Source organism: Prosopis cineraria, unplaced genomic scaffold (genome assembly GCF_029017545.1).
Source record: "Prosopis cineraria cultivar Desert tree isolate PC_DT_omini unplaced genomic scaffold, ASM2901754v1 PC14, whole genome shotgun sequence".
In the NCBI taxonomy this organism is placed as follows: Eukaryota; Viridiplantae; Streptophyta; class Magnoliopsida; order Fabales; family Fabaceae; genus Prosopis; species Prosopis cineraria.
In genome coordinates, this window is record NW_026555345.1 from 3,767,428 (window position 1) to 3,839,516 (window position 72,089).

The window sequence follows — 72,089 nt, forward strand, 5'->3', positions numbered from 1 at the left end:
TTTGGCTTGGTCAATATATAAAAACATTTTCAAAGTTGAATCAAGTTGGGCTGTTTTGAATAGGTGGTTAGACCTGTAATAGGGATTAAGCCGGGAATTGGACCCCATTTTTCAAAAATTAGAATGTTCAATTTTTTTAAATTTTTTATCAAGTTTTTTCAGAAATGATCAATTTTTTTAATCATTTGATATTATGTTATATTATGTAGCTTGTTAAGTTATGATAAATTTAAAATATTTAGTTTTATTTTTAAGTTAAATAGAAATTTCATATTTATTTTTTATATTTAAATTATTATATACATATATAATTTTTTTAATTTAATTATTATATCATCAATTAGACCATTGATCTAACCCGACTGAACTATACGAACTGAGAATCGTTGACATTTTCAATTTAATGTCCATTACAGTTCTGAAAACATTGTGTGAGATTTTATATGCCAAGGATCACATAGAAGAGCCATATAATAAAGACATGAGGTGGTGTCATGTTTGGTCCTTTCAAGTGTTTACTTTTTAAGGAAAATAAAAATAATATATATATATATATATATATATGCATATACACTTTTAAAATATCAAAACATTTATATTTACTATATTTCATAGTTTTAACATACTAGATATTTGTATACACTCATGTTAGAGTTAGAAAATGAATGAGCTCGACTCATATGAGCCTGGCCCTTAAGAGCTCAGGCCTTAAGCTCAATTTTTTTAAAATATCTCATTTTTTTAAAACCTGACTCTTATATAAAGAGTTCAGGATCAGATCCATAAGCCCTTATTATTATTTTTTATTTTTAAAATTTTTTAATTATAATATTTCATATATTTTTTAAAATATAAATTATAATGTTTAAAAATTAAAAATAAATAATAAAAAATCTAATTGTAAAGTATAAATATATATTCTAAAGTTTAAATTTAATTTAAAAACTAAAAATATTTTATTTTTTAAGAAAAAAATAAAAATGGGCTTAAAAGAGTTGCCCGAGCCTGAGCCAATTTTTTCATGGCCTATCAGGGCCGTGCTTGAACGCCCGATTTTCTTAAAAATGTCATTTTTTTTAAGCTTGAACCCTTATAAAAATGAATTTAAATGGGTGGCCCTCCAAGCTTGATCCTTATTCCTGACTTTTCATGGTACTATATAGTGGTTATTTATTATCAACAAATTTATATTTTTTTGGCCAAAAAAGAAGTTTTTAGTTTAATTTAAAAAACAATAGATATTCCTTCTGACTTAGCTAGTAATATTAACTTTGTTGTCTTTGTCGTTCTACCCTACTCAATCCAAATGAGTTGAAGGCAACGTGGCTTACCAGTAATATGGGTTATTTGACACTAAAAGGACTATATATTATATCATTTATTTTTAATTTTATGTTAATGTTACTTTCTTTTATGAGAGGATCATGTTTAAGGATCGCTTAAGGAAATTTTTTTACAGTACAAAAATTAATATGAAATAAATTGTTGTTAAAATGTAAATGTAATTTATTTTTTCTCAAATAGGACTTGTTATTAGTTGTTATTTATAAATAATTTTTTTGAGTGGTCTTTAGATATAATTATTCTTACCTTTTTATTTACGGTCTATATAAATAAATAAATCTAAATTGGGGTAATTTATCTCCAGTAACTTCAATTTATCTTGATAGTCAATGAAACAATTATCTCGGACTTGATTATTCCCATATTTCACTCAAACTAATTTTGATGCCCCCCACTAGGGTTGAAACTTGGAATTCAATAAAATAAGCTGAGAAGGTAATAATGTGTGCAACTTTATGTTATGGAAATATTGCTACAAGCCGAAGAAATTAAATCACTTACGTAGACAATATAATTTACATATTTGAAACAAAGTAGTATCCCTGTCTGCCCTATGATGAACTAATGCATTTATAAAATATGAAACAACATAATTTAATTCACATAATTAAAATAGTGTGATCTATGATAAATTACTAATATATACTTCATTCGTTTAAAAATTTAAGACATTTTTAATTAAATTTCACCACTAATAAAGTAGTTACTTACTTTTTAATTAATTTTATCTTTTTATATTTATCCTTATTAAACACTCTATAATAAATATAAAGTTACCATTAATAGTATACTTTTGAAAAAAAATAATGATTACACCTCAAAATATTAAAAATGATTTACATTTTTTAACATTTAATTTTTTAAAAAATACTTTATATTTTTAAATGAAGAGAGTGTGTATATATATATATATATAAAAGAAACTGCACCTCAGTTCCTAAATTGGCCATCGCTCACTTTTTTCATTTCACTAAACAAACACTCCATAATAAGGATTTTATGCTCTCTCTTTTCTATCAATATAATATTGATGAATCCATCGTTTAATATGCATAACAAAATATAATCAAAAAATAATTTTTCATAATTCAAAATATATTTTTACATTTTCAACAGCCAAGAGTAACATATAAGTGATCTTTACTGTTTAATTTACATGATAATAGGAACTTACTTTAATTTCCCTTTTTTTACATTTAAAAAACCTTTCTCCGTTATTCTAACCAATTCCTAAACATATGAATCTTACGAAGTAAATGCTTTATGCCAAAAAAGTTGCACATGTTTCATATATATAATCACTTATTTTTATAAACCAAGCACGAAGTATTTTTGTTTAAAATGATGTTGATTAGATCATATTAGTCTACCTGTTTCTTTTTAACTGTAACTTTAAGTTTTTTTTAATTGTCATTTCGGAATTTCAAAACAACATTAATTACAGTTTTTTTTTTCAATTATTCTCTCTTGTCTTCATTAATTTAGAAAACCAAAGATAATATCAATTATACTAAAATAAATTAAGGGCATATTAGAAAATTTAAAAAGAAGTCTAACATACTAATAATTTCTTTTAATGTATGGGCTAAAATTTAAAACAGAAATGATAATTAACAAAAAGAGACGATACATGGGTATCAAATATCAATATATTTTTTGAATTTATGTGCACAATTCAAAGCTTAAAAACTTGTTGGATTATATCTTAATTAATTCCAATATTTTAAAGTAAAATTCATTTTCATGCCCCCCATGAAGTTGAAAACTTGGAACTTAATCAACCCAAGTTGAGGACATTATGAAGGTATAACAACTCTGTGTTGCATGTGGTAATTAACCTGGTAATTAAAAAGCAGAAAATAGAGCATTCTGCACAGATAATGGGTTAATTAATTAATCATAAATATATAATATTCCTTGCTTTATCCTTATTATTTTGTTTATCCTTTTGCAAAACCTCATCTTTTAATATTTTGATGAGACTTATATGCTTTACCTTTCTCACAATGTTGATTCGCCTTAAAAAGTGATGTTACAAGGTGGACCCTTGCTCTTCCAAAATAGTTGAATAGCACTTTCTACGGGGCCAAAAAAAAAAAAAAAAAGAACAGCACTTTCTCATTTTTTTTTAAATTGAATTATTTCACCTAACTCTCTTAGATCCGTATTAAATGTAGGAAACAATAAACAATATAATAAAAAAAAAGAGCCTAAAAAGGCATCAAACTTTTTCAATAAAAGATATTTTTTAAAAAATAAATAGCAAATTTCATTACATTAGCTTATTTTAACTTTCAGTGTTATTAACAAATTTCATATATATATCAAAAATAAAAATATTTTTTTTCATATATTCGTAATTAGGTTAACTCGTATCTTTCAGGTATGCCTAAAAATTCACCATTCAGAACGCGTCCTTAGATTTTTTTTTTTTTTAATTGAAGTGCGTTTTCAAATAGGTCCTCCTTTAGTGACTTTTACCTTAGTCAATTTTGCCAGCGTCGTCAATAACACGATTAGCTTTTGAATTCTTGGTATTTACAATTTTTTATATTAACTTCATTTTCATGCTCCCCATTTAGGTTTAAAACTTGGAATCCAGTCGACAAAAATCGACGACAAAATGAATACCTACAAGTGCCAGGTTAATGTTACTAAAATATAGTAAGAAAAGAAAGCCATTGTTGTTGTTGTTGTTATTCAAGACACTATCATTTACGTAGTTGAAACTAAAATCCATAATTAATCAATAAACACACACACACATATGATCAGGAAGGTACTACTAAGTTTCCTTTTATTAACTTCATCGTTAATACTATTTTGGGTCTTATGTGCTTTCTCTCTCGAACAACATTGACCCACTTAGAAAAAGTAATTTGGAAAGTGGACCTCTCTTGCAAAAACATGTTTCACAAGACATTTCACTTTTCACCCGGAGCTAAATAGTGGCTTTAAATTTAAACATTTGTTTATGTTAGGTTAATTAACCCCTACCTAGATATTGGCCGCCAGAAACCAAAGATATTTTTTTTTGTCAAGTGGGTAATCTTAAACTTCTCAAATAAATTAGGTGCCTCTAGAAATGTCCTCACCTTTTTGCTTGAAAGAATTGATTTGCTTTAGACCACACAAATAAAAGTTCATAATTAACTTAAATGGAAAAAAACATACATCAACGGAGAAAAAATTGTTCGAAAATCACATTAAAAGACTTTAATGTTTGGTCTCAATGGGAAAAAAAGTGAGGAAAAAAAAAGGTGAAAAAACGATGAGAATTTTTTTTTTTAAAAAAGTAAATTGTCTTACTATTTTCCTTTCTCCCGATTTTTCCTCACATTCAAATGAAGGGTTAAACTTATATTTAGCTTTTAATATCGTGATAGAATGTTGTTGTCAGAATTTAAGGTTTACCTATCATAAAATTTTAGAAAAATTATGAACAGATTTTAAGAAAATTTGGTCACCATGAGACAAGTTCGGGTTGTATCAGACAAGAAGGAAGGATAGAGATGTGTGAAGAAGACTCTCTTTCTGGAGATATTATGTTAATTAATGAAGATTGTTCTGGAGAAACCGCCAGACAATATATATAATGAATTAAGGATTATGTCGTCTCCGACCGTATAGCTAGTTAAATCGGGTTATGATTAATTGTGGGTGCGAAATTCATGGTTTCCACAAATTCTTCTTATTGGATTACATTCATCCACATCCCCCGACTCTCATTTTTCTGATTCCCATTTTTTTAAAAAAATAATTATATATGAAGATTTATATTTTACAATTGGCATGGAGATATTTTGAGAAACGGGAAAAAAGAAGAAGAAGAAGAAGAAGCTAAGCGCTCCTTTCATCTTGATAATTACTTCCTCGACAGCATCACTGTTCTTATCTTTACATCTGGAGCAGTCTGAAAAAAGAACAGGAATTTCCATAATGGTTGAGTGCTTTTGCATGGCGGTGAATCTTTTTTATAAAATTATTGTTTGATATACCAAAGGACAATTATTGTATTATTTTAAAGATTGGGTCGAATATTTATGACGAGCGCGACACACATTGTGTGTGTTAGTGTGAATGCTTAATTAGCGTAGATATAGATATCAAATTCTGTGTCTTAGGGATAAAATGAATCATCATCAAATTCAGTCACCTTTTGAAAAGACTGGGCTTAATCTAACCAATATATATAATCCTCTAGAAATTTCTTGATCGTGTGCGCGCGCGCGCGCGTTCTCGCACTGATATAAGTTGACCTCGCCAATACATTGTAAATTACAATTGCAATATAGAATTGATTTTTAATGGTTCAAATATTATAAACGAACCCGACAAAGGTTGATGAAAATTGAAACGTCCCTTCTCCTTTAAATTATTAAAGCCCACTGAAATTATAGCCGAGACGCAGCTTGCAGCTGTTCCAGCGTTATACATGCTCACACACATACATATGAACACAGTATTAGCAGTATTGCCAGCCATTGATGACCAAGGCTAAGCTTTTAAAGCTCTTTTAATGTGAAGAGAGACCTGCGGTCCAAACCCTTCAGAACTATAAATATATAAATAATGTAATTATGGACCAAAGGTGAACCCTGTCTTTCTTCTCCGTGGTCCTAAAAGTGCACCCTCCCTGGTCCAACCCTAACATGTTCTTGCTTCCTAACCCAATCTCCTCGTGGGCTTCCCAGGGTTTTATCCTGATTAAGCCGACCAGATCATCGCCTTATTAATGTTTGTGGGTTATCATGTTCATGATTAAATTTTTTTTTTTTGTCTCTGTCTTCAGAGGTTGTATCATACTATCCCAATTACGTGCCCTTTTGTCCTTAGCTTGACGCAGTGATGTTACTGTGAACTACTTGATAATGACCGTGCAGTGTAGCTACCTAGGGTTTATCCTTTATAGTGGTAATTATCTAATATTCTTGTCAGTGAAAAGAAAAAAGAAAAGATCCCTTGACATGATAAAACTCAATCCTAATTCCCAATAATCTTTGTTGGCGCAGATATATCATTTCACTACTTTTATAAGGCAGAAGTAGAAAGGTCGCCGGTAATGGCTATTATCCTATATAGATAAAGAAAAAAGCATATTTGAGATAAGTCTCTGAAAACAAGCCATGTGACAAATCTGCAGCTTTTCTTATCCAATCTTTTCTGTGACAAATGGTTCGTCTGGCTTTATTATATATTATGGAAAGACAAAATATGAGCCACGAATTTAACCACTGAAGCAATATTCGCAGAAGCATCAGTTAGGGCGACTGAACTGATGTCTTCACTTTAATTTTTCTTGCCCAGGACGCACAGCAACACGAGCAAGCATAGCATAATTAATATTATCCTCATTGCTTCCTTGTTCTTACGTACAACAGAGACAAAAGCAAAAACCACTCATTCTGGTTGGAAACATTTGTCTGCTTTTAATAGCATTAAAGTTGGCCATTGTCGGTCAAGTTTTCATGTTCAATGAACGCATCTGGTGTGCCTGCACAAGGTGATAAGGCTCAATGCTACTATATATATATATATATATATATATATGTTCTGTGTGTGTGTGAATGTTACAAGAATAGCTACAAGACACAGTGCATGCACACGCTTCAATTTGTAGGGTCTGTACCAAAACCAACGTGACCACCACCTCTGCTAAACATGCTTCACCACCCAGTTTTGGACCTTTGTACAGTATATATGTGTGGCTGTGTCCTGTGTGGATATTTGGAGGAAACAAGATTTTTAGGGTTTTTATGTTTCTGTATCAGGACTTAGACTTGATTTTTTAATTTCAACTATGTATATATTTTTTTTCCCATGCACTTTATATGAAGTCTGAGAATGAGTGATTGAGTGTTGATCTGGAATATTTATAGCTTATGAATAATACAAATTCTTATCTTGATGCATGCGAATTTAAAAAAATTTATTTTGGTCACTGCTTTTTTAAAATTATTTTCGTTAGGTTTGTTGCTATTTTTTTTAAACAAATAATTAATTACGTGGCATTTTGATAAGGCTTTTTATGGGCCAGCCATTTTTATAAAAGTTTTATGGTTGTCCTTGGGCGAGCCCAGGTGATGGTAGGACAGGCCCAACTCCACTGGCTGCGGACAAATCTGAATTGTGTTTCTGGATTCATCTATTTGACTTGCCAATGTTATCGCCCTCGTCCGTAAAGTTTATGTGACTCAACTTTAATGTTTGTTGGTCCGATGATTTGACATTTGACATATAACTTAAAAGTTTATGAGATCAAATCTCATGTTTAATATGAACCTTTTTGATCGGTGATCTATAAATAAAATCAGTAAAATTAGCCAACTCAATTAAGCCTTCTCGTTTCAACTCAAAAATAATTAAGGTTAGGTTGCTTAGTATAAAAGGGTGAAAACAAATTTGTAACCTAAAAAAATTAGCCTCTATGAATTTAAAAATAAAAGTGTTGACCATTTTAAACTCTATTATTTTTTAAAAACAAAGAGGTAAAAAGATACAAAATAAAAAAAAAATATCAAGTGCTTTTCATGCTTATCTCAACAACAATCACTTTTGATATTGCATTTGATGTATGTTTTAAATGTTTTGTCAATTAAATTTATTATTTTTTAATCTTGATTTACTTTGTTAATATTTAAGTGATATTTTTTCAATCCCCTACAAATTATAATATAGGATTATCAAGGTATTTGAACAAGCATAGATTGTTTTTTTTTTTTCTTTACCAGAAAGAACCTTCAAAGTGTGAGGACCAAGTTGGGTCAGCGGAAATGATTGAAAGCGTAAAATCAATTTGATTTATTAAATACATTGCTCAAACGACATCATCCAGTCATTTGCCTGTTTGTCGTTTTTGCTTGTTGATCTTTTGCCTTCGTGAAGCGCGATGAGCTTTGTCGCAGGAAGATAGAGGGAGCGAGACCAAGGTTGGTGCCTTGGTGGTGGTGGTGGTGGTGCTGGTGGTGTTTCATGGCAACCCTTGCCTCCTTCCTCTTGCCTTCTCTTCCTCGTCTTCCTCATATCCCCTCACATGCCGGCTTTCCCACCTCTCTGCTCGTCTGTACTCCTTTGCGCTCTAACTTGAACCCTAGAAAATTTCGGACCCCTTTTCTGGTTGTTGCTTCTTCACCCAAATCTTTCGACGATTCCAGCTCCAAAAGGCTGAGGCCCAATTCTCTTAAGGTCAGTTCTTTCTACTGAATTGTTCGTATGATCTATAATTTAAATTGACTTCTTCAACTCGTTTCTTTCTCAGTTTTCTCTCCTGGAGCTCCATGTTGCAATTCCTAATTTTGAATTCTTTTTGGTACCCTTGATTGGATCCTTTTCCCTTCTCATGAGCATGAAATGAATTGGAAATTTTGGATATTGAGTAATATACTTTTTTTTTTGTATGCTGATTCTTATTATGGTGGGAAGTCACTTGGAGCTGGCATGGTATATCATTCAATTCAGATCTATCCAAATGGATGACTTAATCAAGTTTTCTTTTAACCTAAAAGAACATTATCATATTATGCTTAGTTACAATAGCATTTTTAAGTTTTGCTCTTACAAGTTAGGTGTTGTTAGTTAAGTGATCCATTTAGCAAGATTTGAATGGAATGGTATGCTACGTTAGAGCTGATAACATGGTATAGATGATAATTTTGTCACTTATGGTATGCTGGCATGAGCTCTATCATATACTAAAAGACCATGTTTTGGAAGAAAGTATGATTATCGATGGGTCCATCCTATTGTGTTACTCTGACCGCAGAGCAATCTTTTTTGAAATATTCCTTGCATGGCATTGATAATTGTTGGCTAGATGTTGTATCGGTCGTGTTTCACATTTGAGATAGATGATTGTTTTCTTCTTATTTCATTCAATGTGTGCATCTTACAGATGAATATTCTATGATGAAAAACACGTCATTGCATATGTTTGTTCCGTGATAGTTGCCAACAAGATGGTGACTTTGACGCTAGAGTGTTATTATTTCAGAAATCAGTTCTCTTGGAGTTGATACAAGACATAGAACCTCTGGATATAAGCCATATCCAGAAAGATGTATCTCCAACTACAGTAGATGCCATGAAAAGGACCATATCTAGTATGTTGGGTTTGCTTCCGTCTGATCAATTTCAAGTTGTTATTGAAGCCTTGTGGGAACCCCTCTCCAAATTATTAATTTCTTCGATAATTACTGGGTAAGTTCAATGTCTGGGTCCAATTTCTGAATTATGTGGGAATGATGTTTGCTTTTTATCTAAATTATAGTTTCTTGAATCCTGTATTCAATTTCTCTGCTCAACTGCTTATTTTCCCATATCAGCGCACAATCCTTATATAGATCAGAGTAATATAACTAGGACCAACCTTTATTTTTTTATTATTTTTGTTTTTTCACATGCATATACCTTTGCAATTGCTAATGTGTTATCAATGAATCCTAATGTTTTGAAGCGTTATGGAAAAATTTCCTTCTTAATACAGGTATACATTGCGGAATGCTGAATACAGATTTTGCCTCGAGAAGAACCTCGATATGCATGAAAGTGATCTAGAAAACCTGAAGGCAGAAAGTACTGAGCTTGATGCACAAGGATTAAATTTTGACAGATTAGATGTAATTGACTTATGCAGAAGGAATGATTTGTCTCCTGAAGTTGACAAGTTGGATGAAGAGACAATTGGGGATGTTAATTTTCAAAACCTTGGTGAAATGTCCACTGAAGTTCAACAGTATATTTATAATTTGCAATCTCGTTTGTCTTCCATAAAAAAGGTATGCCACCAGAAATCAAGGATGTAGGAGCAAAGAGTTTAGTGTGAGATTTCTTGGGGAAGGGAATTATGTGGTCAATGTAATATGCTTTATATTGGACTTGTTAGATGCTTGATGGTCAAATATCATGATGTGAGATCTCATCTGTTAATTTTGGACATGTTCGAGTTTGTCTACTTTACTATGATCAATCTGCAATTCTGTTCCCTGTTATGCAAATAGGCCATCCAGTATGGTTTTTTAATTGTCTTCTTGTTCTGTTTTATTGGAATTTTTTCATAGGAACTTAATGAAGTGAAGAGGAAGAGTGCTGCTCTTCAGATGCAACAGTTTGTTGGGGAAGAAAAAAATGATTTACTGGATTACTTGAGATCTCTTCAACCTGAACAGGTTTGTCTTCTTCTGAAAAATTATAATTGGCATTTATCTCAGGCCTTAGTTTTTCTTGTTTATGTTGCATTACATTTATTTGTTACGGTGTCTTCCTATAGTTTATCGTTATGTGATTTTCCTGGCCCTGGCTTGTCATCCTAGCGTGTCATGTTCATTTATTCCTCTGAAAGATTTGGATATTGAGTACTGAGAATCGTGCTTAGCTGTCATGTTCTTGTGTTGGCATATTGATTACGAATGAGCATAAAAAAGGATAATCTGCTATCTGGTAAAAGTAATTCCCTTGCTCTCTGGTCTGACACATCTCTTGCTTACCCTTTAGGTGTCTAGTTTTTATGCTTTTTCCCCTGATAATTTCTTTTTTAACTTCAATAATTTAAGTTCACATGATTTTCCACGTTATTCTCCTCTTAAAGTTATCTTCCGTTCCTTCTCTATGGTGAAAAACCCTAGGATGTATATGTAACCAAATTCAATATTTTTTGTTGTCCTCTCTACCATGTTTCTTATGAAGTATAGCATTATAAACTTGTGCTCACCTGTTCAACTAGGTTTTCCCTCGTTTTTTTCTTTTCTTTTTGTGAGTAGGTTTTCACTTCATTTCTTTCTTTTTCTTTTTTCGGTGAGTGTGACTCATACTATTTGTTCCTAAGTAGGTAGCTGAGCTATCAGAATCTACATCCTCTGAACTTAAGAACACCATCCATTCTGTTGTCCATGGTCTTCTTGCTACTCTTTCACCGAAGATGCATTCAAAAGCTTCAACAGTGTCTGAGAATACAACTTCTGGAACAGTAAATGGTGGGATTGGGGATTCTACAGAATTTATTGAGAATGCCTCACTACAATTTCAGCCTGTTATTTCATTAACTCGGGATTATCTGGCCCGTCTGCTCTTTTGGTCAGTTACATATTTTACCTTTGTACCTTATTTTATCAGGATATCTATATTTTTATTTACCATACCAGGACAAGTACAAGAGAAGCGGTGTTGGCTCTGGAAGAATTGTTACTCTATTTGTTTTTATCTCTACCTCAGGACACTTGACACATGTCCCAACCATATCAGAAACTAAACTTTTTTGCATATTTTTTGAGAGTGGGGAGTGGGTGGGGTGAAGATAAAGGGTTAAATAGCAATGGAAGTGTTTTTTTTTTTGGGTTGGGGGGGGGGGGTAAGGGGGATGCCATATTCTAAAAGCTCACTATAATGTCAGAATAATAACTTGCGATGTAGCTTGAGATGATTGGTTATCTGGCATCCAGTGCTGTGCCTGCTGATGCTAATATTCTTAACAAAACTGACTTTTGGTTTCTCCTCCTCCTTGAAGGTGCATGCTGTTGGGACACTATCTTAGAGGTCTCGAGTACAGGATGGAGTTGATGGAACTGCTATCCCTGAGCGGTGACAGCTTAGAATGATTCACCGGGAAGTGAGTAAATTGCTTGAATCCTGATCTCGTTTTGGCGGTGCCTTATGTATTGTATATAGCAATGTTGAGGTTTTCTGCGATCCATCTTTTGAACATCAAGAGATTAGAGCACGGACGCAAGTGCCATGTTATTCCTGCTTGGAGCCAGAGCAATCCTGTCTTCTAATTTTCTGCTAAATTGCCACTCCATGCATCTCCTCTTGTTGCTGGACCTTTGGAAGAACGAAGTGGAATTATTGTCGCCAGGTGAATACATCATGGATTTTGGAATTGCTGAGACTGTGGCAGACCGAGGTGCAAGGTGTAGATGTGATGCCTTAAAATGCTGTCATTTGTTATCTTGATCCAGTAATAAAGAGTTGATAAAAATTATGAATAAATTTCTAGTTGTTTGAATACTTTTAATTTTAGTTGTGCTAAAAACTTTCTGGAATTATTTTAATAGTTACATCTGTAAAGATACGCCAGTTGATTATTTTCGACTTTCCATTTGGTCCTTCTTGTTCTGTACACTTAATGTTGGTTGGAATATACTTAACCTGAAGAATTAGAGCTACTGTTCGTGTTATTTCTACTTGTATTGATGAAGCCTAGATAAAGTTGTACCGTTACTGGGAATTGTGCGACACGCGACAAACCAGTTCAAGATCTAGTTTTGTGAAGAGATTAGTTCGGGTTGAATTCCTCGTGTGGGATGTCAAAACAACAGAATATTTATGGCGATGCGTTCTTAACACCGTAGCTGCAAGAATGTCGAATTAGAAAATTGGAAAAACTGACTTCTGGTAGAGCAGGGCGTGCTTCATGAACTCGAGTTCTTAAAAATCAATCAGCCCTAGTCAAAAATTGAGCTGGGTTAATAGTTTTAGATGAGTAAGCTGACTCTCTGGTCTTTATTAAAACAAATGCTTCAACCATTGTCTCGCAAGAAAATTTTAACTTATATGTCCACGCCACAGACGGCCCCTTGCAGATTCAATTGATTTTCCGAGACTTCCTAAAATAGCAACATGTTTAGTAAATAACTCGGGATTATGTAACGCATGATCCATCCATGTCAATTGGAAAAATTTTGGCCAGCTACTAGATTCATACTTGTGAGATTGTCTGTCCGCAAAGGAAAACCATTAAAACAATAGCTACTCACCTGATAATCTGCGAGCTTTGGCAAAGATGAACATCTCAGATGATGATAGCCTCAATCTTAAAGACCGAGGAGAGTGTGATACCAATGTTCAATTTTAAACCCACTCCTCCTTTTCTTAAAACTATCTATTTTCAAGATTTTGTGCTGCATCTATAACCCCAAAAAAGGAGAAAGAAAAGTCAGAGAAAACATTTCTCAGATGCCATCTACTAGTAATCACTAATCAAAGCATTTCTACTGACAGACAGGTTTGGTACTTTCAGATGCTTCACCAAGATAGCCAGTGTATTATATATGCCCTCAATTTGAGGATGTGACAAACAACCAACAAGAAACTCATGAACAACTCCATCCAAGCTAATCCAACTATATCCTGGTTGCTTCTTTATCTCTTTCTCTCTCATTTCCATCCTTAGTGCGGATACATCACCCCAATGGTGATTAGAGGCAAATGCATTAGCCAGCATTACATAGCCAGCAGAATTACTTGGGTCAGCTTCAACAAGCTTCATAGAAACCTCTTGGGCCAATTCAGCTCTGGAATGGAGCAAGCAACCTCCAAGCAGTGCACCCCAAACAAAATTGTTAGGCTTGAAAGGCATGGACGTCACAACTTCCAAAGCTTCTTCTAGCATGTTCCCTCTTGCAAGGAGATCAATATAAGAAGCATAATGTTCTGAGTTAGGGGAAATCTTAAATGTCATCTTCATGTCCCTGAATATTTGACGTCCTCTCTCCAACAATCCAGAGTGGCTGCATGCACACAAGACCCCCAGAAATGTTCCAGCATTAGGTTTTATGCCAAATTCAGGCATTTTGTGGAAGAGCCTCAATGCATTCTCTCCTTCACTATTCACTGCAAGCCCCATGATCATAGCATTGAACAAGACAACGTCTTTGGATTCTGCATGCTCAAAAACTTCCTTCGCCCTATCTAAACTCCCACATTTAGAATACATATCAAGTAATGCTGTAGCAAGAATTCGGTTTGTTCCAATGATACCCTTTCGTCCTTTAGACATCATGTACTCATGAACCCACACACCAAGATCCAAATCACCAATCTGAGCACAGGCTGAAAGCACGCTAACCATGGTGACATGGTTGGGTTCAGTTATTTGATCTTCCACCATCATGCGGAAAAGAGTTAAACCCTCCAAAGGCAAACCGTTCTGAACATACGCATTCATCATAGCATTCCAAGGAAGCACACTTCTTTTACCTATAGAAGAAGTCTGGTCAAATCTTTCTCTGCTTGTCTCAATCATTCCCCACTTACCATGCAAATATATGAGAATTGTATTAATGGAGTCACTGAAAATTTCTTCAGGGTCAGCGTTATCAACAAGTTCCAAAAGAATAGCAACCCATTTCTGAATACTTGGTATCTCGAGGTTAGAACATGCTGATAAAACACTGACCATAGTATCATTTTCTGGATGTATATTTTGCTGAATCATCACCTGGAAAAGATTCAAAACTTCTTCACTCTTACCCGACTGGGCATAACCTTTGATCAACGAAGTCCAACAGCTAACCACGGTTCTGTCAGGAATTTCATCAAACACTTTCAGTGCAGATCTCAAATCATAAAGCCCTTTGGCGTAGACTGAGACCAACCCATTGCCAACGAATGAATTATTAAGGAAACCCATCTTCTGAATTTGAGAATGAACTTGTTCAACAACACGGCCATCTTTGGACGAAATACATGCCTTGAGGAGGAATGAAAAGGTTAAATCATTAGGTGAAAGAGATCGTTGTTTCAGATTCTTGAACACTGAGAATGTGTGCGAAAATTGACCCTCATCAGCAAGGACTCTAATAGTGGCATTGAAAGGGAAGATGTTAGGATTCTGCAGTTGATGGAAAATCTGGAGAGATACACGAGATGCATAACAACCAATAAGACGCGTGGCGATCCAATCGTTTTGATGGGCTCCTAGTTGATAAATGCGAGCATGAACTTGAAGAAGATGAAATCGTGAAATGGGGCCCTGCAGGAGGGCAAAGATGTTTGCAAAGCTTGGGGATTCTAGATTGGAAGAGTGGGAGTGAAGAAGCCGAACAGCAGAGAAATGAAATCGAAATTTTTGGACTAGATCACGTTGGAACTGTGAAAGCATGTTTGGGAAATTCAGGAGCGCAGACTTTGACATCAAGGATCTTCATTAACGTATTGCAAATGAACGAAGCGGGATCGAACTCTTTGACGTGCCACATGTTTTGTGAAAATGAAACTTCCTATCTATACAGCAATAAAATGACAATGCCGATTAGTCTTTAGTTGCATTGTTGACTGAAGAGTAAGAAGTTCCAACCTCTAACCTTCTAGAGAGAAGTTCTAGCTTCTTCCTCGCCTTCTCTTCGATTTCCTCAGCTTACTCTGTTTCATTTGCAATATTTGGACTGCTCCAATGACATTAGAAGCCATGGAATTCAACATATGCATGATCACGGCAAGCTTCAGGTTGATTATGCTAGGATCACTATAGGCAGCAGAATCAATAGGGTGTCCTTTCTGTACCAATTAATCAGAGGTTAGCGCACTTTAGAGAGAAATTCAACATCAAATTACATGTATATGCACCTTATTCAATCAGAATCTGAAATCAATCCGTTTTAATTTCTCATTTCCCAAAAAAGTAAACAAACAAACTTCAATACTTGCCGCATAATCAAGAATCTTAACCTTTCCAATTAATTAAAATTGACAAGTGTTATTAAAACCATTGATATAAAGTACATTCAACCAGAAATTGCTATAGCACAAGCACCCATCATCTTATACACCTAAAGAATAATAATATATAACGCCAGCAGTTTCAACTTTCAAAATGATCTTTAAACATGGGCATTAAGGCTAGACCCTGGCTGTAGTAAAAATAAATAATGCCAGCAGTTTCAACTTTCAAAATGCCGGCAAGGAAGATGAGAAATGTAAGAATGAATTCATTTACAATTACAGATTCTGGAATGGCATGAATGTCAGACTTCAATAACCAAATTCATTCTTCCTAGAAAGTTAGAATATTTTCTTCTTAAATCCACGAGTGCCCTTATAACTTTAAAATGGAAACATAAATTATATGAACTATAAGTAAATTACAATATTAATTTCTAATCATAGTTACAATACTATTTCTTATATTTATTTTAATCTAATTTAAAAATAATTAATAATAAAAATATTTTTACTAATCTCTTCCTGCTCCCTTAATCAATTTCCTAAACACTTCAAAAAAGAAATTACCGTGTCCACAGATTAATTTGTGCATAGAACAGGTTTGTGAACACTGCACAGTTGTCATTTAAATTAATCAGTACTCACCTCATCATTAAACTAGTACAGGTTCTTTGGATGCCAATGCAACTACATCAATTTTCTCCTCGCATTCTTCCCATTTGAGATTGCATTGTTCTTCAGTAGCACTTGCATCCTATCATTATAACTCAACAGGTTTGAAATCATCAACACAAATGTCAACTATTCTCGGTACTTCTTCTAACAGCAGCGCTAGGTGCCCGAAGAAAAAGGAGCGAGCACATGCCTTATCTTCATCAATCTCAATAGTTCCACTTTCATGATAAGGCGCTGTGAAAGTATAGTCATAATCTAGTATTACTTGCTGGGAAGGTTTGCTGCAAATTTTTAAAGTACGTGAGACAAACAGCAAGAACTATTTTCTGGTAAACAAAGATATATATTATCAACCTGGTATTATTTTAACGCAATTGATACAACTTCATTGAAAAAAAATTCTCATTTATATTATATTCCTCACGATGTGAAAATGCATCAAACGATTAATAGGCATTTTCATACAAGATAATGTAAATAACCCTTCTTACCTTCTAAACTTCCACTTTGCAGCTGCTGGCACTCGCACTTCCACTGAGGGAAAAGCTTTCCGTTTCCAGCCAGGCAGCGCATCAAATGCATTAAAATAAAGTCTAGTGCCACTCTTCTCGTGTTTTAGAATCAAAGAGTTTTCCCCAGATTCTCCGTTACTGGAAAATAACGCCCAGAACCGACCGATGCAAGAAGAGTACGTAGATCAAAAGGTGAAGATACGGAGGCTCTACCATGAAGGGACAACCTCCAACCTCAATGATCGCTGCTAGGCCGTTTAGACGGACAGGCAAGGACTATGGAGGCGGAACCAGCGAGACCTCTGGATTGGATTTGCAAGTTGGGCCAATGATGAAAGAGAAAAGTCCAATTGTGATCACAGATAGAGCTATATGGGCCAAATGGAGCCTGGAAAAGCAACAGGTCCAGACGTAGAATCCATGAGCGCCAGAATAATGAGCTCAGTTCGGATACTGACAAATGAGCAACAAAGTGCGGACAGAGGCAGCCATGAATGCCTGCAACTGCAAATGGTGAAAATTATAGAGATTGTTTTTGTAAGTTTTTAAAGCATAGAAATGCACCAACAAATTTAATCTTCATGTTAAATCCTTGATGATTTAATTTAGAGGTCCCGAGCTCAACACCAAAAGCATAGGAATGTGAGGATAAAGTATAAGGATTGAATCATTAGTTTTTATTACATTTTAATTTAACTTTTTCTCAAAATGTATAAGTTATTGAGAAATTATGAGATGATTTGTATTTTTTGTATTAAGGTTTAAAAATCTTATCATAAAAGAACCTCAGTTTGATTAAATTGTAAACTTATTTTTGTTTTAAAGAGTATAAAAATTTTAAATAAAGAGTATAAAAATTTTAAATATTAAAAATAATAAAAATACGGTATAAATTGTGATCGCTTCCAAGTTTTTACGTTATTTTCATAAAACAAGTGAAAACAAAATGAAATAAGGGCAAAATTATACATGGATCTCACGGAGCAAACTTATTCGCAAATAAATCCTGTAAAATTTAAAAATTACAGCTGGATCCCTTGAGACCTTAATGTAATTTGAAATTAGAATGTAACGATAATAAGATCCTTCTTAAACATACATCAATCAAATAATTAATTTACAATAATTTTATCATCAATTTATAATTATAATTTTAATGTTTTATAATTGTAACTTTACATATTTAATAATTAAATAATCATGCATTATTAACAAAATTTAACATTAATTATTTATAACTACTTCATCAGTCATTTATAACTATAACTTTAATATTTTACAACTGTAATTTTATATATTTAATAGTTAAATTTAAAGTTATAGTTGTAAATTATTGATAAAGTAATTGTAAATTATTTAACTAATATAATGTATATATGTCTAATAAGTCTATTCTAAAGGACCTAGTTGTTATTTTTAAATTTCACAAGATTTATTTATAAATAAATCTATTTCATGAAACTTATATGTAATTTTGTTAAAAAATAAAGGATGACATATTTTGGTCAAAAAAAGATGGCATGTCGAAATTATAAAAAAAAAGCAATGAAATTTTAAAAAAATTAAAACAATAAAATGCCAGTGAATATTTTGAATAATTTTTAAAATCAATACGTTTATCGAAAAATTTTAAAAGATAAATCATGATTATCTTCAATTTTAAGCATATATCTTTATATATATAGATATATTAAATTCAACGAAGCGATATAAATGAATTAATAATAACAGTCGATAACTGTTAAAATTTTAGAAGTATATAGTTGTCCATGACAAAAAACAATATTTAAACAATAAAATTTATTGAAATAAAAAATTTAAATCGCACCAAACTATTCATCGGTTATGGTCAAACAGCCAACTAATTAGTTTTTTTTTTAACATTCATTAAATTAATATCATTAATTTATTTAAAATATTAATGTGATCTATACACTTTTATTATTCACTGCTTCAACCTCCTGGGAATCTCATAGTGTTACGAACAGGGATTGGTCTGGAAAGACTTGTACGGATAGATAGGCGGTAACAAGTCTACCTCTTTATGCCAAAAAAATAAAAAAAGAAGATTCACCTTTATTGATTCAAATTTATTTAATATGAGATCTTCTTCTTCTTCTTTTTCTTCTTCTTTATATAAGAGACAGATTGAGAGAAGGCTTTAATTTGACTCCAAAGTCTAACTTTCCAGGCACGCTTAATTCATCGTCACCAAATTTATTAGGTACGTCTTCTCTTCTTCTTCTTATTATTATCACATGCAAATCTACTACTTCTTTCTTTCTTGATTTCTTTTTCTTACTACTTCTTTCTTTCTTGATTTCTTTTTCTTTCTCTCTTTCTTTGTTTCTTTCTTTCTTTGAATTTGATTTTCCCTAGAATATGTTTCATTGAATGAAAATATTGTTTAGGCCAGTTTAGAGATGGTTTCAACTGGGGAAACAAAACTTCAATGTACCTATGCATAACTTAAATCTCTGAGTTAAGTATTTGAATATTTGAAAATTTTATAAACCTAATAAGAACCTAACATTCATTTACAATATTTATAATTCATAGTTCATGACTTTCAGTTTGTGTTGCGTTGTTTGTTAATTTTTGATGATATTTGTCCACTTGATAATTCAAACATTTACTCAGTTTGACTTGATTTCTTAATTAGGAAGGAAGCATTGTTTGATTCGCATGTGATCCCTTAAGATTTGCCCTTATTTATCCAAATTTATTTAATCTGAGAGCTTCTTCGTCTTCTTTTAATATTAGCTTGGAGGTTTTAACTCTAAGCCTAATTCTGGTGTCTTTGAGCTTAATTCATCATCATCTGAATTTATGAGGCACTTCTTAAACCTTTCTTTTTTTAAAAAAACTACTGTTACTACTAATAGAACTATTTTTTTCTTGGCTTCTTTCTTTGTTTCTCTCTTTAATTTCTTTTTGTTTTATTATCTGTAGAATATATTTCACTGAATGAAAACATTGTTTAAACCAGTTTAGAGATATCTTTTCAATTGAAAAAAAGAGTTTCAATGTACCTGCGAATAACTTAGATCTCTAAGTCGAGTATTTGAAAATTTTATGAACTCAAGAACCTATACCATTCGTTTTCAAGAGTTATTATTTTTAGATTATGACTTTTAGTTTGTGTTACGCAATTGTTAATTTTTTATTATATTTGTCTATTTAATAATTCATACATATACTTGATTAGGAACCATTATTTGATTCACATATGACACCCTCCTTGATAACACAAATTTCAACACTTCTTTTTCTGTGTCATTAATTTTTAACTCTCAAACAAGAATTTTAAAAATTATGAGGACAAAAAGATTGCTCACAAAACAGACACCATGATTCTGATTTTTTATTTAATAACGATCTGATGCTCTCAAACTATGCTAGTTACTGATAAAATGGCTACAGAACCCTAATGTTTTAAGTTTCAACCGAATTTTTTTGACCTTTTTATATAGAAAATTCCACAGGATATATGTATAGAGCTCTTTTGTTTTGTTTTGTTTCTTTTTTATTTATTTAGTATCTTTTTTAAAAATATGGAGTTAATATTTCCTTTATTCTGATAAAATTTTCTTTTTCCTTTTTATTTTTTTAATATTTTTTCTTATACCAGCTAGTTCCATGGAAGAATCTAATCAATTTCTTCAGAACGGGTCTCTTTCTCCTCATTTGCCTAATACCGTCGAACTTCTTCCAAATCAAGAAAACCAGCACCTGAATGATCAATCCCACGCCAGAAACCCTAAGTCAAAAATAGATTATTCTCGGTTGACTAGTCAGCTTGCAGAAAATCAAAATTCTCTTAACATGGGATCTGATGAAAATAACAAGCACAGATCCTTGCATCCTCTGGAGGTTCAATTGCAAAGCCTGAGAATTGATTCTGCAATGAAAGGACTACTTCATGAAAGTCTTGTTAATCAAGAAGTACTGTCTGGAAATAATAATATTATAAATAATCAAATCCTACTTGGAAACTCTGGGATTGGACCAAGCCATGTCCAGCAAGTCCAAGTAGGCAACTTTGGGATTGGATCAAACCATGCCTATAAAGGGCCACCTCGTGACAAAATTTCAAACCATCAAACCCTAGCTGGAAACTTTGGTATTGGACCATGGCCTGGTTGTCATGTAGAACTACCTCATGGGAACAATACAAACAAGGAAACCGTAGCTGGGAATTCTGGGATTGGACCAAGCCGTGGTTATAATTCTTCTGATGCAGGAAGACTATTGATGAGACAGCAGAGATATAACACCATAACATCACTAGAAGCTGCAACGGAATCAAGGGTGGTTTCAATGTCAAAAGAGGAAGATGGGAGTGAATTTTTGGTGAGAATGTTGGATATGAAGAACCCTGGAGATATTGAATTCATTTCAAGGGAGGTCATTGATCACTTGCAAGATCTAATGATGGATCAGTTTGGGAGTCGTGTGATTCTAAAGTTTTTTGACATACTCAATGAGGATCAGTTGACTTCCTTTTTTGACATGATCACTAACAATTTGCTCCAGTTTGAAACTGTCTGTAAAAACTATATCGGGTATGCTATTTTTTTATTTATCAAACTATACATCTGTTTCATTTTATGATTTATGTCACATGAAATTAGAATATTTAAAATTCTTATTTATTGTAAAATATATAATTTTTTTTAAAAAAGACTCAATTTGATAATTTTTTATTTTTGTTTTGGATTTTGTTCAATATATTTTTGACTATTTTTTTTTTTTGGTTATAGAAGTAGAGTTATACAAAACATGATAGATCATTTTACAACAGAAAGGCATATAGATCACTTTACAAATGCTCTGGAGCAAATTGTTGTCCCATTGGCCACTTCCCCACATGGTAGTTATGTCCTTCAGCATTTCATGGAAACTTGTCCCCCTTCTTTTTCAAAGGTAATCAATACACCTCTTCATCCCTTAATTTTCTTATTATATAGTAGTTATCAACACACAGACACACAACTAAAATAAATACTGTACCTATAGTTAGATTCTTGTAAAGATAAATTGATTATGATTTAGTAACCACTTTTTTTAATAAACTAAATAACCCTTGTCATGTGTACTCAGAATATATTAGATGTAATGGCATTTGAATGCACTCATATCGCCACAGACATAAAGGGTTGCTCTGTTCTTCAAAGATGTCTATCTTTTGCTACACCTGAGTCTTCTCTCTTGTTGATTTGGGCAATTAGCAATCATGTATCATTTCTAGCACCACATCAACATGGGTAAGTGTGTCTTTAATTCTTCAATTCAACTTTATTATTATAAAATCATTTATATATATCTTTTAAAAATACAAGTTGGCTCTTTACATGAAATAATTAAATAAATATTTGCAAGCTAACTATGTTGTTATCTATATATCCACAGGAATTATGTGGTGCAATATGTAATAAAGTTGAAGATGTCTAGACTTAATGAAGATATAGTAAATCGACTCAAAGGCCAATATGTTGACTTGTCTATGAACAAGTATGCTAGTAATGTGGTGGAACATCTGTTGCAATTCTCAACTGATAAGAATGTTGCTGTTATAGTTCATGAGATCATGGCTAGCCCTAGATTTTTGCATCTTCTTCAAGACTCTTATGGGAATTATGTTGCTCAGAAATCTTTAGAATGCTCTGCGGTTAGATTCGACTAAATCTCTTTACTTAAATGGTTTTTATCCCTTAAATTATATTCTTATAGTAATCTTTGCATGCATATAATGTGTGGATACTAAGTTTTCTGTTCTGGTTTGCAGGGACATCTCTACCATAAGTTGGTGAACCAAATTTCGCAACATTTTAGAGATTTGCGTGCTGACCAATATGGAAAAAGGGTTTTAGAATTTATGTATGGCAGACGCAAATTTCATCCAAAATTTTGAAGAAGATCAACAAAAGGGATTTGGAATGTAACTGTAAAATGTGCATCGGATGCAAATCTTTGATGTACGGGCCAATTTAGTTGTGTTGTTAGGCTTTTAATTTGTTATTGGTAGTTGTTTTAATTTGGAGGTTATAGATTGTACGTGTTTGGTATGTGTTTAGTTTTACTAAGTTCTATTCATAGTTTGTAGAATTTAATTTCTTGCCAGTAATTTTGGAACTCTAATTTGAAATTTATATGTTTTCAAAGCTATCTGATGTCATATCTGATGTCTTCCAATTGCCGCATTTTTTTTAAACATTAATTTCATGTTCTGTGGCGTATATTCTTCTTTCTAAAAGTTTATTTTAAGGTTTAAACATGTAAAAAAGAATCTTCTTTCTGATTTCTTTTTTAAAAAAGCTTAGTTTGATGAAATTCTAAACTTATGGACCTTTGTTTTTTTTTATTTTGAAAATATACAATTTTCAAATTTAATAAAATTAGCAAATATGGAATCTTAAATGCAGAGTTTTTAGAATAATCTAAAGAATATATCAAATTTTATGTATCAATATCTTTTCATAATACATAAACTAAATAAGATTCATGATCACTATCCTATTTAATTATCTTAGCAAATCAAGACATAGCTAATATTCTAATTATAAAACAGCAACAACTCACTTTTAAACGACAATTTTGACTATTCATCTCCAACGGTAAAATGATTTATTAGCGAGCATGTCCATTGTGTGTAGAGCAACTTCATTGTTTTTCACTTGCCAGGATCAAGTGTAACATCTATAATAACTCCTTTGTTGACGTCATCATTATCAATTAAGTAATTGTGATTATATAACGTGTGTATAAAGCAACCATATTAAAAAGGAGCCTATTCTTTTCACTTGGTATAAAAAAAAATTGTGATTATACAAATTTTAATCTAGCAACAAAAATCTTTCACAAGAGAGAATCAACATTGGAATAATGGAAACCACCTTCTGAGACAGTTTAGGAATGTAGCGAACATTGGAAACCGCCTCAAGGTTTATATGATATTGTTTCTGATAACCAAAAACCAAAGGGTTAAGAATAAAGCATCTTCGGAAAATATTCTGCTGGGTTTAAAGTCAATAAAACTTGTTGACAATCCAAAGCTTCCGATCAACCTTGTGGATTGTTAATTTCAACTATGCCTACAGCATTCCGTCGGGTTCAACTGTATAAAGAGATGATTCATTATTAAAGCATTTTCGAGGCTGCCACAACAATATTGTTTCGTTGTTGCCTTCACATCCTTTTATATTTCAGCGTGGCAAGAAGAATGAACTATTTGCTGATTTTAGTTTTTCACAGTAGATTATACTAATACCTTGTGTATTTTAATTCTTTTTGGTTGACTATCAATAGAATTGATCTTTATAAAAAAAATTCAAATTTGATTTGCAAAAGCTTCTTAATGATTCTAAGTTAAGATCAATAATATCATTTTATATCATATTTTTATTGCCACATATGCACGTTGCCCCCCATCTAAAATTTCAAAATCTGCCTTCGCGTGCGTGCGCACACCAAACAGATGGGTGCTTGCACCATTAAAAAGGCTTTAAAAAAAAAAAAAACTAATGGACCTAATTCTCTGCTTACCAAATTTGATCTACAAAACATATAAGAAGCTAGTCCTGATGCATCTATTTCTCAACCTACCAATTTCTTTATCTACAGAACATCCAGGAACTTAACCCTACTTTCTTGTCGCCAAATACTCGTCTCCGCTGCAAAAAATAAGCCATTCGTTGCATACAATGCATGCAGCAGACATATGATCTTGATTTGAATTTCTTATGGGCATCGAATTACGTTACAAGTTTAGCCACACCAGTATAACTCTCTGAAGCAGAGGTTGAAAATCCTGAGCCAGTAATATTTGCAATGTGATACGTTAAGCTCCCATACTATGGGATGGACAGGGGTGCTGCTGATCAGAATCATCTTTAGTATAGCCACTTGATGCTAACAAATTGATCTGCAAAGGGGGAGAGAGAATCAAAATTTGACCTCGAAAAGCAGGGGAAAGTGGGAAGGAAACTTTTGAAGGTAAATGAGAATGGGATTTTCTTTCCTCGTATTCGGATGGAATGGTCTGACGAAAAAGAATAATTGTCTCCATTTTCAGTTTTTCTTTCCACAAACTGAATGGAAAAATAATGGGTCCCACTTTTTCTCCCACTTATTAATCTATGCTTTTCTTGTGCCTCATTTCTTTCAAAGAAACTTGCTTGAGAGACTCCACGGAATAGGATCATTGAGATTGGGATGCTCTCAAATAATGAAATAAGAAATTAAGCTTGATATTAACTTACCTTAACAATTTCAGACTTGGAAGCTGGACGCATATAGGCTGCTAACACGCTCATATTGAAATCCTGCATGTAGCATTATTGCAAGATTAAAGGAGAACTTAATACTGGAACTCCAATGCAGTATACCATATATTATGGACAGTTGAATATAATGACAGGAAAATAAATGATGCTGTCCAATGAAGTTAAAAACAATAATTATAAGAATATTTATAAAAGTAAAACAACTATTTCCAGCTTCATGGCAAAGAATTTGCGACTGTTGCATAAACCAGTTAGACTAACAGTGACTCAGTTCTAAGTATACGCAGTACAACCCCTGCAACTTGTTTAAAAAGTTCTAAAATAATAAAGGGGAGGCCATCACTGCCAAATTCTCTTTCAAGTAGTTTATCAATCAACAAATTCATAAATTCCATAAATGTTTAACGAGAAATGTGAACAACTTGCAATCACATGCACATATAGATTTCTGAATCTGACAATAGAAGTTGAGCAGGCCAACTCAAACTCAAGGAATGTGTGAACTGGTGTAAAATAGTAACTGCCAGGTTGTGTGGCATTACTCTCTATAAATGGCTAAGTAAAAGAGACATGTGAATAAGATTCACGTCCATAGGCGACTGAGATGCCCCAAAATCAATGTTGTTTAGTGCAAACTCACACGAACACTGTTTTGCAATCTTGGGTCTGCCGCTGCAAACCAGAACTATGCAATCGGTTTTGCATTACCATAAAGATCAGCATGGATACAGTACTTTCAATGTAGAGTCTACGAAATCAACCTCAAATAAGTATGAGGAAAAAGCATCAAGAGCCATTGCACAAGTACAATGCATGAATTTGGCACAGGCAATAAAGAAAACAACCATCGAAGTACGCTAAGAGAACATTAAAAAGAAAGAAAACACTTGGGTAGGAAACAAATAATAAGAATGACTATAAACTGTCCAAAAAAAGTGAGGAAGCAGTCTAATATTTAGAAATCCATGTTGTTAGTCTCCCCCTTGAGAATGCTAACAAGGGCTGCGATTTCCCTTTATCAAAGAGAATGGTCAAGCAGAAAGAAACTTACCCTGAAAGGATCACCCCTCAAAGATTGAACATACATGGAACTTCCAGAACTCCTTCCCTGCAAAGACATATCGTTCTCATATTCATATAACTCTTCAGATTTGATGTGTTACGTGGTGATGATAAAATGTTTACATTTGGAATAAGCAACTGACATGCACTCTCTTTCTGATAGATTGAAAGCCCAGCCAAACTTTTTCACATTCAAAGGATATGGGAACCGGAACAGAAGAACTATTTTGAGCACTTGACAGCTATATACAAAGCTAGCCAAGCCAATAGAGCATTGTCATTAAGATGATTGACATACCTCGAGGGATATATCTCTCAAACGCCTTCCTGTTTGGGTACAGCATATACGAATCACTTGTTCATCACAACTCCCACTGATAATGTAGTCCCTCCCATTCATGTAATAAGAACGGGTGTAATTCTGAGAGCTTCCCGTGGAAGCAATATCAAAAGCCAAGTGGAGCCTACCATCAACGGCTAGAAGTTGTCTAACCTGTCAAGTAAAGGTTTACAAATTAGTCTGGACACCAAAATAATTTCCTCAATACTTCATAATCAACACGTTACCAAGCTAAGAAGTCACATGCATAAGTAATAACCACACAAAACTAATATGCAAGAAAGAAAAATGCACAAGCCCAATGAAAAAATGATTCAAATTCTAGGTAGTGCAAAGGGTTCCAGTCAATGACTATTACATTCACATACATGATGGAATAAGACATCATTATGAGGATTTAACTAAAGAAATCTTCAGAAAAAATACATGAGAAAAGCAATTAAATGAAGGGGAAGAAAGAAAGATGAATGACAAGAACTCCATATGGTTATCCAAGCTCCTGGAGACTTTTGCTACTAATTTCAAATCTAACTCAGATTTCACATGCAATGCATGGCTTATCTGAATAATAACACTTTGTATGTAATGTCCAGCAACACCACGCACTGTCAATTATGAGTTACCTCATTGTCAACAGCTGATGCAAGAATATATTGGTCATCTGGAGAAAAGCAGGCCATAACATTTCCTCTAGAACTTGAAGCAGTGAAACAAGGGTGTGTGGGTTTTTGTCTCAAATCCCACTTCTTGACATCCTGATCAAACGATGAAGTGGCAAAAATCGAAGGAGAATGATTTGCAAATTTAACTACATTAATATGCCCCTGATGCATATCAGTGAATACTTGCAAGCGCTTTCCATTGTTGATGTCATATAAAGCAACATTTCTTGAGTAACCACTCGCAAGAAATAGCTCATCTGCGGAGTTAACATGAACAGACGTCAACTGGTCAAACTCATCAAAAGTAACACAACCAGAACTGCCATATATGCCAGTACTTTTTCTTCCTACATGATGGATGTCATATAATTTCAAGGAACCGTTGTCCGAACCTGCTATAAGCTGATATGAATCAGGAAAAAGAAAGCATCAGATATAACCATTTTAAAAATTTAATCACTGGAGAAGCAAATGAAGGGAAAATAAACACACTGAACAATTTAGCTTTTTTTATTTAAATAAATCATTAAATCCAATCTGATCGTGACAGCTTAAAAATAATGATGCATAGTGCTTGCATACTCCAGTTATTATCTAAAATTTTTTAATCTCCCTTCAATCTAAAATACTTCAGCCATTGTGAGGTCCTAACAAAAGAAACTTCAAAATCTTGTAAGGGGTGTAGCAATCTAGGTTCATGAATGAGATGATTGAACATAATTACTTAAGCAGCTGCTACATTGCACTTAAAACACAATAACCAAGCTAACTACAATCTCTATGTCATCACTTTCCTTGCAACGAAAACATGCCTTGGAGGGATATTTCTTAAGCCAGCAGAGCCCCAAGACACTATTCATTGCTCCAAGTGATGGAATATAGCTCACAATCTGCTCGTTCTCATGGTTGATGACAACTACTTCACCATCTAAAGTCCCAAAGACCATCAGGCTGGAGTCAGATGGATGGTACTCAAACTGCCTTGGACGAAAGACTCTATCTTCACCTCCAAAGCGACAGCCAGACAGAGAAAGTGGACACAAGAAAGGCCAAGTTGAAGACCCCACTTTTGCAGCAGAAAGAGACCTAGCATAAAAGTGTTGGGACTTTCCAGAACGATATGATGCCCTGGACTTGAGACTCTGTACATTTATATGGCTTGATTTTATTTCACGGTTCTGTAAGATACGAACAATACTCTCCTTGTGCTTCCATCTGTATGGTAGATACTCAAAGTATTGAGAAAATGTTTCTGTAGCCTTTTCCTTGTCAATCTTTTTTATAGGTAAATTATCCAAGACTTTCAGGTTAGGTAATGAAGCTATCATAAATTCTCTGTAATGTTTCTCATAACAAATTGGCGATGCATGACAAGGCATATACTTCTGAGAAACATCAGCAGTACGCCTTGCAAAGGTGCCTTCCAACAAATCCTCTTCATCTTGATTCTGGAATGCAAAATGCAAAAGTTAAAGCTGAAAAGAATTTGAGTCACAGCTTCACTAATAGAAACTTTAGACCAAAGTAATTGTATAATAACGAGTCATTTTGATGCAATTAAATAGGAAATATTTAAACAACAATTTCCAAAATGCATTGCATGCATAATGTAAAATAAGGCATTCAGAGCCATTGACTAAATTTTACAATAATAATTGACCTAGGCAGAAGAGAATATCAAAATACTTATAGGTTATGACTAATATAATTATTTTATAAACCAAGCTATAACTATAATAATGAATTTCACAACTGAATAGGGTATCAATTAAAATAATTTAATCAATAATCCTAAATTCAAATTGTGAGGGGGATATCATAATATGTTCTTCTAATGAGAGTGCTTGATAGGATTCTTCTTAAAAAACCACCATATTGACACAGCATGTAAATACAATAACTTAAGATGCAGTTTGATAGTTGTCCTTAAATACCCTCTGGTGGTGGTTTTTTTTTTTTTTTTTTTTGAAGGGTGCTTATCATTTTTCATTGGATGCTCAAATTGCTTGCTGGGCATGAAGATGATCAAGTTTGGATGAATTTTATGAAGACTTGAATTGCGCTTCAAATATCTCTTTTTCATGTAGAAGCTTTTGAATATATAATGGTTTGCCTGTTGGAGATATTCTGAGATGCCATCATTTAGAAAAAAAGAAATATTTGTCCTTTAGGACACCAGACTCCTGAAACGATTGATTATATATTTGTTGGATGTGACTAGACAAAATCTTTATGTTCGCTTCAGAATGTCGCAATGTGAGGACAAATCTAGCTTCAGGCCATGCAATCATCTTGTAATATGTTTTAAGAAGTTTCTGCAGGTTAAAGACTGAGTCTCTTAGTAGTTATGATATTAGTTCTAGTGATCTGTTTCTCCCTGGTAAGATGTTTCATTGAGTTTTTGTTTCTGTCTCAAATGTTTCAAGAATATTTTCTAACAAATTGTATTGCTGGTTGTAGACTTTAGTTTTAATAAAATATGTCCTTTTATCAGGGGGAGGAAAAACTTTAAACACAGCAAATTGAAACCACTCTGCACTAAAAAGGACACCTACAAGAACAGGGGGGAAAAGAAGCCAAGTTAACTACCTCATTCTGAAGAGGCATCTGTCCATTCCACCTAGCAAAGACAGCTGACAACGCGTATCTTTGATGGTGACGTGAAATGTCAACTTCAGTATCACCTGATGAATCATCGATAATGCTTGAAGCATCATGATTCATAGCATCATCAAATGAATAAAAATTACTCAGTGGATTATCTGCACCGAAGGTATGATCCGTCAGTTCACTTGTGCCAATGCAGGATTCACTAATACATGGAACTCTCTTTGACAGAATGAAATCATCAGTGTCATTTGACCTCCCACTGGATGAAGTATACGAGGTCATAGCATCATTGCAATGCAACAAATATTGAAATCTAAGTTCAACCAAAGAAGGAAGCTTAGAGAGGGCAGCAACAGTTGTCCAAAGATTGGATATCTGTGTCTCGCACATTGAGAGGCACATTAGATTGGGCATGCAATTAAAGCAGTCCTCTTGGAAACTGGTCAATGATGAGCTGAAATCAAGATTAAGTGTATGCATATTCAGGAACTCCCCAACTAAGTTCAGCTTCCGGAAATGTGAAGACCTCAGTGTCAAAACTTGGCATGCCAAACCTCTTTGAGAGATATCCCTGAAGGTTAAGCCCAATATTAGCCAGAAAATGTCATATATGATACAAAAATGTTGCTTCAAAAAGTGCGCATGTGCCCATAAGGGCAATGTCTTTTGCTAGAAATGAACCACCCATGCATTTGATAAATTACTGATGTGCATGTCACTCAAGGGGATAAAGCATCTCATTTATAAACTGGACCTTATACAGAGTAGAGGGAATTTGTTGCAACAAATGAATAAGAAATCAGATTGCCAACAAATTATAAAGGTGAAATGGCAGTGTCCATTCTTTTTCAACATGAAACGTTTACTTAAATCCAATGTTTATCAAGTGTGGGTCAAGCTTAAAAGTTTTTTATCAAGCATTGCTCAAAAGCACGGGATTTCTAAATTGATCCCATTATATTTGTTCCAATATCCCAAAAATTGTTAAACTCATACATGATTGCTTTCTTAAAGAATTAGTGCACGGACATAATAGGTCACATACCAAGCCAATATTTAAAAACGTCTCAGATGTTCAATCACATGCCATTGTTTTGAAATTGCTAGAGTTTCTATAAAGAACTTTTATGCACTGATATTGATCTTTACGGTATTAAATTTGCTTAAAAGGTGAGATGTAAAAAGAATAGAGGTATCTACAACTAAACAAAGCAGAGACTATGTCACCTACTCTAATATAATAAAAGACAAGCACCACGATTTACCGCAAGAAATCTTTTCCAAATGACAAATCTTGTAGATCAACTACTCGAAGCTTTTGATTGATAGCACGCATCAATGATAAGGCATACTCTCCATTTAATTCAGATGTTGATTCATTACGTAAATCAACAGCTTCTATTTCAGAAGTATCAAGGTTCATGCACACATCAAGAAGTGGAGGAAAATCGATATCCTTTATGTCATCAATGAAAATCTCCAGGCAGCAGAGCTCCTGACAGGACTTTTTGATCTCAGCCTGTGCAATTATGGTCATGTTTAGCTTCTTATTCCCATTTAAAACATTAAATAGAAAATAAAAAAATAAAAGAAGGTAATAATCAATGAATGAAGAAACCAGGAGAAAGACATAAGGGGCTGTTTGAAACTGTTTTTATTTTATTGTTTTGAGAACTAGTGTTTTGTAAAATATGTTCTGAGAACAAAAAATAATAAAAATAGGTATTTTTTTCATTCTCCTTTGTTCTCCAGAACAATAATCACCGAACACCTAAAAGTTGTTTCCATTTTTCTATTCTCCAGAACAATATTTTATTTTTTTTTTGTTTTCCAAAACACTTTTTAATAACACATTACCAAATAAATTTTTTTTTCTCTTATTTTAAAGAACAAAAAACTGTTCTCAGAACATGTTTCCAAACAGGCCCTTGCAGTACTTATCTCAAGTAGAATATAAAAATTACCTTGAGTGCTAACAAACAACGTTCCTTGACAAGAAGTACATATCAAATAGAAAGAGACGAGAAGCAGAGATAAAAATTATTTGAATAACAATTGTTTTGAAAATCAAGGTTTCAGTGCCTTTGCAGAATATCTTAACGTGACATTCAATACATACCTTAAAAAAGCTTGACAAAATAGAACTGCTAGGCAAAATACCATGGCTCCTGCAAGAGCCGATATACCTAGAACCAAAAACAAATACAAGAGTAAAATATGCAAACGAGCAAGAGAACGCTGATCAAATTAGAAACTACAGACCTGATCAAATTATCAACCACTATGGAAACTAGGAACAATTCATTCAAACGATTGCCCTTTTGTGAAGCTGCTTCTTTCCCTTCATCCAACTTTTAATTTACAATCAACTTGTTGTCGCCCAAAAATTTCGGATTTCACAAGACAAAGCAAATAGTTAAAAATGCATGGGAAGAGGAAGCAGCAGCCGATTTAGCTACTGCTTGAAACGAATCCTACAGTCATAAATCTAAATGCTGGACACCATTCTCATGGAGCCTAATAAGTGCTCACACACTGGGAAGCGAGCATAATTCCTATAAATTTCCAGCGGAATTAAGAGGATTAAAAGTAAAAATTATTAATTATTTTTTTTGGGGGGTGGATTGGGCTGATGAATGCCATTAAGAGTCTTTGAGCATTCAGATTTTCCGGTTACAGTAAGACCGTCCACTTCCCCCAAATTAATGGCTAATACTTGAAACTAACATTGTAAGAAACAAGCTTCAATGCGAAGAATCCTTGCAAAAGAGTGCACGACAACGACTTGCCTTTCTTCCAAGGTTGGGATGTCGATAGCCATGGCGATCTAGGAACAATGGAAATGCAATTGGAGATCTAAGCAGTGATCAACAATTTCAGATATCAAAGCAGAAACCGAAAATTAACAAGGAAGATCGAATAGCCAAATGGCAATGACGGTTGGATGGTAAACCGGAAGCCCAAGCTGCGGAAGTAGTGAACGAGAATTGCAGCGCTTCTTTTTTTTTTTTTTTTTTTTAAGACACTTCGTTTTGCTTTTCTTCTAGTTCTCCACTCATTTCTTGTCCTTTTCCTCGCAGGAGACCCCGGTAACTGTCCAAAACTGATTCGCCAGATAAGATCTCGAAGAAGACCATAAGTGTTGGGCCTATGCCTATAACCCGATTGGGCCTAACGAATTAAGCCCAATTATAATCGAATGGAAGGGGCATTGAAAGTGCTCAGACCAATAGTAAAACCAGATTCCCTCAAGAGTCATGACTCACCATTTTTCTTTTTAAAATTTTAAAGGAAAATTTTCAAAAATTTACTTACAATGTATTTCGTTTCGCATTAAAAATACTAAAGTAATAGATTTAATGGAAACAAATAATTACTTAACTTAGTTCTAGAATTGGATATTTTATCTGAATGATATAAGAAATATTTTTTATGACAATACTTTATTTTTTATTTTTTGCATATTAAACGATCTTTATATCCATAAACATATATTTGAGACAACATCATTTAACGAGACCCACTAGCTTAAAAATTTGGGGAAAAAAAATTCAAAATAGTATACTACAATATAACGAAACACGTAACTTATAGAAGTCAATTATCTTAGATCACAACGCACGCTATTCACAAGCCAAATATTTCAAAGGCACGTGTAGATATTATGTTTCTATTCTTCTTGTCATTATAAATAAGATTGGAGTAAAGATTTGAAAATTAAAACAGAAAAGTCATTCAAAAAATTTTTAAAAAAAAAACTGAAGGAAAGAGAATGGGAAGAAGTAAAAAAGAATAGTCAAGTTGCATAGGAAAGGTTTGACTCTGTAAGTTTCATAAACCATAGCTTTTGATCTGAGGCTAGTCTTAAAACATGGTTCATAAAAAAGTCTCCACAATAATGTCCTTTTGTGTGAAGCCTATAAATCACTGATCCCTAATAATGTAAATTCATAAATCGGATAAGCGATGTTGCAAAGCACACTGATTACACGTGTGATGTGTCTATCATTTTTTCTGACTGCGCCGTACTAAATGAATAGAATAAAAAATAATTGCACACATATTAACTCGATTTAGATCATTTAAGTCACCCTCTTCCATGTTTATATATTTATTGAGCTCCCAAAAAAAAATATGAAAATTTGTCAAGAGATCAAATGGGAGATTTTATATAATTCAATCAACAAGCAATTTCGTGCACACCTAATGACATGCTTAGCCCTTAAATAATTGAAAGAGGTAGAGAATGAAAGCATTATAACCATATCTGAAAATGCCTTTTAGTGGCTAATTACTTGCTTCTGTTAAAATGGGGGTTTGGTTCCCTAAACTATACATTTTGCTTATTTTATTTCATTTTAACAGTATCATTTCGTATGCTAATTTAGACTTGTGCATTTTTTTAAAAATGAAAATTATAATACTTCGCACAAAAGAATCATATTTAAAAATAATCAAATTCTGTGCATTTAATAAATAAATAAATAAATAAGCATGTATGTGTAATGCTGAGGGACATTTAGTTCAATTGGCTAAGAAAATTAAATTAACTAGAGTTTCCAATTCAAGTTCATACCCTATATGTTTTTCAAGATATTAAGGGATAGGATCCAAATAAATAAATAATTACATATAATATGCATTTAGATAAAGATAAAAAAAATTCAAACGGACAATAAATTATATTTTTTCATTCTTTCTCTAATGCACTATTGTAAATAGTTTAAAAATATGGTGGCAAAAATGTTAATTTAAAGATATAATAGGTTAAATATTTTGGTTTTGTCTTTTGGGGTTAGAATAGATAGAGTGTAAATTAAATGTCTAATAACTTGATTAACTTATTTTAGCAGCTTAATTATACACTCATTTGAAGGGGGAAAAAATAGCTAGTGAACGGTAAAGCTTAATGGACTGGGAAAAAAAATAACTTTTTGATGTGACGAGCAAGAATTAATACTGTGGGGTCAGATCTATCAAAGAAAAAATATTGTGGAGTCAGACATTTAAAGCATTCCCAACTTGGAAACTTTTAGAAGTGAAGTTACTTAGCTTAAACAATTATGGAGACATGTTTCCCAAGTTAATTAACTGAATTTTTTTATGTCCATAATTTACCGAACCCCAAACCGAATAAGCAAATCAAAATATAAGCACATGGTTTGAGTTCGAATTCGAATTCAAATTCAAATTAAGGGTAAAAGTCAACTAAATTAATTCACCCATATCGAATCAAAAACAAACCAAATTCACCTACTAGTAAAATCAACTATGATTGATTGCGGAAAAATAAACTTGATGTGACCATAGATTGGATTTCAAATGTTGATTTTACAATATTAACAGGACTTTTGTTGAATTTTGAATTCCATTATCTATGAAAAATCAAAGGCGGGCCATAATCACCTTAATCAACATCCCAATGTGTCTTCTATCATTTCACTAGTATACCATGGATGTATACGAAAGGATAGTCCGCAAATGATATTTAATGAATTAAAAATAATAAAAGAATGAAAATTTAAAAAAAATCAAAATGGCCTTACTTAATATTTGGACAATAGTTACGTTCTCACTTGGAAAAGACGGCCATTTGTGTTTTTTAAAATCTAACGAAAAGTTTCATTAAAAAAGAAAATCAAACGAGAAGGGCTTCCTTGCCAAAATTATTTGTTGCTCGATAAAATTGGAGCTAAAATGTAATTTTAATTATTCAACGTTATATAAAATTTCAATTTGACTCGTTAATTATATAAAATATTTTGAAAAACTACAAGTATTGATCCCTATATATTTTTTAGCATGTTTTGATATTAGTTTTTATATTTTTATTTCATTGTTGCAAATCCTTAAGTTTCAAACACCTACAATATTAATCTTTATCATCATTAGGGAAATCAATGTGTACATAATTCTATTTAATTTTATTAGCGAGTTGATAATAAAATTATGATGAGTTAAAAAATATATGAACAAAATAGCTGCTAATATTTTACTCGTCCACCCTATGTGTTTTCTTCCTTATAAAGCTTCATCCACTACACATTTAAAGATTTTGATTCCATGTCATGGTTTTTAACTTTTTTTTTTGTATTCTACTAATTTTTTATACAACTCATCATAATTTTAACAAGTTAATATAAGAAGTAATAGAGTTTATACACATGTTAGCCACTATAAAGTTATCATGGTCATATAAAATATAAAGACTAGTATTACAAAAAAATGAATTTTAAGGGATTTGAAACAATAAATAAAGTATAGAGATTGATAACAAAATGTGCTAAAAGTTTAGGAACTAAAAATTACATTTTCCCAAATATCTTTCAAGTCTTCTAATTTTGACACCATTAGTATCAAATAATTTTTTTTACGACAATCATAATTATTTTGAAAAATTAAGCTTAACATATCAACATATATTTAAAAATGTTCTGTCAACATTCAAAAGTTAACGTTGGCATCTTTTATTAATGAAATTAATCATGCTAGAATTAAATAATTGAAAAAAGTATTTTATAAAATTAAATGATCAAAATAGAACATTGTATAAAGTTAGATGACAGAAAGTGCACTTTTGCTCTATATATATATATATATATATATTGTATACACATATTGATTCAAATCAACAAAACTTAAGTTAGGTCCAAAACCTTACTAATGAAGCTCAAGATACTTAGGTAGCTTGGTATCATGATTTTCAAAGTGTTTATAAAATACTTACTGGTTTTTTAGATTATTTGAACCCACAGGCCACAACGTTACAAAATACGACTTGCATTCTCAGGATGCAGATGAAAGTGTATTGAATATATACGAATGACACTGCCTTCCTTTGGATCGACTTGAAATAAAATACTTTGGGCTAAATTTTATTGATTTAGAATATCCTATACATTCCTAGGAAATTTGCTTCCATCAAACCAAACATTGTGATTCTCTTGCGTCCTCTTTTATTTTACAAAATATAAAATCAGTTAATGAACGAATTATACATACTTGTAACATGATTAGTTGTAAAGGTGTATTGGTTGGTCGTATATGTATATGAAGCACGTGGCAGGGCGCGTGATGGGGAAGGATGTGTCTGCAGAGGCAATAAAAAAAGCGGATTTAGATTCCTTGTCTAAATTCACTTACTCAATATAATATTTAAAAAATATTAAATCTTAAAATTTTCAAGGTAACTTTATATATATGCGAGAAGTGCTTGTGTAGATTGTTTTCAATTTCTTTTTAAAAATTATATCTTGAAATACTTACTGAGTGACTAGATTTATGTTACTCACCGAATCTAATTTTAAATATAAAAACTCATTATTTGGTTTTGTTGTTGAGAGAGGGAGTAAAATATTACATGAGGTCACCCATATATACACACACACACACTCCCATTTAGTGAGAGGGGAATTTTTTTGTTCAAATTTATAAAGTATGTTATTAATTTTTTATCATAAATTTTTTTTTACCTTTCATTAAATGTTGGGAAGAGAAATTAAGTACGTTATTAAAGTATATATATTTAATGAGTTTTAATTTTTTTTTAGATTTTAGTAAAATATGTTAAAAATAATTTATAAATAAAATTAAAAATAAAGTGTGTGTGTGTGTATAAGGAGGTAGGATAAGTTTTTCTTTGGAAGAGGGATTGGAGATTGGCAGATTTAACAAAAGCATGAGAATTCACGTGCTTGCTTTGTTGGTCAAAAAAAGAATAGACAAACATAGTATCCACAAAATGGGGCAGCAATATTTTAAGGTGGTCGTTAGAATCCAAACATAGTCCCCTCTTTTCATCGCCTCCCTGTCATCCCCAACACACACATCCCTTTTTTCACTTGCCATGTGACTCTCTAATCTCCCATACAGTTGTTAATTAATTATCTTGTTAATTAGTCCACTGAGAGTTGAGAAAAGCCAGCAATTAGTTTTGACTTTTGGAACATCCATTAGAGTCCTTCGTCAGTGACTGGGACATTACTTTTTACGCCATGCACTAACAAGCTGATTAATTAGAAGAAAAAATTATGATTTTCACTTGTAAACATAATTAAAATAGATTTTAGTATGACCCTTCATTGAGTGAAAGAGTGAGGTCTTGATGATACGCCTTGTCTGCTGCCTGTGAACATTTCTTCCGATTATGGACTAATAAATTTAAATTAAACTTCATTATTAGTCGATTGTTGAACCTTCTTATTTTATATATTCAAAAAATCAATTTCATGTTGAGATTCTTTGACCATGGTCAATCCAATTGGCTTATCATTCATCTCAATGTAGACGTATGAAATTGATTGATTCCACAATTAAATTGATGTAGAAAATCATACCTAACTTTAATTTTTAAAATACAGGAATAATAAAATTTTTAATCTCTTAAATTTAGCTCGATTATCAATTTGGTCTTTCAAATTTATCTTTTATCCATTTAATCCTTTAACTTTGTTTCAATTATCGATCTAGTCTTTATTATTTAAAGAGAAAATAATACTATTAAAACCTAGTGACATAGATAATGAAATATTGATAATATCTATCTAAATTAATGAAAAGAAATATAATTATATATGTAAGAAAAAAATTAAAATTTTTTTAAAAATGAAAGAACAAAACATAGAGTGTAAGACTAGTATGATACAAATTAAATTGACGTGAGGACTAATTTATTTTTATTTAGTTACATATACATATATATAAAATCATCAATATACTTTACACATTAAATTAATTTAAGAGTCAATTTATTTTCTTAAACTTAAAAGACTAATGTGATAATTTAAAAAAAATTGTAAGGGAGTAAATTGATAAAAATAAAATTTAAAGGACAAATCGATAACTTAAACAAATTGAATGGGCCAAAAGTTTTATTATCCAATTTAATGTGTGTGCATTTGTATTTGTACTCAGGCAAGATGTACTTGTTAAAGAACCAAAGCCAGTCCAATTGTGACACACAATCACACACAATGCTTCGGATATTGAAATCAAAGATAGCTAACTAGCCCAATTTTTACATGATTAGTCTTGTTAAAACTAAAATCCGAACTTAACATCACATCATAATTTTTAAATTTTAAAACTCATGTTTATAATATCTTTCAATTTTATGTACAAGTCCAAATATATTTTATATTAGAATTTTTGCATCAAGCGGCAAGTTTACTCATACTTGATATATCATAGCATTAACAACAAAATAAAATAAATTGGGGTATTTTTCTTGCATGCATGCTTATCCCCAAACCACGAGCCTTATCATGTCCTGGATTTTATGGTCCCAAACCATAGGGAAAGCCGGAAAGTTCTCCAAAAAAGGCACTTAATTAAATATAAATGGACTTAAATTAAACCTCAACATATGGTGCTGAGATGTATAGTGTTCATCAGTAGATTTAATAAACAGTAAAAACAATCGGCTCGATCAGGAGGATTAAAATAATTGAAACATATGCAGATTGAAGATGCAGTCAAGGGTCAGTCAAAAAGGGTTTTTTTATTTAAAAAAAAAAACAGAAGGAAACATGTATAGCAGAATTAGATGATGAAGAGAAGCCTTTCCTCACAAGCTTGTGCTGTGTTTATATATGTAATGGATGATAACGAAAAGCATAAAACAAAGATATTGTATCGTACATAAAGTTGAAAGGGAGATATTAGATGTGGAAAAAACTGAAAGAATAGCGAGCATGTTTTGATTGGAGAGTGAAGAAGCTGAATAGAAGTGGAACGTGAGAGAGAAGGTGGCCGAATAAAGTTGTTTTTGGTTTGGCCTCTTGCTACTGTTGAGAGAGAGGGAGAGAAAAGAGAAGAGAAGATGTGAGAGAGAAGGGAAATGGAACCTTAGCTGGAGGCAGACTGCACCGTAAAGGAATAAATAAAGCTTCACGCGTTTTGTTTGGGACCCTTGCGACCCGAATCCAACATCGCTCATTATATTGCCTTTCAATTTCCATGTTCGCCCCTTCTTCGTCATATCTCTCCGGAGAAATTTTTGTATGCACCCATGTATCACGTTATCTACATCTTATTTACTAAAATTATACGGCCTTTATAAAAAATATAAAATATTTTTAATTAAATTTCACTTTTTAATAAAATAGTTATCTATTTTCAAACTATATTATTTTTTTATATTTACCCCTATTTAATATCTACAATAAATATAATATCATTCATCAATAGGGCTTTTTTTGAAAAAAAGACAATGATTATATCCAAAAGACTAAAAATACCTTACATTTTTTAATATCTAACTCCTCAAAAAATACCTTATATTTTTTAATAGAGAGAGTATTAATTTAATTAAATAAAAAAAATTTATACATCATTATTTTTAATAATTTTATTTTTATAATAGAATGTCTATTTAATTTCTTATTTTTCTCTTCTATTATTATTAATGACAAAATTAATTTATATTTACCATCATTTGATTGTTATGTTTTTATTAATAGAACGTGGATGACATGGTACGTTAGATTTATATAAGAATTTTTATATATCCCACGTCCTTAATTTTAGAAATCTACATTGTTTCTTTATCAGCGGATAATCTCTTCTTTTGTTTTTTTTTTTTTTTGTGGTAGAGCACTTAAGTACTTGATATTTTGGATTTGCCCTATGTTAAGCTGGGAAAACTTTAACAAGCCCAAACTAATTTAAATCAAGTTAGGATGTGACTTTTTTGAATAGAAGTTCTTGTCAATGTTGTTGCCTATAATCATTTGTACTTCAAATTGCTTAACATATTTGTGTCGGTATTGTATCCAATACCAATGCACACCAATACGTTTTCAATATGTATTTATAAAATATCAAAATATTATTTTTAATTAAAATTTTCTTAAAATTTTTATTATTTTATATTGTGATTCAATACTTCCAGGCCATTATATTTTTTAACCAATTAAATTTTGTTAACAGTTGTGATATTAATCTTTTTATTTTTAATATCTTTTTATGATTCATTTTAAAACAAAATATTAGATTTGAGGAGTGGGATAACTTTGATCAGAATTTTGAGTAACGAACTTATCTCTTGATGTAACCAAATATATGAGCTATTAGATTCAGATAGAATAAAAGTATAATTAATAATTATGTTTTATTTAATAATATTATTAAAGGATTATGCTAGTTTAATTTTTCTCGAATTTAAAGTATATTTTTAGTGCGTTTTATACATTTTTCATGCATATATATGTGTGTGTGTGTGTGTGTATAGTATCCTGTATGTATCACGTCATATATTTTTCAAAAATAAAAATATCGATATATCAGATCTGGTTCATGTATTATATCTGTGCAAATTGTTACATTTTATAGAATTCAAACTTGAGACTTCCTTATTAAATTAGTATAACTCTCTTATCACTTGAAGCCTTGAATCCAAAGAGCCCTATATTTGTTGGTGCATGCGATTTGAGTTTTGAGACTTGTCTACTTTTCTTGGGATCTAACATTCTAATTTCTAACCTGATCAATTTTTTTTTTTGGTAAAAAGAAAAAACAAAAAGTAAAAGCTAGACGCAATGGCATAGTTGCAACTTGCAAGATGGATCTGCTATCAGGTTATTAGTTCATTTGATGAAACTGGTAATTATGTTTTTTTTTTTATATCTTTTTCACAATTGTTACATGAAAAGATCAGTAAGGTCAAGATAAATTAGCCAAATCAAAACATATCTTATAGATTAACCATTAAACAAAGTGTTCATATTGGCAACTTAATTTAAACCCAATTGCTTACAAGAGAAGGGTCATTTCCTTTTACCTAGACCAACCTGATCTATTGACCACAATGCCCCATTTTACCACTTCATCACCTTGATCTTTTAATTAATCTTTACATTAGTGTAGATTTATTATGATTTCTCCACAAAAATAAGTCGAACATCTCACTTTTCATTTATAAATTATATATTGTGTTTATTTTCATTATTGATGTCTTTTAAAATCTATTTTAGGTGGCCAAGATTTTAATTTTTTATTTTTATATGAAATGTCATCATTATTTAAAAATTTAGCAGTTAAATTTTTTTAATTATATATTGTATTTATATTAAAATATATAAATAAAAGTTACAAAACTCAAAATAATTCAATATGAGTCGTCTGATATTAATTTGAATAATTTAAATTCAAGATTAACACCGTACGAAGAGGATTCACATTTCCTTTTTCAATCAAGTATCTTCAGGGGCCCAGCCGATAAAAAAAGAAAGGAAAGAATATTAAAAAAATACTGTTGAATTATTATTTAAATGATTAATGAGTATGATTGTAATAATAAATTTATTGTGATAAATAAAAAATATTTTTAGTTGATAGCCATTACGCTACAGCTGAACAGCAGAAAATGATCACTCATTTTTACTCCTTTTATTTAAAAATATAAAATATTTTTAATTAAATTTTACTTTAATAAAATAGTTACTTATCTTTAAACTAATTATATCTTTTCATATTTACTCCTATTTAATAGGGTATTTCATCTTAACAAAATATAAAGTGATTTTATTTAATAGGTAAACTTTTTTTATTAAAAAAGGTAATGATTATATCTTAAAAGATTAAAAATGCTTACATTTTTTAACATCTAACCCCTCAAAAAATGATTTATATTTTTAATGGAAGGAGTAATAATTCTTACTTATTTGATAAAGAATTTAACTTCAAATTTATCTTTAACTTGCTTCATTCTAATCCAATCTTATAATATATTAAACTTGGAGATCCAAATTACCGGACACTCAAAGCAAAATTAAAAATTTTGGCAAAAAAAAAAAGCAAAATTAAAAATTAAGTGCATTGAGATTATTATCATTATTATTATTTTATTATTAATATTAAAAAACTATATGTTGAAAGCCTAAAGGCCAATAAGAAGAGTTAACAAGTTAAAGTTTAGAAGGAATATTTGAATGTGAAATGATGTTTTGCTTTGAGTAAAATGATATACATGTGCCCTCCGACTTGTGAGTGTGTGTTTTATTTTATGAGGAGAATCATATCCAACGACATTCCACGAGAATTATTTCGTGAACAATGACTAATGTAGAGTTATTTGTTATTAAAATAATAATAAGACTTATTTTTCTTCAATAATAACTTCTTAATTCTTATCTGTAAATAAATTCTCTTGGGAGGTTTTTGAATAAAATTTTCTCTATCTTCAGCTGTCTTGAAATCACCAACATGGTTATCAAGATTTGGACCATTTCATTATTCGCCCAAGTTTTGTAAATTCAATTTCAGCATACAAACGAATAAATTACTCAAACCGTGTATTATTATAAATCATAAATATAGCTAGATCGTATTCATAAGTTACAGAAAAATAACTCATCCTCCAAATTCTATGTGCTGCTGTAAGACTTTACACACCTAGTTTCGTCATATTACAATTGGCGTGAATCAGAGACCAATCTGGAGGAGGGTAAGGGCATCCTTGGAAAAAAATTAATGTTTTTACTTGTAAAAAAATATTAAAATAGATTATGGCCCCCTCATTTAATATTTTATTTTCAGCTTGACCCCCCATTTATTTGCTCCTGAATTTGTTAATGCCTTACTGGCATAAATAGAATATAATTCTATGCAGATTGGGACAAAGGGAGCGGCATCTGAAAATATGAAGAATCTAAGCTGCGAGATCATAGAAATGAGCGAGAGTTTAGTTAGAGTTAACAGCATGAAAACGATACCAATAGACAAGTCTGAAGCCGTATCATGATATAAAATTTTTTAAAAAATTAATCATTCAGTCTTTATAAATTTGATCTAGTTATAACTCGGTTATTAACTTTTAATTTATTGTAACTCAATTTTTACAATTTTAACTCAATTATAATTTAATTCTTAAATTTTATTTTTTACAATTTAATCCTTATAATTTCAACCACTTAAATATTGCCCTCTATGTTTTAAAAAATAAAATTAAAAATATTAAAATATTTTAAACTTTTAATATTTATAAAAATTAAAAGAGTTTAGTAATTTAAAATATTAGTAATAAATTTTAGCATAATTTTAATCTTCATAATTTTTAATTTTTAAGATATTAGAAATAATATTTAAATTATTAAGAATGCAATGACTGAATTGCAAGAATTAAAATTTAGGAATTGAGTTACAATTGAGTTAAAACTTTAGGAATTGAATTATAACAAGTTAAAATTTAAGAATTGAGTTACAATTAATTCAACACAATAAGGATTAAATGATTAATTTTTTTTAAAAATTTTGAAGCATTAAATTCACGAGTCTCTTTTACTTGTATGACTTTTTTTTTTTTTTACATATTTGCATGCTTGTTTGATTTTGATATGCATATTAACGTTAAATAATATCTTAATGTAGGCATTGTTTTTATTACATCAAAAAGTTTGAATTTGTGTCACCAAAAACAATTTGATCATTACACCCCCTACCTTATCTTTATCATTATAATCTGAGTGGAACCCTATTACAGAAAATTTTAGTTGTCTTTAAGATATACTAATACAATAAATAATTTATCAAGGTGACAATTACATGTCGAAACTTTGTTAAGGTTTGAATGGAAAATTGTTACAGGCAACATATCAACGTTCTTCTCATTTCTCAATAATTATTAGCAATATAGCCATGTGAGAGCTATATTTTGAGGTTTGTGGGAATTAGTCGGTTTTGGTTTTTGACCTAATCTAGCCTAATTGTCTTTGTATCTAATTCTGACAATATTCGATTAGTCTCTTTTCGATAAATGAATTTTTCTGCTTAATCTGCGAGTTTAGATAAAAACAAAAGAAATAAAACATCGACACAATGTTAATATCAATATAAAATATATAAAATAAAGTGATGAATAATATAATATAGCTCATTTTACACTTCTTGCATACATTACATATACAAATAATTGTGGGGAATGACAAATGGTGACCAAAAGATGAATTTAATTCCAGTTTGAACATAAAAATTCTAAATTTTCAGTATAGGGCCAAAGGTTATAAGTAATTTGAGTACATCAACACAACTTTAAAATACAGTTGTCGAGTTTTTGAATATGAGTACGAAATTATTTAAGAACCTTCGGTTATTTGTTGAAATTTCAGATTCTTTCAATCTTGAGCTGAAATTTAATTCTTGTTTTGTTCTCAAACTTTCATTCTCCCAAAAACTTGTGCTCTTGTATATGAAACATATAGGAAAATTGTTTATGAAGTTATTGTAAAGAATATAATATCGCCAGTATCATTCAGCAGTTATTATTATTTTTTTTATGCGAGAAAATCTAAAAGGGATAATGTGTAAAGTATATAGAGGATAAGTTGTTGCTTTTGGCCATCATCATACTTTATGTTGATAGTCAACTTTTGAGCTTTACGAGTTTGGCATATTTATTTACATCTTGAATTAAACATAATACGAATTATTATTAATTTACATAATAATTAATAAAACATAACTATTTTACTTAATGATTTTTATGTTATTAGGAGAAAGTCTCTTGAACTTAAAAAATATACTTGACTTGTATTAGAAGCCCCAAACCCCACCAGTAAAGTGTGGATTATTTTCTTCAGCCAAAGTAAAGCGTGGATTATAAATTCAATGAATTTTCTCATAGCATGCTAGTCTTTTGACATGAATTTTTTTAATTTGTAGTGACAGTATATACACTTATATATATATATATATTGTGTAATATATAATTGTAAATTTAAAAATTGAATGTGATAGATGTATGATTCAAAAAATGACAAAGAGATAAAATACTCACGAAATTATCAGTTATGAGCATCTAGTAATCTAAGATGAGAAAATGGTATAAATACTCATAACATTACTTAAGTTGCTATAAGAGTGATCAATTTGTTAAATTCATACAATGTTAACGATTTATTTGACACTTCAGTAGACACTGACCCTTTTTTTACATATGTGAACTAAAAGGGGGGCAAAATGACTCACAAAGTCATCGATTAGTAGTATTTATTACATTCATTTTTTTCATTGATCATCGTTGAATCCCTCAAGATCCTTAATGTTATTTTAATAGGTACAACAATGATCAATCTATTAAATCCCTTGAATGTTGATCATTTAATTGACATTTAGACAGAAACTAGCTATTTTTTCACTGATATGGACTAAAAAATATTCCTAAATGAAATTTTTTTAAGGTTGGTTGGTCATCATATGATGATGAGTCTCCACTTGAGACTCTAGTTTTGACGGCGAAAAAATATTATTTTGACCAAACAACAAGTTAAGTCACTTGTTTCTTTAAAATTCTTGTATCATTGAAACTTCTTCTTAATGATCCGAATCAATCAAGGAAGTCCCATGTAGCAGAATTTCCTTTTCAATTCATTTGCAACAGCACATCTCTTTCGAACGGGCTCAACGACTCAAGTTCAATGCCCAATTGAGAGGGTTCTAGAAGATTGTGCTTAATTTTTAAAATTTTTTTGAGAAGCCTTTGCCTAAGAAATGTTTTAAATCTTTGTTAAGGGTATCATCGGATGAAAATAAATCATATGACATGGATTTTGGCAAATTGGTCAATATTCTTGTCATTTTTTTCACTTTAGGCTATTGGGTGCTCTTAATTGATAATATAATGGGTATTTTTGCTCCTTTTTTAGTCTATATTGGCAAAAAAAGGGGGTCAATGTCTGTTTAGGTATCAACTAAACTATCAACATTTAAGAAATTTAATAGATTGATCACTCTTAAACTAATGTAAATAATATTATGGGTATTTTTTTTCCTTTTTTTCATTTTAGATTACTAGATGCTACCATCCGACAACTTGGTGAGCATTTTTGCCCTTAAAAAAATAAAAATCATTTGAATTTATAATTAATATAAGAAAATTTAAAAGATAGAATGATTGGTATTTCAAAATTAAAAGTCTACATAATATACATGAGTATAATCCTTTTTCTATCAAGTGCATAATATATATGGTACTTAGGCTATGAAATATGCGTAAGGTTATCAAACTTGAGAGTTTGAGTAAAATCGTGATAAAAATATGAACTCAAATTGCAAACTCATAAGAGTTATTAATAAATATCTATTAAAAATATAAGATTAAATAATTAAAATATAAAATATGATTATAATTTGAGTTAAATATATTTCAAATATAAATCATTGAATTAAAATCCATCTATATTTATAGATTATCACACAAAACATAAAAATTTTATCACACAAAACAACTATACTTGTTTGGTTTCTGTTCTCATTTTTTATTTTTAAAAATATTTTGCAATACATTTTTTTAAATTTTTTTAAAATAAAATAAAATAAAAATCTATTTGGTTATATCAATTAAAAAATAAACTGATATTGATAGTTATATATAGTTAACGATAGTGATTAATAATAGAAATTAGTTAAGGTAATTATAATTTTTAATAATCAGATATAGTAAATTTTAAAAATAAAAAAATAAAATGAAAATAACTTACAGTTGTTTCTATTTTTTTGTTTTTAAAAATAAAAAAATGAAAACAGTTTTGAAAACAATTAAAAAAAACACTTATTCAAATAAATTTTTAAATTTTTTATTTTCAAAAATAAAAAACAGTCTTTGAAAATAGAAAACAAATAGGCTCTTATTTTTGATATTTTTTTCTTTTTTATTAATATTAATTTTTGCCTTTTAATTTTTTTCCCTCTTTAAGCTAGGTCTTATCACTTCTATGAACCGAATTCTACGTAATATACATTTAACTTGCTCAACTCAATAAAAAGTTAACAAGATTAATAAGTGTAATTAAGTTTATATATAATTTGAGTTTATAAATTAATTGATATGATTTTGTAAGTTAGAAACATAAAAACGATAAATATAAAGGTAAACTTATGAGTTTAACTAAGTTTGTATTTAGTCTAAATTTATGAGTGAATTGATATAATTATGTGAGCATTAAATTTAAAGAGTTAACTCAAAAGTTTGATAACCATTGATACATGTATATAGTATTTATAGACACTCAAAACCTATGCCTAATTCAATTTTTTTTCCGCACCCTAGTTCCACAAGAAACGGGCTTTTATCAGGCAAGCATTTTAAACTATTTTTATTTTTTGAAGCGAAAAATGGGTTACAAAGCAAAATTGCCCTAATATTATATGCAGCAGGTATTCTTAAACTTTTAATTGGTATGGTTTTATCTTGGAAGTTTAAAAAATGAGACAATATTGTTCTATATTAATGTTTGATCAATATTACTCGTTAATTGAATAATTATATAAAATCAGGATTAAAGGGAAATCTTGCCCAGCAAAAGTTTTTCTGAACAAGCACTAATATCCTAAACTTTCAATTAGTATAATATTTTGAGTTATTAATATTCAAATCAAATATTTATTCACAAGGAGGTTTGACTGTCTAAGCTTGTACATGTTAAATTGTAAGCAAGTACAAGGGACTAACCTAAGGTTGGAGGGTGAATATAAATGACCTGGACTTAACATTTGTAGATCATGACAAGAAATCTACTTTACTACTCGTAGTACCCAGCTGCGCATTTAATTTGTCAGCAAAGGATTCTAATTATTATTATTATTATTTTTTTGCCAACAAGGATTCCAATTATAAATCCATGGAAATTTTCTTATGGCATTATTAACGACCCATCCATTATGGTGAGTAAATTTGTTATAATCGAAAATTTATGATACCAATTATTCTCTGAGACAAATTTTTGAAATAAAACTGTTCTTTAACTTTTAAAAATCGTTAATTAAACGTGAGTCAAATATTATTACAAGATAAACATTACATATTTTTAAAACTTTCAAATAACAATTTTTTCAATTAAAATAAAAGAATATCAATTACATCCGAGGCAAATTTTCCGTATTATCCTAAAAAGATTTTATCTTATTCTGATCAAATGACCATGAATTGTGGAGACTCGAGAGGAAACAAGTTAACGAGAATCTATAATCTCTGAAGCGTATCACTATATATTGTAATTTACTGAGCACCCGGTGGGCCCAAAAGAACTGAACCACCCCCCCTTTTCCTTAGCCATATAATAACATTAAACGGATAAGGAGAGCACTATCATTATATTAATATTAATAATATAAATATATATAATATTCTCCTTCCCGCTTGCCTGGCCAAAAGCACTCTCTCTCCTCCCTTTGCTTTTCCTGCCTCTCTCTAGAAATCGTACGCCAACCAACGCACACGGCACACTTCACTAAAGTCCCGCACCCTGCCTCTGCTTCTCTCACGAGTCGCACTCTTCGAACCGTTTCTGCTTCTCCCCTGTTGCTTTCCCCCTGGATGCTCCTCCATCTTCTTCAACCTCTGCTTCAATGAAGTTCTCTGCCTTCTTTATCATTCCCCGCACTCTCTAACTTTACCTTCCTTCTTTGCTTCGTGCCCGTCAGTCGTTTGGCTGCAGAAATCCCGTTTCTCTCGCTTTTGGAGCTACATATTATTGTTCCTTTGAACCCCCCCCCCCAAAAGATGGAAAAGAAGCAAGGTTTCTTCTCGGCTTTGAAGGAAGAGGTAGTTCGTGGCTTGTCGCCCGCGCGTTCTCGGGCAAGCAGTCCGGGAAGAACCGGGTCGCCCATTTCGGGTCTTCTTCGGAGAAAGAAGCGTAGCAACCATAGTAACTTTGCTGTCAGCCCTGACTCGGCGATCGGAAGATCTGGTAGTATGAGGCCGTTGGGGGAGACCTTGACGCCGCTCATAGAGGGTCCGGAGCCGAACGGCGGGGAAAATGGGGATGCGAAGAGAGTCGGGTCGGGTATTGGGCAGTGGATGAAAGGCCAATTGTCTCGGGCTCCTTCGCCAGCCTCAACGTCCTTCAAGAGGTCTGATCTGAGGCTTCTTCTTGGTGTGATGGGTGCTCCTCTCGCTCCTGTTCATGTTAGCGCCACTGACCCGTTGCCTCATCTCAGCATCAAGGACACTCCCATTGTAAATTCTCTCTCTCTCTGTTCTCTACTTCTCTGCGTGTGAGAGAGCATGTCTCTATCTGTGTTTGTGGAAGGGTTATTGAAGTTCCTTTTCTGATTTCGATTATTTTCAAACAGAAAACTAGAAAAATGAAAGGTGGAAGCACATGGTGCGCAGATTAGAGAAGATTCTCTATTTTTTGGATGCATGTTGTTTCAAAATTTTGGACGTTTTCTCAGCGTTGGGAAAATTTTCTCTTACTAACCTTTGACGAATTCGGCGGTTTTTATGGACCTTTTCATGTTTTGAGTCACTTCAAGATTTTGTATACTTTTAGCCCTTCAATTCTAGTTTTCCTTGCTTCCTAGGTTATCCTGAAATGGTTCATCTTCGGACTCTTCGCTATAATTTCGGTTCATGCTGGTTCACGAGATGCTTGGCTGCTGAGCAAAAGTGGATGAGAACAGAGAGCTAAAACATCTCTATTAATGCTATTTTCTATTTACATATTTCACTTTCTTTTGTACAAAATAATGGACTATGAATTAGCAACGATATACATGTAACCTCAAAACATGATAATCATGTCTTGATGTAGTTTCCATGCCTACACAGTGTAAATCAGAAAATATGCCTGGCTTTGTGGTTATCTTGGCTAACTTGTCGATTATCTTTCTCTCTGAAACATTGAAAATCACTCAATATCAGCAAACTTGCTCCTAAATACTAATCTTTATTGTATTGTTGTGTGGATGAACTTGCAGGAAACTTCATCTGCCCAATACATATTGCAGCAGTACACAGCAGCTTCTGGGGGCCAGAGGCTGCAGAACTCTATTAGGAATGCCTATGCAATGGGAAAGGTGAGAATGGTAGCTTCTGAGTTTGAAACTGCCACAAGGGTAGTGAAGAATCGCAATGCCTCTAGGTGTGCCGAGTCTGGTGGATTCGTGCTCTGGCAGATGAATCCTGATATGTGGTATGTAGAGCTTGCAGTTGGGGGAAGTAAGGTCCATGCAGGTTGTAATGGCAAGCTTGTTTGGAGGCACACTCCCTGGCTCGGTGCTCATACAGCCAAGGGACCTGTGAGACCATTGCGTCGTGCACTTCAGGTTAGGCTTTGTGTTTAGATATGGTGTTAGTGCTCCACTTCTTGATCATCTGCTTTTTCTGAGTTGTGTTTGTTTCTTCAATTAGGGCCTTGACCCTAGAACCACTGCTAGTATGTTTGCGGATGCGAGATGCATAGGGGAGAAGAAGATAAACGGTGAGGATTGCTTCATCCTTAAACTCTGTGCGGATCCTCAAACATTGAAGGCTCGGAGTGAAGGTCCTGCAGAGATCATAAGGCACGTTTTATTTGGCTACTTCAGCCAGAAGACTGGACTTCTTGTTCACATAGAGGATTCTCATCTGACTCGAATTCAATCTAATGGGGGTGATGCAGTTTACTGGGAGACCACAATCAATTCGTTCCTCGATGATTATAGGCCTGTTGAAGGCATCATGATTGCCCACTCAGGCCATTCTGTAGTTACTCTTTTCAGGTTCGGGGAGATGGCTATGAGCCATACCAAAACAAAAATGGAAGAAGCCTGGACAATCGAAGAGGTCGCGTTCAACATTCCCGGTCTCTCAGTAGATTGCTTCATTCCCCCGGCTGATCTGAGAACCGGTTCTGTCAGTGAAGCAAGTGAGCTTCCCCAGGATGAAAGAGGAAAGAACTCACTCGCAGTACACCAAGCCAAAGTTTCCGCGCTGGAGAAATCACAAGATTGCAGCATCAACAGCATGATGTGGAAGATGGAAGTCTAGCCAAGGGATATGATTGAAGAGGGAAGTCAAGACAATTGTTCATAGAAGTAACTAGTATATGACCACTAACACTGTTAGAAGAGGTTAGAGTAGGTGTTCATCCGGTTCTTTCATGAAAGTTTGTTTCTACCTCTATTTAATCTGTAAATGGAGCATAAAAATTCACAGGTTTCACTTCACCCGGATGATGAGGGTGATGACCAAAGTGAATCTTTATTCTCGGTGCAGAATCCAACTATGGAGTTGGAGCTCGGTTTTCCCAGTAGGAAGTGAGCAAATGGAGGTTTAGACTTTAGTTTGCCTTCCATTAATGAGAGAAGGTGGGTATAGTAGAAACGTTGTCATAAGCCTTTGTTACTTTACAACATTTCCTAGTTTCTGTGTCGGTGGCGGTAATATTAAAGAGGCTGCCGACGACAATTGAGTTTGAGTTGACACTAACAGCTAGGTTGGTTTATAACTCTAGTGTTGAAGACTTGCTAATGTTTTTCATGTTCTATGGTGTCGTGAAGTTGTCTCTGGGTTTGGTAAGTTCAAGGGGGGTGGTGTTTTTTATAGCTGAGATAATGGATTCAGCGGTTGTCTTGTGCTTTTTTGTCAGTGTTTCTGATTCTGAACGTGATCAAATGTAAACGCTCATTTATGTCCGCAGGATAATTAATGCTCATTATATATAAAAAATTAAAAACATTTTATTTACCGAGTAAGGAAGGCAAAAATTGCAGTTCAGAGTGCACACCATTGTGATGAAGTCAGGTTGCTTTTGCTTTCTTCATCACTCTTAAGGCAGCTTTTAATTTTACCACTATTATTTTTCACCTGCTTTTTGCAGGGATTGTCTTTCTCTCTCATTGCTCTGTGTGCTGGAGCGGGAATGTCTTTTTATTTTTATTTTTTATTTTTTTAATTTTTACTGCCCTTCTCAAGGAGAAGGTTCCAAATCATTATGATGCTTCAAGTTGAAGATAGTCAACGAAGTCTTGTTTTCTCTTTTAGGCCTCGGACCCTTCTTTACAGCTCGTTGGATGTGCATCGATGCACTGTGTTAATGTGGTTTTCTTTTCTTTCGTTTTTTCTACCAAAAAATATGTGCTTTTCTTTTTCTTTCATTAGAAGCGGCACGTGAGGCTATTTTGATTAGGATATTGCAGGTAATCATTATTAGATATATTTGATAAAAACAATTTAATAATTCTTTAATTGAACATCATATAAAAACGTAATTTTTTATTAACATTTATAATATTTTCAGTTTTCTTTAAAATGAGAAGCAATTATCATATATTACAAAATAATTTTTTACTTTTTTAAACAAAAACAAAAAACGAGGTATAGATCTTATGTTTTGCATGGAGTATGAGACAAGGTATTATCCATGGCTTTTGACGAAGAGTGTGGATTTTTTAAATAAAATTAATCATTCATTTCCTATAATCTTAACTCAGGTACAATATGGTATTTGGAGTGTAACTTAATCAACTTAATTCATCAAGTTTTAGTTTTAGTTTTTTGGCCACAAAATCACGTTTTAGTTGTTTAATATATTGGTCCTTACATGTTTAGAAAATCATTTACTCTTTTAAGATTGGATTGTAACCAAAATATAAAATGTAAAGGCGAACATATTAAATGGTTAAAACTTGAGAAACTAAGTGGTAATTAGTCTGATAAAAATTATAAGAATTAAATAATAAATTTTTTTGCGTGCTCATACATACACACACATATATGGAGAGTTTGAATTTGTATGAATCACTACTCATACTGCAGCACTTTGATACCACTTGAATTTAAAATTTTAATTAAATAAAATTTATGATCTAAAATTCAGAAAAATATGCTAAAAATAATTTAAGAATATATTAGTAAAAAAATTGAGATGTTTTTAATGGAAATAGGTTTTTTATTTTTTATTCATAATATCTGGTATGCTGAAACATTTTAGGTTTATGTTGAAAAATAAAGAAAAATGTTACTCTCTCCGTTTGAGTTATAAAATACTTTTAGATAAAATCTCACATATCAATAGAACTCATTAAATATCCTTTATAATCTTACTTTTTTTAAGATAAAAATATAAACTTTTAAAAATATCCTTCATTTAATATTTTATTGATAAAAGAATATTGACAAAATAGAATATATAGAAGAATAATATTAAAAAATTATCATCAATGAAACCTTATTTTATTAAAGTATTTTATATTTTGAAAACTTATTTTATTAAAATATTTTATATTTTGAAAATTGATTCATGGATTGATGAGAAAGGGTCAAACTCAAACGTCAGAGGACGTTGAGGTTGAACCTCGCTGTCTCAGAAGTTGGGTCGGGCGCTTATTGTTGATGCTACTTAGGACCAAACTTCTTTGTCGTGTCTCATAAAATCTGTTACGATGGGAATTTTGTAGGACCTCTTTCATTTCTTACGGACTTGATCGCCTAATTATTTATGGCTTCATCTCATTCTCACATTCATACCTAACTCTGATTTGATTCTGACCATGCGAGTTCTCATTCTGACTCCGAAGCGTTATTTTAAGCGGGAATTTAATTAGGTTTTTTTTTTGGTCATGCATATAATTAGGTTTTTATTATTGAAAGATTAAATTAATGATAATTAAGTTTTTCATAATATTTTTTACAAAATAAAATAAAAATATCAATTTAAATAATTACAATTTGAATAATTTCATTGTAAATAAAAATTTTAACTCTTAACTATTGCTCTTGTGCTATAATTGAGATTTTTATTTATAATTATATGACTCGAAATGTATACCTCATTTTGTTAAGAAAAAATTTGTTTGAGATTTAATTTTTATTCATTTAATCTTTTAAAATTTAATTATCATTTTCTTTTATTTTAATTATAATTTTTCTTTTGAAAATTTTTGCTCAACTTGCAATTTAATATCCCCTCAACCTTCAATTTCTTCTCCAATGTCTATACCCTAAAGCCAAGGAGAAAAAAAAGTGAAGTCTCTCACAAGAGCGAATTACTGAGGTCTCTAACAATTTTTTTTTTAAAAAAGAGTTGTAAATATTAATTCAAACCATTACATGAATTTATTAGCTTTAATTACAAATAAGATATTTAACTTTAAAATGTAACTCTACTGAAAATATATAACTCTCAGTTTGTAACAGTCATATTTGCAACCGTATTTGAAATCAATTTCTAAAATAAAAAAATTAGAGATCTAATTGTCACTTATTCGCTCTTTCAAAACACAACTGTCATTTTCTCTAAAAGTAGTTATGGTTAACCAGTGGTGGCACTCAAAGGCTATGATCAAGGAACTTGGCAAATCACAAATGGAAAGGGATTCAATTCTTCTCAAATATTATATCTAATCTCATTTATAAATCACTTTTAGTATTCTTCATTTGAATTGAGTAAAATTTTAAAACTTATTAATATTATCTTAAAATTTAATAAGTTTTCACATTTGTTTTATAATAAGAACAATTTTTTAATAATTTTTTAATATTTAATAAAAACAGTAAGGTAATGACAAATATAGAAGATAATAAAATACTTTATAAGTAAAACGAAAATCAATATTTTTTTCTATTTTATAAATAGGATCTGAGGGGTAAAATTGATAACTCAAATCTTATGGATAAATATATATATTAAAAAATTATTTTGAATTGAGCTACATAATACTTAAATCTCTAACTTGTTAGCATTTAATATCATATAATCATTATGGAGGATGATGATGTTATGCATAAATTAAAATTTGGGACAGTTGAATTTTTGGTGTTTTCATATTTTAACATGTATTGTCATCATAATTTTGTACTTTGTATTATTTGGACAAAAAATAAAAATTTAATCAGGACGAGGTCCGTCTATTTGTAATAATTGATAATTGATTGATTGATCATTAATATAGTTGATAAATGAAGTTAACGTGGCTCTTCCAAGCTAATAGGTAGGGTCGTCAATTAATGGCCATACAACTTGCAAACACAAAGGTACAGGATCTTGAATTTGAGGGCCACGGTTGCATGATATAATAAATATTTCAGTCCTACATTTCTTTTACCGTCAATTGATGTCAATCACAAAATATCCAACTATGTCAATATACAAAATCAATTTTATAGAAAGTAATTTATTTAATTTTTTGGCCAACTGATTTCTAATTAATAATCAATCATCATTAATATTATATAATTTGTTATAGAAGCTAAAAATTTATCAATACAAATTTTTTCAGGAAGCTAACTTTATGAATAATGTTCACATGTTGTTTTTGATAAATTATTTATTTATATGATTTATTAAAATATTTATTTTAGGAAAAATTATGTTTAAGCTTCATGAACTAGACTTATTTATAATTAAGTCTTAAAAATTTAAAAATTGTAGCTAAGTTTCTTGAGACTTGAGAATTTTAAAATTGGGATATGATGATAATTCCATCCTCACTTATCCAATAGATTAAGTTATAGTTGTAAAATTATAATTATAAATTACTGATAAACTAGTTATAAATAATTAATATTAAACTTCATTAGTAACTTGTGATCGGTTTAACTTATGAATAATGTTCACATGTTGTTTTTGATAAATTATTTATTTATATGATTTATTAAAATATTTATTTTAGGGAAAAATATGTTTAAGTTTCGTGAAACAAACTTATTTATAAATAAGTTTTACAAAATTTAAAAATTGTAGCTAAATTTTTGAGACTTGAGAATTTTGAAATTGGGGTATGAATGACAATATCATCCTCACTTAGTGAATAGATGAAGTTATAGTTATAAAAAATTAAAATTATAATTGTAAATTACTGATAAAGAAATTATAAATAATTAGTATTAAACTTTATTAGTAATTATGATCGATTTAACTATTAGATATATAAAGTTATAATTATAAAATTTTGAAGTGATAGGTATAAATTGCTGATGAGATAATTGCAAACAAATAATGTTAAACTTTGTTATTAAAGCATGATCATTTTAACTATTAGATATGTGAAGATGTAGTTGTAAAATATTGAAGTGATATTTATAAAGTACTAATAAGGTAGTTGTATATAATTAATATTAAATTTGTAATTATTGGATGTGTAAAATTATAACAAATTAAAGTGATATTTGTAAAATATTAATTAAATAGTTTGCCAAAAACATATTGATGAAATATTTATGAATTACTTGATTGATATAATTTATTTTTAATATGATTAGGTCCCAAGGAATTTGGTTGTGCTGCTGAATTTCACAAGATTTATTGCAATTTTTCCTTTATTTTATTAGTAATTATGCATTCTGGTTTTGTGAACGGATTCTTAATTAACATTTGAAAGTATTAGTTTAGTGCTTTTAACTCCATGTTTATAATTTGCTTGCTGGTACTAAGACTCTGTTACCGCTTCTTGTTTTGTTGCTGGTTTGAATGAAATATCTTTCTTGTTGCCAAAAACTCCATGTTTATGATTTGATATTTCGAATTTTAATAAGTTTTGACTTGATATTTAGAATTGAGAAGCGTAATTTCTTTCAGAATCGCTCCTTTTTTTTTATTTTTTGTTCTAATAAAGATGATATAATAAATTAGGAACAAAAATTCATTCCCAAATTGCATAGTGAGGAGGATTGGAAATAATAATAATAAAAAAAAACATAATGTAGTTTATTTATTTCAGTCAAATGTGTAGATGGGAGGCGGCCATTACTATGTTACATTACTGAAGAATATCCTAGCCGACAGGGCACTGAATTGATGTTGTCTTTAAAATGACACGCTAGTACTAAAATTGAATACTAAGTTCAATTACATAACAATAAATCACTCAAGATTATTAATGATGTGGTATTTTTTCCCAACATTAATGATGCACGAACTTGTTACGAAAGTTACATTTTCAACGTATTGAATTCACATTTCTTTTCTTCTTGTTTTTTTTTTTTTTTGGGCGGGTGGGGGGAGGGGGACCATGTATTTTTCCTTCAACTTTGGCTTCCATGACCATAAACCATCTGTACTTTTTTATGATAACAACATGCACGCACAATAAAATTTTTCTATAAAATTGTATTTTACGTTCTCAAACTAAAACTCTGAATTAGAGATCAGAAGTATACATTAAATCCAAAAACATCGTTTATTTAGAAAGTTATGTATATAGTATGTACAAGCTAGAATTAAAGATGAATGTCTATAAATTACAATAACATTTACAACAAAATAATTTTTTTTAACATCTAAAAATGGCGGAAATTATAGAGATGCTGACAAGAGTGTCGGCAAGAAAAGGTCCCCTCTCATCGCAGGGCAGAGGGGAGGTGTCAGTTTATTAAAATTTTTTTTAATACATAATTTAGATAGAAATGAAATTGACGTCACTCAAATTTGATAGGGTGAATATCAATTAAGATTTTTGAAATAATTTAATATCTATTAAGGATTTGGATCGATTGGATACTTATTAAAATAAAAATTTTACTTATTAATTATTAATATTTACTTGTTAGCAGTTTTTTTTATAAAATTAATTTACTTCTAGGGTTCTTTAATGATATTCTCCCAATTTGATATTTCATCTACACTACTATAATAATATCACTTAATAGCCAACCTTTTGTGTATTGTAAAAAAAAAAAAATAATCATATCCTCTATAACTTTGATATTTTATATTGATATCGATATTAATTAAAATATGAATTCCTGTTTTTTTTAAATATAGCTGTATAATATGGACAGCCCTTTTCTCACGTAGATTTAAACATTTCTTCGTAGATTAATCCTTTTTACTATACTAGAGATCTTATGTTAAATCAATGTATTGCGCTCATTTTGATTCTAATTATATGACAAAATTAACCAACTTCATAGTTCTTAAAAAATACTTCCTCTAATGCTATTTATAAGGTAGAGAAAGAAGATTTTTTTTATCTTATTTATAAGTAACAATATTAAATTTTTATCACAAATTTCTTCTATCACCTTCTATTGAATGTTGGAGAGAAAAAATATATTATTAATATATATATATATATATATATATTTAAAAGGGGTAAAGTTAATTTTTTTAAAAAATTTTTAGATAAAATTAATGAGCTTTAATGTCTTTCTTAATTTTAGTGAAACACCTTGAAAATGATAAATAGGACTAGAAAGGTAATAGATAATATCTTTTAATTTGAAATAATAGTGGCTTTTCCATTTTGCCCTTCACCAAAATTAATGACCATAATAAAGTGTACTTATCTAGTTCTATTTATAAGTTATTTCAAATATATTTCACCAGTATTGAGAAAAACTTTAGACATTATTAACTCTATTTAAAAATTTAATAAATTTTTAATTTTACCTCTAATAGTTTAACAATATATTTTCTCTCTCTAACATCAATGAATGATAAAAGGGAAAGTGTGTGATAAAATTTAGTAATGTGATTTATAAATAAAACAAAAAAAATTTCTCTACCTTATAAATAGGATTAAAAACAACATATAAGAATAAAATGTTTGTCAAGAACTTAGTGTAATTAATTAGGGGAAATAGTGAAAAAATTTATCTCATGTTTAGGCACGATCAAGTAAAATTTTAAAACTCAGTTATATAATTAGGATAAAATGGAGTGAGGAGTTTGATGGGGGGCTTAATGTTTAATTAAAAAAAAAAAGAGGCAAAAAAAGGATAGATATGGGGTGTGAGGTGTGATCTGTTATGGGCTCATTAATAAGCGATGGGTTGTTGGACCACAGCTAGCCCACTTATTTGATATCCAGCGCACAGCCAATCTGCCGTAGCCTGAAGGGCATTTGCATCGTCGGACAAATTTCAGTCTTCTACATTCATTACTAACACGTGAGGTTCCACGTCATCAGTTATTTCTTTACTTTGGATCTTATATTATCACAACATTACTCTATCTACTCTAATTACCATTATGTTATATCAAACACAAAATTTTGTCCGTGCTCTAGTTTTAGTATTAATTATTAGTTATTAATATTAAAAACTGTTCATTCTCTTGTCTCTGGTCAGTGTGCAACTTCTGAAGACATATGAAAGTTACATGCAATTGTGATTCAATAATTAAAAAAACCCATAAATGAAAATATAAATCATATGCATTCTCGTTTTTTTTAATCAATCTTAGTTCTTTTTTTTTTTTGGGTAGATTTTTATCACTTTCTTAATTATGACTTATGAGCACGCCGAATCCTTTAGGCCAGGAAAAAAAAAAAAACCTAAAATTCCCGGAATCCTTGTTGATATAAAAAGCCCGAAATAGATGGACCCTCTTCGTCAACAATATGGGCCTTGGTCTTTGTTAGACTCCTTTGGTCTTTTCTGAACTGAACTTGTATGGTCTTGGAATCTTGGCCACGTATGATAAATCCGCATCATGATATATCAATGTATATTGGGAGGAATAACACTTAAGACCCAATCGGATTATTTTAATTTAAAGAAAGTCCTAACATATTTTAACTGATATTTTCATGTAATGCATTATTGTTCCTGAATAAAATTGAGAAATCAAATGTTAAGCTAAGGTAGATGAAGTTGAGAATTTAAGAGAATAAGTTGCAAAAATATGGAACTAAAGTTGCAAAATTGGGAGACAAGTTACAAATCTCTGGAAATTTACAAGTATTGACATGTTCCTTTGCAAATTTAATCATTAAGGGTTGTTTATATCAATAAAAAAAAAAGCAGAACACATTGTAAATCAGTTGGCCAAAGTTGCAAATTAAGAGTTGGAGTTGCAGATTCCTTGTTGAAATGGAATCATTAGGATTTGTGTTCCCTATTAATTAACTTAGAAATCCTGATAATTCATTTGTCTAGAATTCATCCCATATCTTGGTTTATAGAATTAATGTCATGCAATTCTCCCAGATGGACATGCTTTAAAAAAAAAAAAAGAAGAAGGCCATATGTCATTAGGATTTTTTATAAAGTTGAAAATTCTTATTAGTGTTCAAATAACGACATGATTTTTTAAAAATTTAATCATTAAAAATTGTGTTTACTATTAAAATAGGGACAACGGATTGCAAATCCAACAAGACAACACTACAACATATTTGTTTTTTGGCAACATTTAAAAAATGCGACAATGATTATGAAAATTGTTACTTATATTTTTAAGCAACATTTTTAAACCGTTACATAAAGTAATGTAATTAAAAGTTTTTCACAACAGTTTGTACACTCTATCACTATATTTTAAAAAATAAAATTGTTGCCTATATTATGAGAATATGCTACAATTATTATCCAACCACAGGCAACATTTTAAAAATGTTTCTTATCATATAAAATAGACAATATTTAAGAGTTATTGAGAAATTATTAAATAGTCAAAATTTAATATCCTCTTCTCTACTTAAGGTTCAAGCCTTAACTTCTTGAAAGTAATAAGTGACTTTAACCATTATTCCAACATGCTTTTTAGATATTATATAGCAAAATATTTTATATAAATATACCGAGATATGATTGTTAAATTAATTTTTAAATTTTTTTAAATAATAAATAATAAATAATAAAATAAATAAATAGAAGTATATAAAAATTATGAAAAAATAAAAATAACTTTTTATTTATAGAAAAACAACAAGAAACAATTCTTAAATGTCATTAAAAATATTTAAAGGTAACATTTATATTTTTTTTGCATATTAAATATAAAATAGTTTGAAAATGTTGTAATGAAAGCACTTTTATAAGTAACAATTTTGTGTTGTCAATTCAAAAATTTTATTATGACACCTGAAAAGATTGTCAATTCTACTTTAGGAAATAATTTTTAAATGTTACCAAATATTCATTGCTTAAATTATTAAAGTAGGAATCAATAGAAACATGTAAAAACTATTACTTATACTCATATTAGGTAACACTTTTAAAATTTTTGCCTATAACAAAAAAAAATGTTATTCAAAGTTTCAAATTTGATAAACAAAACTACAAAATAAAAATGTTGTTCAAAGTTGCAAATTTGATAAACAAAATTGTAAAACATTAAAATATTATTTAAGGATCAAGGGACTAACTTTACATTTAGGAATTGTTGGAAATTTTTCTCCTTGGTATTTAGTTGTCATTCTCTCTTATATAGGGGTTAAGATTTTAAACCTTCTTGATGCACATGAAATGGTTCAAAATTTGAAATGATCTCAGGCGAAAGAGAGAGAGGGGTGGGGAAGCAAAAAACTGCACATATCCTCGTGATAAAATTAAATATTTAAAAATTATTTGAAAAAACCTATAATTAAATAAAAAGGTCACAGATGCAGGTTATTACATGAGAAGGTGCTTATTCTTGTTTTATTTACCAGTCACTTCTAGCATTTTAATTAGAACCAAGAAAAAAAATTAAATTTCATCAACTTTATTTAAAAATTTAATAAGTTTTCAACTTTATATCTATTAAAAATACATATTTTAAAATAAAATAATCTAACATTTAATAATTTTTCTAACATTTAATTAACAGGAATAAAATAATAAAGATAAATACAAAAATAATTGAAGTGTCCTGCAAATAAAACTAAAACGGATAATCTTTTCTTATCTTATAAAGAGGACTAAAGGATTAGTTTTTTATTTATACTTTAAAAGTTGCTTTAGTTCAAAATTGTTGTGAAAAAAATAATGTTTTATTCTTTTTGAATATAAAAGTTTTTGGTGAATCAAACTTAAAACAAAGGATATTCACATACCCATTTATAAATTAACATAAAATTTTAATAATTTCCATTTACTATTACAAAAGGACCATAAAAGTTCGTCAGTGCTGGTGGATGAGCTTAGAATATCAACAAACTAACAACTTTTTTCACTTCAAATTTAGTTTTTCATTGAATGCTTCAGCGTGTCCCCTACTGGTTGTTGTACCTAAAGTTACCATACATTACAACTCTCAATAATATTTCATACCAGCAACAACTTTCAAATTATTTTGGAGATTTTTTGTCCCACAATATTCCCCCAAGTTAAAATATATATAAGTTTCATATTGAATAAAATGATACATAGGCAAATAACACATAATATATATTTTTAACAGTGAGAAAAACTCAGATGTAATGGAATTGAGAATTTTATCAAAAAGAATTGAGAAATTAGGAAAGCATATAAATGAAAGAGACCTATAAAATTGAATTTCCCTGATACATGAAGTTATTATATAATTGTTTTTGGGCCAAAAGGTTGTCAATACCATTTATGTATATACTTCAAATAAATTATAATGAGAAACTAACAAAATATAATAATAAACTTAATTGACATGTCTTTTAGTTATTTTAAATTTTCTCAAGAGTAAAGTCAACCTCAAGAGTCAACGAATACTCCCATATCACGCACGATGCCGCTATATACAACACAAGGAACACCGAAAATTAATTTAGTTCTTATAATGATACTAGTTTTTAAAAAATCGCAAACACCAGAGTTTATTTTGTGGAATATTTTTGCCAAATTTTGAGTTTAGAGCTTGTTTTTCAAAGAGTTAATAAAAGAGGAAATGAACTCGCAACTCAACAACGTAATATCCTATCCAATTTGCTTGTTATAATAAATTTTAGCGTTTATATGCTTGGAAATCTCTTGATCTAACGTGAATTTAATAAACTAAAGTAATACGAGAATGACTTTATCTCAAAAGTTATAAAAACATTTCTTCAACAAGTTTCCGAGCGTAAATGGTATATGTCTGGAAATAATAAATTTGCCAAAATCAAAAGCATAACTTTGGCAGAAGCTATGCAAACATTTGCCATGGATTGGACTTTAGTAAATGTGTTTTGATTTCCATTGAACATAGTATTCAATTAAAAGTTGATTAGATTTTTATAGTTCCACAGCATACCCATTTCTCATCTGAATTTCAGCTTTGCTGGGGTTTAATGAAAAGTAACTTTTCAAATGTAGTTTTTTTCCCCACATCCATAATATTCAAATGCTCAATTTTATATTAAAGATATTAATTGCGTCTCTTCCATTTAATCTGACCATGGTTGATTAATTATGCTTGCATTTAATTTTTTTAAAAAAATTGCAGGGGCAAAAGAGATAAGAAAAGGAATGGCAGAGGAACAAGAAGAAGAGAAAGAAGCAATGAAAGTCACGTAATAATGAAAAGGAAAGTCCTCGAAAATACAAAAGGTGGCCTCAAAAATCTTCCAAAGAATGCAAAGCCAAATGTATGGAATCAACCAAATACAGGTAAATGTAGTCTGAAATGATACCCACAAATTAATGATAATAATAATAATAATAATAGTATCAGGGAAATAATAGAGGAGGCAGAGCACAAAGCATGTCTAGAATAGTACTGAGAGCAGAGCCCATCCTAATGCCAAGCTTCCTCCCAACTTCTGCGACCTCCACAACTTGTCTGCTCCACTCTGCAAATATAATTCCACATTTCTACTTAATCATCCCCACTTTACGTTTGTATTTCTCACTCTTATCAATCTATATATAATATATTATAATTTACAAAAAATATTATATTAACGAATCATAAACAGTGCAGCCTCCCCCCCCCCCCAAAAAATAGTTTGCTGCACCTGAGCTTTGTTCAATTTTTACAAATGTACACCTTTCGTCACTAATATTTCTGATCTATTATGTAGAATCTAATGAATTATAAATTTTATATTTTATATCAATTTTCAGTAATATATATTTTAATAAGTAAATTAAAATCAATCATCAGCAACTATATAAGCTACTTGTTATAATTAAATCACATGTTTCAGTTATTGAATTAAAGCGATTTCAATAAACAACTTAATAACTGAAGGATGTCTATATATAAATAAACAGATCTACTCGTTGGCAGGGTTTTTTTTGTTAAAAAAAAAACAGATCTATTGTTTTACTAAGAGCACATTAAAAGAAAGGATCGGTACCGATGTGAACGTACACTAAACTTGAGACTTGTATTTATATACATACATACATATATATATATAGATATATTGGTAAACATAATTTATATAATCTGCTTAAGCCTCAAACAACGACTGATAATTGAATTGGCTTCACAACGTTAACGAGGTTTTTTTTTTTTTTTTCTTTTTTGTGGCTACTTTACGCCGGTTAGAGAACAGGGTACGCTGTGAGCGTGTATGAGTGTAACCATATCGTCGTGAAAGATAAATGCGTAAGAATTAAGAAACGAAGACTTACAGCATCACTTCCTGCTGGAGAAATAGTGGAGAGGCCTGGTCCCGGAGCAGAGGCCGTCGATGGGCCCGGTGACAGTGCCGGAGCCTTGCTCAAAGCCGGAGTGGAAGCTGGAGTAGTAGCCGGAGTCGTAGCTGGAGGAGCTGAGAGTGGCGTGGGTGTGAGAGCCGGCGGAGGAACTGCTGGTGGAGGAGTTGCTGGTGGGGGACTGAATGGAGGAGGAGACGCGGGTGGAGGAGTGGCCGCAGGTGGAGATGCAGGAGGAGGAGTGGCCGGAGGAGGAGAGGCAGGAGGAGGAGACGCAGGGGGAGGTGATGCGGGAGGTGAGGAAACCGGCGGAGGAGACGATGCCGGAGGAGGCGATGACTGAGCTGGAGGAGGCGATGATTGGGCCGGAGGAGGAGAAGACTGCTGAACCGGTGGCGGAGAGCCCTGAGGAGTGGGTGGAGGCTGTGTGGAGGTAGGGGGAGTACCGGTGGGAGTGGGAGGAGCGGGAGACGAAGGCGGAGAAGAAGTGGGAGGAGATTGGCCTCCGACGACGGCGACGGCAATGCATATGAGACTGAGGAAGAAAATGGATTTGGGATCCATCACGTGCTATCCTACGCACTGTCTGTGGCTAACCTGCGCAGCTAGAAGAAGATGAAAGTAAGAAACGAGCGGAGAAGAGAAGGGATGAAGGGATGGTTTGGATGAAGAACAAAGGGAGGGATTAGGGGGCTTATATTCCAACAGCTACACAACGTATCTGTAGCGTCTGATTTGATCTCTAGGCCTCGCATTTCCCACCTGACTGACAGGTGGATCTCTTTCTGGGCCTTATATCAGATGCCTCCTTTCCTGTTTCAATTAATTACCTTGTTGTTTTACTGTAATAAACCTCTTTTACCCAATTTGTGGGATCCCACAAATCTCCAGTGAAAATTTACACCCCCAAGTTAACTTTAGATCAAATGAGAGATGCATAACAATTTAATACTCAAACTTCAAATCATTTTAATATACTTTCTTGATCCTATAAATATAGGAGCTATTTGATGAGTTTATTTTGATTCTAAATAATGCAACACTTCAATCTCTCTTATTTTTTTATATTTATTATTTTTCCTTTAAACTAGAAATAACAGTCTCAATCAATTAAAGTTAACATGAGTGGTAGAGGTTCTTGCCATTTAAATAAGTGGTTAATAAACAGTTATATCTTGTCCCTAAATATAAATTTGAAAATAATCTTCTAAAATCGTTAAACTGATCACCTTGGGAACATCCTAGTTAACAAATTAAGGAAGTTCTGTAGCTAGAGCTTTGGGGAGTTAAATGACTACAATTTAGATAGAACTTTTTACTACTTTTACTTACCAAGAAAAGAAACTTCATTTAATTTCTTAATAAATTTAACAGAAATTAAAAATAATAAAATAAAAGTATAAATTTGAAGTAAAAATGAGGATTACTTAATGGAGGTTAGTTAGCTAGATCATGGTTGAAGGTGGGTGAGAGTACCACGTCAAAGATTGAGAGACGGCATGGATCTCTTGTATTTCAAGTTAGGATGATCTTGATATCTTGATCAGTGATAATCGAAGTGGACACTGATGGGAAGAGATTGATCATTAACATCTTCAGGTAAAAAAGAATGAAACTCTTCAATCCCTCAGAAATTAAAGTAAATCCATTCAAAATAAAGTTATTCTGCTAGCTAGCACACCGAAACTTGAATGGTGATTATTATTTATTTACAGGATTTAATGATATACATGTACATGTGGGGTACCATATTCCTTTCAAATTAGTTCATCCATCCTCATCAATCACAAGCTGTATACATAAATGTTTCAGGCCACTGTTCTCACGTTTGTTCTTAAATCTCCATTACGATATATGCATATGCATGCCTCCGTCACTAACGTCTTTTTTCATCTCCAAGTTCTTTCCAGTAATTCATTAATGACTGATTAATTCTGGGTTGGATTGGTTGCTCTGCAGCTCACCTGGTTCCACTTAATTATCTTAATTTCAATCCTTCATTGGAGAACGGATCTTAAGTACTACTTCCCCTAAACCACAGTATAAGTAAGATATTGGTTACAGTTTAAAAACATTAAGTAAAACCTTAATCTCTTAAAAAATATATATATATCTTTTCAATTATACCATAATTAAAAACTATATATAAGTTCCTTAATAATAATATATAATCAAAATTTCAATGCATTATTTTTTCCAAAAAAATAATAAATAAACTTGGACATACTCAAAAATTACTCATAAAAATTGCTTAACGTCCTATAGTTTAGATTAAGCAGGACTTTTAAAAGATTCCCTATATTGTGGTATGAAAAGAGTGTGATTAAAATGGGTTTATTATCTGTGGTGAGATTTCATTGTTCTTGGCATTTTCTATAGCTATAAGTTGGAGATGTTGTTGATGATTTGGAGGACATATACATGAGATGAAGTATTTTTTTTTTTTCCTTTTCAATTTGCTGTTAGATTGAAAATGGTGAAGGTCCCCTTTGAATTATGATAGCATGCTAGGCTGTAATTAACCACCAAAATCATGCATCATGAGGACACGTGGTATCTTCTTTTTATTTGTCAACTAAGAAGTCTTTACTTGTTTATTTCTTTCAGGTCTACAGTTATTTTCTGGTGAACCATTACAACTCAAGGGCTGAGAGTTTGTTAATAAATAAAAAAGGGTTATATTCAACTACAAATATAGATCTAGATCATATTAAGGCTTAGATTAAATTATATTGTTTTGTATTCATATAATTATTGTATTTAATTTTTAATTATCTGAAATAATTTGAAATTTAATTCTTCCAAGGAATTCAAATATAGGTAGACTGAGAAAAGGGATCAAACCAGGGAGCCACATGCATCCTGTGTGTGCAAATTAAAACAAGAATAGTAAGAATCATAACCCAATCATGGCGTGCGCTTTTTTTCCCCCTAACCTTTGGTATAAAGTACATTCCGTAAAAATGGGTTCTAAATTTTGACAGCTATGAAGTTGTTATATAAATTATAAATATTTTTAGCCCATACTATAATATAAATATGAGCAATTGTGTATAAGATAAACTTCATATATATAGTTGCAGATCTCGCAGGAGCATATATATGAAAGAAACGGAAGATTGTAACTAAGCGTGGGGTAATTTGTGAATTGCACGCTAAGACGTTGGGTCAGGAGGAAAAGGTTGGTAATGTGAACATGAAGCTGCCTTCCTATATATATATATATATATATATATATATATGATGAGGCCCTGGTAGTGAGAGATGTCAATGTGTGAAAGGTCACCCAAGTGTGCGTAAACATATTACATCTTGCAATCTTGTATATAAATCACTTTATATAACTACCTCATATATATATATATATATATATTCAGAATTAATGAGAGATGATGTCTTAAAAAAAGAAAATTTTTAATTTATTATTATTAAATGCATTATCTTTAAAAGTATTTTTTTTCTCATATGTGCATACAAAATTGTGAAGGGATAAAATTGAAAAAAAAAATCTTAGCCAAACATATCATTAATAATTTAATTTTTTTATATAAAGTGTGACTTATAAAAAGAATTATTAATTCTTTTTAAAAGATACCTTGTAAGTGTATCGAACTGGCGAGAGTATGATTTTTGGTTAGGAGTGCTGTAGCTTGTTTCTCCATGACAATCTGAGCTAATTTATTCACTTCTATAATTTATGTGTTTATTAAATATAAATTATAGTGTAGGTTCTCTCCCTATCGCATTGCTCATACTTCGTAAATAGGATGGTTTGTTAATAATTTTATTTTAGTTGTAGATGTAATTTATACAACTATGCATACATTTAGAGATGAGAATACAAGTTGGAATAGTTGACGAGCCGTTCGTTTAAACTTGTATTTTAGAGCTTGATCTTGCAAAATTTCAATGTAAATGGGCTTGTAAATCCTTTTTTTTTATTTCACCTCTACAAAATTAAATTTAAATGTTAAAATATATTTTTAAACTTTAAAATTAAAATTTTTATTACTTTTTCAAAAATTTCTAAACATTATAGTTTGTATGTTAAAAAAAGATACAATATTATAATATAAAAATTTAATTTTTAAAAATAAAAATAAAGAAAGACTTACACGCCCGGCACCAAGCTTGATTAATAAGGGCCAATCTTGAAAAGATGTTCATAAAATAAACGAGAGATTTCAGGCTTGAATCCATATATGCCAAGCTGGTCCATGTACTAAAATTACACTGTAGTCATTAGAGTAGGGTCAAACAATTCAGAGTAAAGAAGTTTGATGGGTTTAATTGACCACTTGTTAAGATCTAATATCTAAAGTTTTCTTTAGAAATAAGCTAAGTAGGCAATCTATTTAATTAACAATTTACTTAAGATCTTATAAAAAATATCAAGAAAACTACAAAAAAAATGGGAGAAATGTGAAGGTTTTTCCGGGGCCTAGGCGTAGATTTACTAACTTTTATGGGTCGTAAAATGTGGTTCCAGCGAAGGTCATCCAACAATTTAAGCGACCGCATCACATAATGTACCAACATCCTTATAATTCATGTTCGTTCTTTTTTTAGTTCCTCTGCCATTTCCATTGGATGTTCACACACACACACATGTATAAATGCAAAAGCGTCCCTCCGGCTCTAATATATAAAATTTCAAAATTAAAAAAAAAATCAACATCAACATTTTTTATTAATAAAACTAATGATATTAAAATTAAATGACTGAAAAATATGTTATAAACTTATAAGAGATTAAAATAAAACTTTATGTAAAGTTAAAAGATTAAAAATGCTTTTTTGTGGAGTATATAATTAAATATATAAACAATGTAAATAAATATAATTTCTAACATACACATGCATTTGTTATATATTTTTAAAATTTTCTTAATGATTATGGAAAAGCTCTTAAACATTCACCAAGGTCATCAAGACATAGGTGATGATTTAGGGAGTTGTGTTATAGAAATACTTACAAATTTAAACTAGCATTCTTATAAATTATAGAAATCAAGTCTTTATCAAATGGATCAATTGTAGAAGTTGAAGAAGCTTCATTTGACAAGCATAAGTAATATAACATGTCATGAATTAAATTTCTCTGTGTTTAAGAAATTAATAAGCAGCAGATTCATTTTATTACAAGATGAATTGGCGTTGGTGAATGATTAAAGTAGAACTTAGGTGGTAATGAGTTACAGAGGGGATGGTGGGGACTTGAGCTTTTGATGATACGAAGTGTTTGGTAAAGAACATGATTATTTGGATGCACATGCCTTGCTTCTTTTTCATCTCTTCAATCATCCAAATGGGAATCGTATTGTAGTGACCAACCAAAAAGTCAAGTGATCCGATCTATCGCCTTAACAAACACCTTTGCTTTCAACGCAATCCTTCTATTTTCTTGTCACCTTTTGCAAACCCCCTTTTTTATTATTATTATTATTTCCTAATTAATTATTCTCATTGGATCATGCTTCCATGATGACCGTCATTATATTAATTCGTTTGCTCCCATAGTGTGTTATCATTATTCTGGAAGTTGAAGACTTTCCAGTAATTATCATTTTAATCACTCAATTCTAATCCTTCCAAAATAATCATTTATATACTTCTTTCAAAGTCAAGGAAGATAATAAAATTTTATACAAGTACACGCATGTAGTAAATAATATATTGAGAAAATTAATCATTCTGTTTAGGTTGTTTTGACTCATGTTAAAACTATGATTTAAATGCAATTCAACGTTTATAGTTTTGACTTAGATTAAAATTCAACTTCTAAAATTTGACTTGATATAATTTAGTTCTCACACTTTTAGCCAATATTGATCTCTGCATTTTTAAAATGAAATTACAAAGACTAAAGTTATTTCTTAATACTTAGAGACTAATGTTTTAAATGGCTAAGACTATAAGAATTAATTTATATTGAGTTAGTAAAATTGAGTTTTAATTGAATCAAAGTATGAAAATCATGTTACATCAAGTTAAAGTTTAGGCACTAAATTATAATGAATTAAAATTATAGAAATTAAATGATTAATTTTTTTCAATATATATATATATATATATATAAATAAACTTTGCTATAATTTTTAATGTATTGACCCTCCAAGACCAACCTACCTAATTAAACATTTTAGTTAAAAAAAAATTGGTGTGTTAAAAAAAATATATTGAATATTAATATATATCAGGTTTGTACCATTAACTCCTATATACCCTTCTAAACAAGCTTTCATATGACTTTAATGGCAATTTTTGTCAATTGTATTGTAGCAACGAGGGAAGGATTATGTATTTTTATATTTGATTAAACGTTATATCGATTCTCTCTCCCCCACATGCTACTATTGTTGCCATAATTCACAAAGGCACAGTAAAAAGACGTTGACTTTTCAGAAAAGGTTAAACTGAATTTTCAGTCGTTAGATTTCTCACCCTCTTAGTCTTAGGCATTGTCAGCCGTTTGTTTCAACTTCGAGTGCTTCTTTTCTTGTTTCTTGCACATTGATGTATTAACGAGTAAATGCCACGTGTATGTGTGTGTTCGTACTTCATTCCCATGAAAGGGGCCAACGTCTTCCCTTCAAAGTTCAAACTTGGATTATGGATAAACAGTGTTGTTAAAAACAATAAATATTTATATTATTAAAAATAATTATTTATATATTTTTATTGTTATTTCTTACTAGTTAATGGCGGGGCGGATTAAAAAGGTTAAATATCGTCATACAATTATTTATTAAATCCCTCATATATACACGACTGAAGATGCAAAATTAGATCTGCATCGGGAGATTGTGTCGTGCTTCCTTTTTTTCTTTGTCTGCATAAGATCATGAAGAACATGAATATATTTACATACATACATATATACATACATATATATATATATATATATATGTACACACACTCTATCTATTTAAAAATATAAAACATTTTAAATCAAATTTAGCTTAATAAAGTAGTTATTTATCGTCAAACTAACATTATTTTTTTATATTTACCTCCATATAATAGAAGATTTTACTCTAAAATAAATATAAAATAATTATTTAATAGGAATACTTTTTAAAAAAATAATGATTATACCTTAAAATGATAAAATTATCTTGTATTTTTCAATACCCAACCCTTCAATAAATGCTTTATATTTTTAAATGAATGAAGTATATCAATATATAAAAATTGGGATGTTTT

General features: G+C 30.9%; 6 protein-coding genes across 12 annotated transcripts; 3 read left to right on the forward strand and 3 right to left on the reverse strand.

Moving 5' to 3' along the window:
* The first annotated feature begins 8,178 nt into the window (after window positions 1-8,178).
* LOC129292804 (uncharacterized) lies at window positions 8,179-12,512 on the forward strand. Its single transcript, XM_054930453.1, has 6 exons — window positions 8,179-8,529; window positions 9,335-9,540; window positions 9,827-10,118; window positions 10,401-10,508; window positions 11,168-11,412; window positions 11,843-12,512. Exons 1-6 carry the CDS (start codon window positions 8,317-8,319, stop codon window positions 11,931-11,933), a joined length of 1,155 nt encoding a protein of 384 aa, XP_054786428.1. The 5' UTR covers window positions 8,179-8,316; the 3' UTR covers window positions 11,934-12,512.
* A 487-nt stretch (window positions 12,513-12,999) lies between these two features.
* LOC129292802 (putative pentatricopeptide repeat-containing protein At3g08820) lies at window positions 13,000-17,084 on the reverse strand. Of its 6 annotated transcripts, none has more exons than XM_054930451.1 (4): window positions 16,944-17,084; window positions 16,423-16,733; window positions 15,420-15,612; window positions 13,000-15,335 (listed from the first exon to the last, which is right to left on the reverse strand). In XM_054930451.1, exon 4 carries the CDS (start codon window positions 15,248-15,250, stop codon window positions 13,301-13,303), a length of 1,950 nt encoding a protein of 649 aa, XP_054786426.1. In that variant the 5' UTR covers window positions 15,251-15,335; window positions 15,420-15,612; window positions 16,423-16,733; window positions 16,944-17,084; the 3' UTR covers window positions 13,000-13,300. The 6 variants fall into 6 exon arrangements, with proteins under 6 accessions (XP_054786426.1, XP_054786425.1, XP_054786422.1 ...); XM_054930450.1 differs by having other exon boundaries at window positions 13,000-15,339; XM_054930447.1 differs by having other exon boundaries at window positions 13,000-15,612.
* Window positions 17,085-19,114: 2,030 nt separating this feature from the next.
* LOC129292200 (pumilio homolog 12-like) lies at window positions 19,115-23,076 on the forward strand. Its single transcript, XM_054929760.1, has 6 exons — window positions 19,115-19,188; window positions 20,596-21,529; window positions 21,728-21,890; window positions 22,068-22,231; window positions 22,377-22,635; window positions 22,753-23,076. Exons 2-6 carry the CDS (start codon window positions 20,604-20,606, stop codon window positions 22,876-22,878), a joined length of 1,638 nt encoding a protein of 545 aa, XP_054785735.1. The 5' UTR covers window positions 19,115-19,188; window positions 20,596-20,603; the 3' UTR covers window positions 22,879-23,076.
* A 1,256-nt stretch (window positions 23,077-24,332) lies between these two features.
* On the reverse strand, window positions 24,333-32,940 carry LOC129293037 (protein DWD HYPERSENSITIVE TO UV-B 1). 2 transcript variants are annotated; one of them, XM_054930840.1, is made up of 10 exons: window positions 32,713-32,940; window positions 32,043-32,109; window positions 31,189-31,442; window positions 29,903-30,494; window positions 28,126-28,761; window positions 27,275-27,715; window positions 26,610-26,804; window positions 26,301-26,357; window positions 25,226-25,288; window positions 24,333-24,888 (listed from the first exon to the last, which is right to left on the reverse strand). In XM_054930840.1, the coding sequence occupies exons 1-10, from the start codon at window positions 32,742-32,744 to the stop codon at window positions 24,805-24,807; spliced, it is 2,421 nt and encodes an 806-aa protein (XP_054786815.1). In that variant the 5' UTR covers window positions 32,745-32,940; the 3' UTR covers window positions 24,333-24,804. The 2 variants fall into 2 exon arrangements, with proteins under 2 accessions (XP_054786815.1, XP_054786816.1); XM_054930841.1 differs by having other exon boundaries at window positions 32,186-32,939.
* A 16,121-nt stretch (window positions 32,941-49,061) lies between these two features.
* Window positions 49,062-52,358, forward strand: LOC129292205 (uncharacterized). The gene is made up of 3 exons (XM_054929762.1): window positions 49,062-49,874; window positions 50,618-50,965; window positions 51,051-52,358. Exons 1-3 carry the CDS (start codon window positions 49,419-49,421, stop codon window positions 51,666-51,668), a joined length of 1,422 nt encoding a protein of 473 aa, XP_054785737.1. The 5' UTR covers window positions 49,062-49,418; the 3' UTR covers window positions 51,669-52,358.
* Window positions 52,359-63,775: 11,417 nt separating this feature from the next.
* Window positions 63,776-65,607, reverse strand: LOC129293429 (classical arabinogalactan protein 9-like). Its single transcript, XM_054931391.1, has 2 exons — window positions 64,860-65,607; window positions 63,776-64,069 (listed from the first exon to the last, which is right to left on the reverse strand). The coding sequence occupies exons 1-2, from the start codon at window positions 65,445-65,447 to the stop codon at window positions 63,986-63,988; spliced, it is 672 nt and encodes a 223-aa protein (XP_054787366.1). The 5' UTR covers window positions 65,448-65,607; the 3' UTR covers window positions 63,776-63,985.
* Window positions 65,608-72,089: the final 6,482 nt, after the last annotated feature.

Coding starts and splice junctions, on each gene's coding strand:
- LOC129292205 (XM_054929762.1), top strand. CDS start 49,419: ATGGAAAAGAAGCAAGGTTTCTTCTCGGCTTTGAAGGAAGAGGTAGTT. Junction 49,875..50,617: donor GCATCAAGGACACTCCCATT/GTAAATTCTCTC, acceptor ATGAACTTGCAG/GAAACTTCATCTGCCCAATA. Junction 50,966..51,050: donor CATTGCGTCGTGCACTTCAG/GTTAGGCTTTGT, acceptor TTCTTCAATTAG/GGCCTTGACCCTAGAACCAC.
- LOC129293037 (XM_054930840.1), bottom strand. CDS start 32,744: ATGGCTATCGACATCCCAACCTTGGAAGAAAG. Junction 25,289..26,300: donor TGAGGGGTGATCCTTTCAGG/GTAAGTTTCTTT, acceptor TGCTACATGCAG/GATTTCAATATGAGCGTGTT. Junction 24,889..25,225: donor CCAAGTCTGAAATTGTTAAG/GTAAGTTAATAT, acceptor CCCCCTTTGCAG/ATCAATTTGTTAGCATCAAG.
- LOC129292804 (XM_054930453.1), top strand. CDS start 8,317: ATGGCAACCCTTGCCTCCTTCCTCTTGCCTTCTCTTCCTCGTCTTCCT. Junction 8,530..9,334: donor TGAGGCCCAATTCTCTTAAG/GTCAGTTCTTTC, acceptor TTATTATTTCAG/AAATCAGTTCTCTTGGAGTT. Junction 9,541..9,826: donor ATTTCTTCGATAATTACTGG/GTAAGTTCAATG, acceptor TTCTTAATACAG/GTATACATTGCGGAATGCTG.
- LOC129292802 (XM_054930451.1), bottom strand. CDS start 15,250: ATGTCAAAGTCTGCGCTCCTGAATTTCCCAAACATGCTTTCACAGTTC.
- LOC129292200 (XM_054929760.1), top strand. CDS start 20,604: ATGGAAGAATCTAATCAATTTCTTCAGAACGGGTCTCTTTCTCCTCAT. Junction 21,891..22,067: donor GTCCCCCTTCTTTTTCAAAG/GTAATCAATACA, acceptor ATGTGTACTCAG/AATATATTAGATGTAATGGC. Junction 22,232..22,376: donor CTAGCACCACATCAACATGG/GTAAGTGTGTCT, acceptor ATATATCCACAG/GAATTATGTGGTGCAATATG.
- LOC129293429 (XM_054931391.1), bottom strand. CDS start 65,447: ATGGATCCCAAATCCATTTTCTTCCTCAGTCTCATATGCATTGCCGTC. Junction 64,070..64,859: donor CTCCAGCAGGAAGTGATGCT/GTAAGTCTTCGT, acceptor TTATATTTGCAG/AGTGGAGCAGACAAGTTGTG.